Source organism: Grampus griseus, assembly GCF_964374135.1.
Source record: "Grampus griseus genome assembly, chromosome: 14".
Classification (NCBI taxonomy): Eukaryota; Metazoa; Chordata; class Mammalia; order Artiodactyla; family Delphinidae; genus Grampus; species Grampus griseus.
In genome coordinates, this window is record NC_139008.1 from 21,167,795 (window position 1) to 21,239,883 (window position 72,089).

The following is a 72,089-nucleotide window of genomic DNA, read 5'->3' on the forward strand; positions in this document are numbered from 1 at the left end:
TGAAACCCAATGCTGTACAAATTGTACTGTAAAAACAAATCATCAAGGAAACGCAAAACCTCCTCATATCCACTGAATGGCTACTATCAAGACAAATACAAAATTACAAGTGTTAGGGAGGATACGGAGAAATTGGAACCCTTGTGCACCGTTGGTGGGAATGTAAAATGGTGCAGCCACTGTGGAAAACAATATGGCAATTCCTCAAAAAATTAAACATAGAATTACCATCTGATCCAGCAATTCCACTTCTGGGTATATACCCGAAAGAAGTGAAAACAGTGACTCAAACAGATTATTTGTACACCCATGTTCATAGAAGCATTCTGTTATTATTCTCAATAACAAAAACGTGGAAGTAACCCAGGTGTCCATTGACAGATGAATGGATAAGCAAAATACATACAATGGAATATTATTCAACTTTAAAAAGGGAAGAGGGACTTCCCTGGTGGTCCAGCAGTTAAGACTCCCTGCTTCCACTGCAGGCGCTGTGGGTTCGATCCCTGGTTGGGGAACTAAGATCCCACATGCCGCGCAGCACAGCCAAAAAAAAAAAATAAAAGGGAAGAAATTCTGACACATGCTACAATATGGATGAACCTTGAGATCATTGTGCTAAGTGAAATAAGCCAGTCACAAAAGGACAAATATTGTATGATTCTAACTTATATGAGTTACCTAGAAGCGCCAAATTCATAGGAAGTAGAACAGTGATTGCCAGGGGCTGGGGGCGAAGAGGGAATGGGGAGTTAGTGTTTAACAGGTACAGAGTTTCAGTTTTGCAAAATGAAAAGAGTAAAAATGGATAGTGGCGATGGTTGCACAATATGAATGTACGGAATACCACTGAACTGAACACCTAAAAATGGTTAAGATGGTAAATTTCATGTGCTTTTTACAATAAAAAAATTGGAAGGAAAAGATAAATAATGGTACTGTGTCAGCGAACACTAACAATTTAAAAAGTAAGCAACTAAATGGGATGTGGTATGTTGAATTGGCTCCTAGAACAGAAAAAAGGTCATTAATGGAAACATGGGCAAAATTGCAATAGTCAGTAGCTTACGTAATAGTAGTGTACTGATGTTAATTTCTTAGTTTAGACAAACATACCGTGGCTTCTATGCAAGATAACGTTAGGGGGTTAAGGGTATACAGGAACTCTCTGTACTATCTTTGCAAGGTTTCTTGAAATCTAACATTATTCCAAAATAAAAGTTCATTTTAAAATAAAATTTTAAAAAGCAAGTGACAACTAAAAAGGAGTTAGAATCAACTCCTACATAGAAGACAGACAATACAAATGTATTAGAATTGATAAAGGTAAGCAGCAAAACATATGAACACCTATATAGCTACGGTAGATATGAAATTGTTTTTCTTGTGCTGTTCACTGTTGCCCAGCTATTGTCTCATCATCCACTACTTGCTAAAAGGCAGGCTGTTGAATTTTATATTGCGGTAATATTTCCTTAATGATCCTGGGTGCATTTTTTCACTTAGATCTTAGCATGGACACAGTGTGAACTTCCTTCTGCCAATTCATGATTTTCTATCTTTGATAAGTTGTGACTTAGTGAGCATCCTGGTTGTTTCAAGTCAATTGCGAGTCCAGTGCTGTGCTCAGTGGACTCCTAGGCAGCACAACTCAGCCTGGACAACCCTAGCTCAGTCCACCAGCTTCCAGCTGCAACATGGGTGCACTGGAAAAAAGCTTATTTGGGGGGTACTTAGGCATCTGCACAAACATAGTAGGTCACTTTAGCCACTAGAAGCCCCTGTTGAAGGTGCTGTAGCTTTTAGAGAAAAAAGATCATGAAATACTTTTATCAGTAACCAAGCAGCGGGAAGCAACTGATGAAAGCACCTTGCTTCATTATAAGTCTATTTAAATACTATACTCGGAACTAAGTGAAAACAAAGCTTTACTCAGAAAGACGACTTGAAACAGCTAAGTTTTACTTTATTTCCCAGCCCAGCTTCTTTTCTGTTAAAGGTCAACTGTGTAAAAACTGATGCGACATTGAGAAGGGTAGAAAATACACTGTCTCTCTTAACAACTCTGCACAAGGGAGAAATGACTAAGGCCATTGTGTCTTCTTCCCTTCCCTTCCCTTCCCTGAAATCAGTAGTCTCAACACTCAAGGGGCTTACAACTGCAGGTGCAAAGAGCTTTGACTCACAGGTGCAGCTTGCATTTCCTTTCTCTGTGACCTTTAAGGTCAACTGGTTAGCTTGCTTTGACCACAAATAGAGCTCTTCTTAATTCCTCTAGTACGACCTTAACTTGATATGAAGCACTTACACAGGAATGGTGTAGACAAGAAGGCAGTTTATTGTATTTGGGGGAGAAAAAAGAAAAAACATGACTCCATTTAGGAAAAAAACAGCCATTGACACTCAGTAAGCAACACTGCCATCTAGTGGAATGGTGACACACCATCAAGACTTTCAAGACCAGGCATGAAATGTGAGCGGATTTGCTGGTTTAAATTTTCACCAAAAAAAAAAAAAAAAAAAAAAACGCACTTTTGAGAAGCTGGCTTTCAGAGAACCTCAGATTTTGAGAAAGTATTTTTACCTTTGAAATAAATTAATGTCTGTGCTTTCTCTGATTTGGGGGCTAAAGAATGAGGTGTGTGTTTTTCAAATAGACTCTCAAATTAATTCTGGATTTCAAGGCTATGAAACACTTTGGAACAGCCTGCCTCTTTGAACATCCGTCACTCTTGCACTCTTGTTCGGCAGTCTAAATAGTAACCCCTGATGATGACAGTTTATAAAGAAGCAAAACTCAACTGTACAAGAACTACATTAAGTTTACTCATTTCCTCTATTTTTACAATCTAAGGTGCTAAGTATTTGCACTTCACTTACTTGAATTCCTGGAAAAAAGCATTAGAACACACCAATAACACTTTTGCATAAATCACATAACCCAACTCTTATGACTACACAATAACATTGGAAGATATTGGTGTGAGGACATGGGAATGCTGTTCTCAATGAATAATAAAGTCATTCTTCTCAAGGATTTAATTCTCCTTTACACCCAGGTGTTGCAGTAAATGTGCTGATCTGATAACTTCTATGAGCATATGAATGAGAATATTTAATGAAACACCTGGCTGACAAAAGAAATAAAGTTGTGAGAATAACATATTAATAGCCACGATCTCAAATTGGCATCTGTTATTACCGAGATTTTAGATTCTGGGTTAAGTGCTCTGCTCTTTGTACCATCCATAATGGCTATTGATCTTGCTAATGAGTTCCTCATTGCAACATTTCTGGATATATAGTTGGAGGTACTTGCTGATTCTAGAATGCATGAGTCTGACATGGTTTCCTCAAACCACACTCTTGGCAAACTCTAAACTCAGTCAAGGATTTCGATAAACTCAGTTAAGGATTTCGAAAGAGCCGAGTTCTGGGAAAGATGTATACAAATACAGAGTAAGAAGCTGAATTAAAACATTTTTAGGTTGCATTTTTGTCAGAAGACAAAACTGAATGTTTCAATGCTGAGAACCTGAGACTGTCCGGAAAAAACAAAATTCTGAATGTAGGACAGAAGCTACCACAAAGTCAGAATCCAGTGTTCCGCACTTCCGAAAACAACATGAGTTAGGGAGTGAGAGTGGTCCTCGAAGTACTGTATCTGAATGAGGTTGTTCTAAGGGTTCGTCTGGGTTGCCTATGTTCACCACACCTTGCAGTAAGCACCCCACCCCCGTCTCAAGCCTTCCTTCACCGCACATTCAAGTCAACTGCATCCTTCACATACTGCTACTATTCGGGTACCCCTGAAGCCAAAGCAATGACAGATGCTAGGGAAGCCTTATATTAACTCAAACATGATGCCAAAGTCATCTCCAAAAAAGTTTATTAGCATGATTAAAAACATTTTCTTGAATAATGATAGAATTTCTAAACATGAAAGAGTATCAGTGGCTATATCCTATAACCAATATTTGCAACTGGATGGACAGTTTTATTGCCAGTCTTCATTTTATTAAAAACAATCCATATTTATTGGTTCCATGTGAAGTCATGACTATTGCTTTGCCTGGGAATGAGTCCCTACTGCAATTAAGTATAAAAAATATCTTCCATAATCGGAGTGTGACCTGCATTACTGAGTAGAGTTAATAAAAATCCTCAAAGAGTTGGGTTTTTGTTTTTTAAAAACATTCCTTTTACACACTACAAAGAAATAATTAGTATTTTGGCTTTTAAAATTCCTACATGATATTTAGAATGGCAGTCCCCAAAGGTCCTCCTTTCGCATAATTGAGAATGCAGACCCTCTTCCGGAGCATACATTCTTGGGGTGGACTGTGAAAATTTCAAGCTCCACGTGTTTATACTGGTTTGAGAACAAAGACAGCGTCATCCAGAACGTAGTAGTCATTATACATGTCACCTTCACACAGGTATGGCAGTCTAGTGAAAGCTTCGATAACAAAACCAGCTTTTCTGAAAACTTCAGGCAGACTATTCACTTGTTCTTCCCAATTCTGTCCCTTGATTTCCAAAATTTCTGATGGTTTATCCCACTTGCCACCTACTAAAACAAATAAAAACATTAAGTTAAATTCTTGAACAAACAAGTTATTTAAAGAGGGAAGAGGGGAAGAACAATATTTGCTAAGGACTTGGTACGTGCCAAGCACTGGGCGCTTTGAGGAATCATCTCCCAGGTGACCCAGCAGTAGGACAAAGAGAGGAAGTACAGACTTAGGAGAACTGAAGCACGTGCCCCAGCCTACAAGGTTCATGAACACTGGGGCAGAAACATAATCCCTGGTTTAACTGGACCCAAAGCCCACACTACTATTTTCTCTGACGGTTTTGGACATCACCCTCCCTCAGACTGACTGGTGTGTAATGGTTAATAGGTTTGGAAAACTGCTGATTAAACACTGGAATATTGAAGCAGAGAGTAACACGTAAAACTTGAAAGACGGTTTTGGATAAATGCTAGAAAATGCCACTAGTGTAGTAAAATTATGCAACATATTAACTAGAGAGGTTTATCAGGCTGAAAATAAAAATAGGCTAATGAAGGTTTTAATTTATAAAAACAGATCATTCAGTATCTTTTTCAAGGGAGGTCAATCCACTCTCTAACTTTCCAGAACAATTTCATAAAAGTTAAGCTCCAGAACCAGAGAGTGGTTAACACACTAGAATGGATGAATCAATCCAGCACTTCTTGGAATAGTGACTGAAGTCTATGTTATGTTAGTCATTCCCAAACCCATGAGCATCAGATGCCCAGATACTGGGGGGCTAGAAAAGGTCTTCAAGTTCACACACATACCAAGCACTGACTACAGACACACACACACACACAATAGTATATATAAATTTGGGGGTGCTTTTAGATGCTATGATGAGGGAAAAAACACAATAATACTAAAAGCGTTACTAAATTCAGACTGAGAATAACTTTCCGTAAATGACAAAATATAATCAACAGGGGCCAAGAGTACAAACAGTACAGTGGGAAGATTTTTCACTCTTTTCAGTGGCCCAGCACCCTCTTCCTGGTGGAAGACAAAGCCTGGGGAAGCAGCTTTCCCTGCCTTTCTGGCAGCTAAGGCACTGGCACAAGACCTAAGCTCAGAAACACTCGCCTGAGACCTGGAAGGAGGAGCTAGTGACCCAAAGAAGTGGGGACATGAGGCTCGTTCTCTGGGGAGGCGGAGCAGTGGCGTGAGACCAAGCAGCTGGGCAGCGTTGAGCGCTACTACCAACAGGCTTTGGTCCAGCTGCAGCATCTAGTGCTTGGCGGCGGCAGTGTGCTCTTTGGATCAGTTTTACAGTATGTTTTGGGGCATGTGTCTTGTGTGTAGACCCCCACACACGATTCTCCAGTCCTTCCAGTGACTCGCTGAGCTACCCCAAATCCTTTCAGTAAATTACCCTTTGCTTAAGTCAGCCCAAGTCATTTTCTGTTGCTTACAAAGAACCTGACTGCTGAAGCCCCCAAGGGGCTGGGGATGACAGAGATTCCACACAGTTGTTTCACAGCACAATAAAAGGGGTCACACAAACTGGGGCACAGCTAGTTAATGGTACACAACTTATTTCTTCATTGTACTCTGATGTACCGTCCACTGATTTTTCTCTTGTCTCTACGTGAAGACACTTCCTTCTGCTTCTCCTCCATTTCCAGAAGTTACTGGCCCAGCACTAAGCACAAATTAGATGCCCCAAGACCAGCGACTGAACTGCTCTAGAAATTTAAAGTACGAATTATCCGTCAAACAATACATCCTGAGAATATGCACCACGTGTAAATCAAAATCTCACTCAAAACATCTAACGCTTTCGAGGATTTGTAAAATCCAAGAAAAATGTGAACATATGAACATTTAGAAGTGTGCTCTAGGCTAAAATCTCAACTTTCAATGGTGAAACTGGATTACAAACAATCTTTACACAATTTCAAAAAGTTCCTGATTATGGTTCCTTAATAAGAGTTCCTCTCTTTGGTTCTTCCTTTCTTTAAAAAAAAAAGCCAACTCTCTTCAAATACACAATCCCACCAACCACGTCACACATACACACAGAAATGGAGACTGTGAACAGAGGCAAAATCATTCTCGGTCTGGAACTCAATCTGATTCTATTTCATGTCGGTAAGGTTCTTTTATTTTTCCCTCCATTTTATTTAAATCAATTGCTATTTTTCGCCTAATTCATTTATATTTTAAGCCCCTACAGATTAATTTTTAAATGTATAACATTATGGAAATTGTCTAAGGTGATAAATTTTTTTTCTCAAACAGGTAATAAAAAAAAAATAGCTGAGAAAAAATTTCATATTAACACTGAAAATGTCCTTTGCTCTTATGCAGCTGTAGAGAAGGGCACCTCACCAAAGGGTTGAAAATATTCGTAAAATCACATGTTAGTAATCAACAATTCAGTTCCCATACAGGTGAACTCACTCTGCACTAAACAATACTTGAATATTTTTAAAGAACAGTGCTTCAGAAAAGCTGAATTTCTATAAATTAAAGTACTTGTCATTTAAAAAAACAACTGCAATGGCTCCTTCCTTGAAGAATCATCTCATAATATATGGATGCCTATACCTGTTTTTTCCTCTATGAAAGAGTTTCCTACATCACAGTTCTAATAATCTCACCATAGTTCTAATAAATCTAATAATCTCAGATTTGCCCACAAAGTTTGGGTCATAGGGCAGGAAAGGGAGCAAAAGCCCTTAAAATGATTTTTTTCTCATCTGTCAAGAAATATATTAAAATGTTAACAGTGATTTTGGTGGGGGTGATGAAAGGACTATGGGTGATTTTTTTGCTTCTACTTTCAGTTATAGTCTTTTTTTCCCTAATATGTATATATTACTTTTAATATATTTTAATTAGTATTATTTTAAAGAATTCTTATCTTTTAAAGATATATTTTGAAAGATGTGCAGATAAAATATCTGGAATTTGCCCTAAAATAACACAGGACTGAAGGAGCAAGTAGGGAGAAGAGGTGAAACAACATTGGGTTGAAGTCAGGTGACGGCACAGAAGTTACTGTGCTGGTCGACTACTTCTGCATATGTTCGGAATTTTCCAAAGAGGCTTTTTTTAGAAAGTGTCAAAAAATTAATTTTCTATGTATTTTCTAGCTTGGTCTTCAAAAATAGTAATCTTTTTTTATTCCCTCCACTAAGAAGATAAACTTTCAACCTTTTCAGATTTTTTTAAAAAAAAAATCCTACAGAATGTGGGAGTTCTTAAAGAGAAATCTTTCAAGGAGTGGGCTGCAGTGTGACATATCATCCAAACTTCCCTTTTTTCACTAAGATGTTGCTTCACAGCATGGGGGAAGGGGCAGCGGTGTCCTCACAGTCTGCGCTCTCACAGGAAACCACTGCAACTGGTTTTCTCCCTTCTCAGGCAATAGTCAGAAATGAGCAGATATATGAAACTCCAAAGTTGCAAATATTTATTTTACCCTGGAGCACTAGCTCTCCAAGAAAAATGTTAAAAGGCAGCTTCCCTGTTAAAAACTCTATGTGACAGAGGACCTGACACTGGGACACTGCTGGTTAACTTTGTGGCTTGGTAGGCCCACTTCCATTTCAAGTTTCCATACATAACGATCACTATACCTTGTAAAGCGTTTCTTTACTTCTAAGGTGACTGAGTCTGGGTAGGAGACGTGTGCTTACAGCTATCAGACTTAGGAGTGAAGCTAAGTCCCTCAGCTGAAGAAGTAGGAAGCCTGGTCTTCTCCAAGTGACTTTACCCTCTCATCTGGTTTACATTTATCAGGTTGCTAAAAAGCTCCCAGCTCGTCTTCAATTGTACAAATGCTAAAATTAAAACATGGTGAGAACAGACCTGCATCACAGATACCATGATTCTAGTTTTAATTCTTCTGTTCTGGGTCAGGACCTATAACAAAAACGTTAGGTGACAAAAAGCTCGTCTGAAACTTACATCAGACCACTTGGATTATCTTTCAATTTCGTTTATAGTAGCCAAGGACAAAGTCAGACAAATAAGACCACATGGAAACATATAACCAGGCAAAGTCAGACTAAAAACATGCAAAACTTCCAATTTGTCTCAACCAATACTATTTCACATAGAGCCTCTCCCTTGATCCCAAAAGGGTTGAGGGGAGGTCTTCCCATTTATAAACACCTGAGCAGCTTTCCAGCTTCACATGCCTGGGATTAGACAGAAGGCCAAAGTAGGGACCCAACCTCTATGACATGAAAGCAGCAGGACGTGGTGGAGAGAGCACTGGACTGGATATCTAATTCCGGCCCTGCTAACACATTGCTGAGATGTCCACAATTATCTCTAAAATGGGCATATGACACTGCCCATTAATGGAATAATGGTGGCAGCAGAAATAGCTACCTTTTATTAAATACTTACTAAGACTTAGGTAAGTAAATACTCCTTATGCATACATGGCCTCACTTAAACTTTCCGCTAAACTCATGAGGTGCACAATACTATCCCCATTTTGCTAATGAGGAAACAGACCAGAGAACTAGGAACTGGCAGAGCTAGGATCCCAACTAAAGTGTGTGCTCCAGGAGCTACACTCTCATCAAATAGATGAAAGCTACAAGAGACTACAAAGCAACGTACAAGTGCCAGGAAGAAATCCAACTTGCTGGGCTGTGGCCCGGCCAGCTCATCAGGCCTCTGGTCAGTAATCAAAGACCCTGTAGGCTGAGCCCGGGCTACATTTTCCCAGATGTACATCTTGCCTTTTATAATGTTTCCCACTGGGACAACTAGACTCATAAAAGAACAACTGTAAATTGTCATGAATTCCTAGCAATCACAACTGCCACAAGGCCCCCCCCAAATCCCTACTGCCCATGTGCTCAATCAGTGGGCGTGACATTTGCATGAAGGGCTTTGATACCTATTACCACATTGAATACAACACTCCTGTGAGGCCAGGGGGTACGGATGAGGAAACGGGTCCTGAGAGAGTAAGTGATCTGCATAGGGAGGTCAGAGGAAAGCTTGTACGTACACCACAAGTGTACATGTGGACCCCAAACTTCTGACTCTGGATCTGCTGTCACCTCCGCTCATGATAATGCAGATTCCCGGGACCTCTCTGGGGCTGCCCTCAAGCACCAGACATCACTGCACAACAGCAGGCTGAGGTTAGGAAACTCGGAGAGTTAGGAAAAGTGAGGAATACCAGTGTCTACTTTTTTTCTAGTCTCAAATTTTTTTAATTGAAGTTGATGTACAATGTTATGTTAGTTACAGGTGTACAACCTCACAATTTTTAAAGGTTATACCCCATTTATAGTTATTATAAAATACTGTCACCAGTGTCTACTTTTACAGTCTTGTCTGTGCTGGGAGTGAGGGAAGAAAAAGGAAGCAATGGCTTTCAACGATCCTTCACCCCAAAATGTCAATAAAACGGAAGCACAAAGGGAGGTGAGAGGCCCACTAAACAGGCTCACCTGCTTCCTCCTGCAGGTGCCGCGAGCAACTGTATCGTCTCGGTGGTTCAACCACCTTCCCTTGAAGTGGACTACACTCAAAAGGCTGTGACCATGCAGTGCTCTTTCTCCACCGCGGGGTGCCCTGCAGAGCGACCAACAAGCCTGTGGTTTCGCTATGGCGCTCTCCAGCCCGAGAACCTGTGCTTGGATGGATGCAGAGATGAGACAGACAAATTCACACTTGTGAATCTGGCACAAAACCAAGTTGCCCTCACTGTAAACAGGCTGGCTTTCAATGACAGCGCAATCTACATCTGTGGAATAGCCTTTCCCAGTTCAAAGGAATCGAGAGCTAAGCGGACGGGAGGAGGGACTGTGCTGGTGGTAAGAGGTTAGTCAAGACTTTATTCCCGAACACTGCGTTCTGCTCTGCCCCCGAAATGCATCACAATACTTATATGCAGAGATTATGAGGTAAATTTGATAACTTAGTACCCGAGCCAGTGAAGAGTGTGACCTGCACACAAGTTAACATGAAGTCTGGATTCAAGAACTCCTCTGACACCATCTCCCAGCCTCCACAGACGCAGAGTCAGGGTTATGTGGGTGCTATATTCTCTTTCCATGTCCAGACTTTACTGGCAAAGGCTGACCAACTATGTCCTCCTTTTGTATGTTACACTGATTGAAATGTGATGATTAACTGACAGCCTTGTCAGTATCTAGCCTGGTATTGCACCATCTAGAACATAACACTGGAGAAGCGAAAGCGATCAATAAATTGGACCCAGAAAAAAAAAAATGCATTATGGAGAATAAACACAAATTTTAGGTGAAGCCCCTGGGGGATCCCTGACCCTACCCCTTGTGCATAGATAACGAACAGAAAAAAGGTCGGTGTGGCCCTGGCTTCTTGAGATTTACTAAAATCCATGACAATTTCCTCATGCAAGTGAGGACACGGAGCCTAGCTAAGTTCTATAAATTAAGAAATTAAGAAATTTCAGAGGAAAAGCTTCACGTGATTCTGGGGGAAGGAAAAGAAGGGCAGCAACTCCGCGCTTTTTTTCAGACCTCTCGTCTTTAAAGAAACTCTGGTATGGGCTTCCCTGGTGGCGCCGTGGTTGAGAATCTGCCTGCTAACGCAGGGGACACGGGTTCGAGCCCTGGTCTGGGAGGATCCCACATGCCGCGGAGCAACTAGGCCCGTGAGCCACAACTACTGAGCCTGCGCGTCTGGAGCCTGTGCTCTGCAACAAGAGAGGCCGCAATAGTGAGGCCCACGCACCGCGTTGAAGAGTGGCCCCCGCTTGCCAAAACTAGAGAAAACCCTTGCACAGAAACGAAGACCCAACACAGCAAAAATACATAATAAAATTAATTAATAAACTCCTACCCCCAACATCTTCTTTAAAAAAAAAAAAAAAAACTCTGGTATGATGAGCACTGAGATCATTAAAACGTAAACTCAAATTAACCAGCCTTTTGGTTTTAAAACAGGACTTTGAGGAGCCCAGATGGTCCTGTATTTTAACCCCTGCTTTGGTGCTCTAATGGCCTTTTGATATTCCACTGTCATTTAACCTTAGTTTATTCTCACCTGCAAGGTAAATTATAAATGCGTTAATACACATAAAGCACTTTTAATGGTGCCTGGTTCATAGCAAGTGCTCAGTAAATATTAGCTATAGGTATTAAAACAAACACAACAGCTTTGGAGATCTGTATATCTCACTGCATGCATTCGTCTTCTATAAAAAATACTAGACAGAAGAAAAATGGTTTGTAAAGAGATGAAGGTTTCAAACCTGCAAGCTTACGTGAAGAAACATTCTTCTTGAGGAAAAGGAATGAAAGTACCACTAAGATAGACATGGCAACTTCCTTTTCCACAGAGCTCCTAATTTCACACTTGAAACTTTTTAAGTTTTACAGATATGGTTGATTTGTTAGTTTCACAAGAAAAATGTATGTTGTATAAACTGAGTTCACATGATAAGCATCTATGGGATATTTAGTTGAAAAGTACAAGTCATTCAGATAACAATTATAAATCTAAATGGATTTTGTATTTCAAATACTCAGGTACTTGAAGACGTGGTGTGTTACTTCATCACTACCTAGGGCACAGGACACTTCCTGCAAGGAGGGAGAAATTCAGAATGTGCAAATGGATTCAATAATTCCACTTCCAGAACTTTATTAGAAATAAGGGGCACATATAACAATGCCTGTCTTTTAAGCATGCAGTGAGCACTAGTCTCAATGTACGGCCTTCTCAGGTTCTTAGAGAACTGCACTGTTCAGCTATGTGTACTAAACGGTTCAAGGTTATAAATACACATGGGAAAGTATCTTAACTCCATAAACAGACTCTTGGTGACACCTGTACATCATATCTACTAAAAGAAACTTTAAACACCCTTGAACAAACTCTTAATGTTTATCTAACTTTCAGCAAAACTTTATATAAAAAGTGATTCTTAGCATTATGACAAGTAATTAATTGAATTTCTAAAAATTTTAAGTTTTAAAAATGAATAACATGTTGGGCATAATACATTTAAAGAACTAATGAACTGGCTTTAACTATATCATATACTTGAGTACTTTCTGAATCAAGAGACCCTGAATAAATTTTTATATGAATAGCCAAACAGAATAAGTTCATGTTTCACCTCTAACATGTAGTTTCGATTATACTTTATACATATATTTGCAATAATATGCTTCAATAGTGACTGTGGTTCTTTCTGTATCTGTAATTAACAAAGACAGGAAGGCTCTCAGCAAGGAATTGCAGAGTCTCCTGACGGCCCTCTTATCACTGCTGTCTATCTACGTCACTGGTGTATTCGTGTACTTCATCGTCCTCACCAAAGTAAGTAAAATTTCTTGCATTAGATGTCCCTATGGCCTTGAATATTATCATAAGGAAATAATTTCCATCTCTCCACATGTTGGGAGCCTCAGAAATAGCTCATCTAATTAATATCTTCCTTTGCATTTGCAGGAAATACCACCTGCAGAAGAGGTCTGTAGAAGAAAGCAAAAATTTTCATCACTGAAATTATTAACCAGAGTACACAATTTACAGGGTTTTCTTTTTAAAACCCAGTAATATGGGAATAAGAGACCCTTCTTTATAACCGTCATACACATGCTACTTTCCGCTGGTGGGGGAGGTATGAAAGGGCTAAGAACAATCTTTAAGAGCAAAAAAAAGTTAAAAGAGATTAGAAACTGCCTTTAAATATCTTTAAAAGGCCTAAAGATTTTGAGAAAGACTATCTTCTGGTTATTCACATGCTACAAGAGGGGGGATGTGTATGTTATATTAGGATTACTATAAATCCTACAATCAGTTTGAGCTATTTTATTAATAAAGCATCTCAGAAATGACATGAAAATTATTAACTCTTACTGCATTACCATTTAAATATTACGTTAGTTTAACCTTATTATGGTATGAGATCTCTGCCACAACTGTTTTGAGTACATAAAGTGTCTTATAAGATTCTCCTTTTCTTCTTGACAGTCAAAATCTAACACTCTAAGAAAGAAAGAAACAGAAGATTCACAAAAGGTACAGACCAATGCTTGTAAAATATCTTTCGAATTGTGGTTGTAACTACTTCAAATCCAAAATAATTTAAGAAACTCAGAACATCATCAAAGAACAACTTGCAACCACAGATACTGTTTCCTATTGTTGAGAAAAATGATAATGGTAACATATGTGGTAAATTGATAGTTCTCAATCATAAATTCTACTTACTATACTCAAAATACAAGAGTTAACTAGGTATAGATGTGTTGGGCGGGGTAGCTTCTGAGACTGATGGCAATAAAGAAAGAAAAGGCTGAGATGATGTGCAATAATCACTGCTTTTATTCCTGAGAGAGATACATTTTTTTCTTATTTGTATTTATAGAAAAAGAGTGCTCGGCGTATTTTTCAGGAAATTGCTCAAGAACTATATACGAAGAGACACATGGTAACAAACCAACAACCTGTAAGTGTAAAATATCAAAAAAGATATAAAGCATATGTTTAACTAAAAACAACTAAGCTGCCAACAACCTATCGATAACCAAGTTTTCCTTTACAAACGTCTGAAAGAGGATTTTCACAAAATGCATCTTTATATAGAACTTGCTTTGATAAATACATAACAAAGGTCATCTGATGCAATATTCAATAGACAACAGGCTGGCATCTTAGTGACATGAAGTCTTTCAGAAACACATTGGATACAGGCAATGTTTTCAGTACAGACGAGGATGCTTTTGTGGGTTGAAAGCTACTTTGTATTGTATCTTGCATGCAGTAGTAAGCATTAAGTAGATGTTGCAAACATCTGTGGATCAAATTATATAGAAAACTTACTTGTTCACATTAAAAAAGATACAGCTAATAAAAATAAGAAAGGAGGGCTTCCCTGGTGGCACAGTGGTTGAGAGTCCGCCTGCCGATGCAGGGGACACGGGTTCGTGCCCAGGACCGGGAAGATCTCACATGCCGCGGAGAGGCTGGGCCCATGAGCCATGGCCGCTGAGCCTGCGCGTCCGGAGCCTGTGCTCCGCAACAGGAGAGGCCACAACAGGGAGAGGCCCGCGTGCCGCAAAAAAAAATAAGAAGAAGCAGAAGAAATGAGGTTTTTTTTCAGCCTTTGGGGTTGTAGTCATAGAAAGAATACATCTATATTGAATATAGAAAGAATATATCTATATTGATTACAATACATTCTGATAGTGTTTCTTTAAAGTCCTATATAAACAGGTTTTTCAAACAAGACATTGTTTTAGAGCCAGCAGAGCAGATGGTTTCCATGATGCATGATCAAACTGCTCAGATTTAAATTAAAATGTATACAAAATAATGAACTTATATACTAGGAAAGATATTTTCTTCTTAAACAGCAGCCATGAGGCCAAATGAAACAGAATTCTGATATGAGGTGTGGGGGGGGGTTTTGCTTTGTTTTGTTTTAAATTTATTTATTTTTGGCTGCGTGGGGTCTTTGATGCTGCGCGCGGGCTTTCTCTAGCTGCGGCAAGCGGGGGCTACTCTTCGTGGCGATGCACGGGCTTCTCATTGAGTGGCTTCTCTTGTTGCGGAGCACGGGCTCTAGGCACACAGGCTTCAGTAGTTGCGGCACGCAGGCTCAGTATTTGTGGTTCATGGGCTCTAGAGTTCAGGCTCAGTAGTTACGGCGCACGGGCTTAGTTGCTCCGCGACATGTGGGATCTCCCCAGACCAAGGCTCGAACCCGTGTCCCCTGCATTGGCAGGCGGATTCTTGACCACTGCGCCACCAGGGAAGCCCCCTGAAGTGTGTTTTTTAAAATCCGATTTCTGAAAAGGATTTTCACCCAGGAAAGAATATCATCTACGTGGTCACTTCATCCTTCAATGTATATATAAACACATAAAGAAGTGGCCTAATTACCTAAGATGTCACTCTGAATAACTATAAATGCCTGTTCATACTCTTTTCTTATTGATGCTGGGGCACCTTTTTCAGCAAAGAGACCAAGTTAAATGGCCTGAAGACAGGCCTGGAAGTAGGAATTTTAAAGCTCTAAGCCAGGGCTTTGACAATGGCATCTGAACAAGAAAATTATTCTTCAGTTCCCACATCTTACTCCAAATAAAGGGAAAATGGTAACTGGACCTTTAAGGTTACTGGAAGGGTATTTAGGACCCAGAATGCAAGATGGCACTGTAGTTTATATGTTGCTTGTAGTGTGGCGTTATTGGTTACATAACTTAAAATATGGCTTATTATTTACTATTGCAGCAGGAGAAAGACAACACTTATGAAAATGGAAGAGCACCTTCTAACTATGAAAGACCATAGAAATCTTCTGATTTTCAATTAAGTCACTGAAAATCCAACTCCAGAAGTTATACAAGTGTCAATGGACATACACTGATCAGGGTTTTTTTTAAAAACAATTTAAAGTAAACGGAAAAGTCAACTGGCTACAAGAAGAATGTCAGAATATAAGGAAACTATTACTAAGAGTAATTATCACAATACTAAAGCCCAACAAAATGCAACTGAAAAATACTTTCCTAATTTGCTAGGAGAATTCTAAGCAGTCAAACGTCTTCAAAAACTTTCAATTACAGCATATATCCTTTATTTGTTTCATTCAACATATGAGGTGGACCACATGATGACTGTTGCCCTGAAGAAGATTTGAAGCCACACCACGTGCCTCAGTCTTGCACGGAAGAACTGTCTTTACGGTGTGGAGAAGTGATGGGCCAATTAGACTAAGTTGGCAGGGAAGGAGGATGAAGGGAGGAAGGAGAGTGGCAAAACTTGAGTTAGAAAAAATCACCTTGAAAAGTATTTTGTAGCAAAAATTATTTCCTCTGGTACTGCAATGGGGCAATGGTATAGTGCACATTTTCCTACCAGGGTATGCAAAATAACTTACATCATGCTACCAACAAAAAGTGAGACCAGAATAGAATATAGAGTAAGAATACAATAATTTATATACAGAAAATCCAAAGCAGAAAGTTCAACCAGAAAAAACCTCAGAACAAATAAGCCACATCCGACTCTAGATGTCAGTCTCGTGCCAAACAGCAGCACCAGGGAAGGATTCGGCAATGTACTGTTCCTGACAATGCCCTTGCAATACTGATTTTTTTTTCTCTTTTAATTAGTCATTGTATTACACGCACACACACACAAATATACATATGTGCACATACATACACACTTATACAAACCTACACTTTATACATAGCTGGGATCATACTAAGTATATAGTTTTGTATTGTCCATTGCAATGTTGATTTTTAACCAACTTAGGAGGGAAATGTTAGGTAAGGGACTGGGTATACAGCAAGGATGTTTATGGCACTCATTACCATCTCACTAAGAAAACATGTTATGAATTGTTCCCTGAAAGTTACTTCTGTGTAAAAAAAAAATCTATTTAAAGTACCTGCAAGTGTATGTTCATTACTAAACATGAATTACAACCTATTATGTTTATTTCATTAAAGTGCTTCTCTTAAGCTGGTATAAAATGAGATGTATTCTTATTTTTAAAACCCAGATCAAAGTTTAGAATATTTTAAGATCCCTTGAAAGCGTTTTGTACTAATGGTTTAAATCAGTAATCTCTAACCTTTCTAATCACATGTGCCAGGAAAAATGGAAAGGGGAGGGAGGGGAGCACATAACCTCATTTTATTTGTGTGTAGGATGTATATACGTGTGAGTGCATGTGTGTGATTTATATAGTGTGTGCATATACACTTATGTGTGTATATGTGTATACACAAAAATAGAAATTAAACAATGGGCATTAAAAGTAATATAAATAAAAATGTTAATATTTTCTTCCTATATCCCAAAATAAATTGTCTTGTGTACTCCCTCCACTTTGAGACCACTGGCCTGGCTGAAATAAATGAACTTCCAAACCACTAACCACAAACACCATCTAGGTGAATAGAAGAAGTGTTGGATTCGATCATTTCCTTTTCGTTTCTGAGAATCATTACTTGGTACTTTCAGGGCTGAAAATATACTGTTCTTTGTGTAACTAACAAGGAAACAAAATCCCTAAGACAAATTCATATTTGATTCAGATTAAATCTTTGCCAATACAACCAAAGACTGTGTTTCAAAGATTGATTTTTAAGCTAAAATTTGGAATACACTTTTCCAAGTAGTTATATTCCCTGAGGTCATATATGAGCGCCTGATGTATATAGAATATTCATTCTTTTATCCATCCATGTAGCCAACAATATTTATTGAGTGCTATACTATTATGCAACCAAAGGCCTCTTTTGCATGCTATCCTTGGGTCTCACTGAACTTGTCCTCGCCTGTGAACCCCACCTTGTTCACATCTTCATGCTTTTTTGCACATGCCATTCCCTCTGCCTGGTAAAATGCTCCACAGATACAAACAGGTCGAATGTCACCTACATGAAAACTTCCCTAGCAGTTAATGGATCTTTCCTTCTCTAAACCGATAGTACTCTGTCATGTTTCTTATCAGACTATCCTGCCATTGTCTGTTTACATCTTCTGAACTATTCTGTAAGTATTTTAAAACTAGAAGCACATGTCTCATTTCTTTTTATTTCTACTGCCTAGCACTGCCTGGTACATAGTAGGCTCTTAAATGCCTTTATATGAATGCAATTGAACGATGTTTCTATAGAAAAATATTTTTTCAGCATTTCAACTAAGATATGAAGCACACTTCACTCTCTAGCCATTGATCCTCACCCCTCTTCATAAGGACTGTTCACTGGATCCCTAACATTAATTTTCCTGCTATCTGAGCATCCAGAATTTTCACTGGAAAGGATTAAGCTATAGCTTTCTGTTTAGATTTATATTTCCCAAGACAATGAAAAGAAAATAATATTAAAACAACTTGAAGACGAAAATGGACAGACATGGTTCTAGTGTCTATACACCCTACCCTCTAGACAAGAGCACTTAAACCCACATACCAAAAGGTGTAAACGAGATTTTCAGAATAAGTCATTTCTTTCTCTCTACTATATAAGACCTGAGAGAGTCTGAAGCCCTGGGCTAATAGGCATATAGTTAAGTGTCTGTGGAGTCAAGTCACATAAACCGATGGAAAAGGTACAGATTCTGAGACCAAGTTAAAATGCAAAAACATTGACAAATACTTCAAAGTGAAGAACTGTGAACAAATCTGATCAATGAAGCTACAAATAAAAGCAAAGTAACGGAATAGGATGGAATGAAAAAATCTAATGTGTATCAAATACCAATACTGAGATAGACAAGGTTGGGCACTATCCTTTAAATTACGTTATTTAATCTTCACAACAAACCTCAAGGTAGGTATTAGCCCCATTTTTACAGATGAAACACTAAGCTTAATGAGAGGCTCAGGTAATAAGGGCTGACCCCTGTTTCAAAACAGGTCAGCCCTCAAAGCCCATGCTCTTTCAACAAAGCAGTCTGGCCAGAGTCTAGCTTATTTCTATTTAGACTGATGGGAACTTTAAGACTTAACATGTCTAATTTAATCTGAACAATGACCCTGAAAGAAAGTGAGAAAGTTGCCAGTGGCTACCTCTCAAAACCCACAGGCTTATTAGCTGGTTTCACAGGAGAATTCTACCAAATTTCCAAAAGCGGATAACCATAATGCTATTTAAACTGTTCCAGAGCATTAGAAAGAACTCAGAAATTATTTTTTACAAAACCAGCAGAACATTGATACCAAAACATGACAAAGATAACATCCTCCAAATAAAAGATCAGATCAGACCGACTATCATTTTTCAATAATATTAATGCTAATATTTTTATTTAGAGTTTTTGTAAATACAATCTAGTGGTACATACAAGACTATTCTGCCTAAGCCCAGAGATGCAAGAGTGGATATGTATTAGAAAAGTACTATTAATTTAATAAGCCAATGGAGAAAAACCCTATCTCTATAGATGTTGAAAACACAGGTGGCAAATTCAACATTGATTCCTGATTTTTTTTAAGCTCTTAATAAAATAGGATTTTTTAAAAATATGTATCTCAAGCCAAACAGCAATCTCAAGCCAAAAGACAGAATCATATTTAAAGTATTTTTTCATTAAGGTAAAAAACAAAGCAAAAATTTCCACCATTTTTTTCTTTAACATTTTCTGGAAATAACTACAAATTCACTTGTACCAAAAAAAAAAAAGTCTAAAAATGAGAAGGAAGTATTAAAACCATCTGCAGATGCTATAACTGTATTTTAAAAAACCCAAGAGAATCAATGCTGAAAACTACTGGACACACTAAAATAATCCAATAAGGTAAATGGTTACAAAACTGGTACACACACACACACACACACACAAAACAACTGCTTGTCTGTGTATGCATAATATCCACTCTAAAATATGATGGGAGAGCCATTTGAGACAACATGGATGAACTTGTAGGACATTATGCTAACTGAAATAAACCAGACACAGAAGAACAAATACTATATGATCACACTTATATGTGGAATTGAAACAAGTCAAACTTGCAGAACCAGAGAAGAGAATGTTGGTTGCCAGGAGCTGGTGGGTGGGGGAAATAAGAAGATGTTGGTCAGAGGATACAAACTTTCAGGTATAAGATGAAAAAGTTCTGTGGATCTAATGTACCACCTGGTGACTACAGTTAATAATACTGAACTGTATACTTTAAATTTGCTAAAAGAATAGATCTTAAGTGTTCTCATCTCACACACACACACACACACACACACACACACACAAAAGGTAACTATGTGAGGTAATGGATGTGCTAATTAACTTGATTGCAGCAATCATTTCACAATGTATACTGTATACTAAATCATCACGTTGAACACATTAAATACAAAAAATGTTTGCCAATTATATAAAGCTGGGAAAATGTTTTATTTTTTTAACCATGAAGGAAGAAAAATTCCTATTTATAATATCTCACACACACACCATTAGAATAAATCTAACAAAACTTGTGCAGGACATTTATGAAGAAAATTTTGTTACTAATGAACATAACTGAATAAATTGAAAGACATCCTATTATTAGCTAAGAACACTCAATACTCCCTAAATTAACCGATAAATATAGGGGAACTAGGCAAGTTAGTGCTAAAGTTGATCTGTTAAATAAATAAGCCAAGAAAAATCTAAGAGAAACTGATTAAGAAAGACTAGTGCTATGATACTAACAAGCATGATAAAGCTACAGTAATTAAAGTATTTTGGTATTGGTACACATATAGAAGGATAAATCTTCAGAGAACAGAACCAAACACATTATAGGACTTTAGTCTATGATTTAGGTGGCATTTCAAAGCATTGGGGAAAAGATTATTACTCAATAAATGGTGTTAGGATCACAGTGTAGCTATTTGGAAAACTCACTCTTTTTTTTTTTTTTTTTGCATTACGCGGGCCTCTCACTGTTGTGGTCTCTCCCGTTGCGGAGCACAGGCTCCGGACGCGCAGGCTCAGCGGCCATGGCTCACGGGCCCAGCCGCTCCGCGGTATGTGGGATCTTCCCGGACCGGGGCACGAACCCGTGTCCCCTGCATCGGCAGGCGGACTCTCAACCACTGCGCCACCAGGGAAGCCCTGGAAAACTCACTCTTTAACAAGCAGTTCCACTCCTAGAAATGTATCATCCAGATAACCATAAACCTTACTTACTTCAACCTTTTCCCTACATAACCCTCTAAGAGAGGCCCTTCCTTGAGCCCCCCTCTTTAAAATTATAGCGCCCAAAGCCAACCCCCAATTCCAAGAAGCCCCTGTTTTGCTTTTATTGTTTATTTTTCTCCATAACATTTATCACCAACAACACGCCATTTGTTTACAGCCTGTCTTCCTCATTAGAACATAAGCTCCATGAGGACAAGGATATTTGTATGTTTTTCGCTCATTTATCTCCAGCATCACTCAGTAAACACTTTTTAAATGATAAAGATATTCTGTGGCATAAGAGTATCCCTCCCACCTTCACCGCAAGCTCAGTCTCACAGTGTAAATATGCTCAGGGCAGACTCCCTCCCCAGACCTGCAGCACAATTGTCCTAACCTGCCTGCCAGTTGCTGGCTGGGCAGGGCATGTGCCCCCATCCTTACCGATGGGAAAAAGTGCGATGTGCCAGGGAGCTTTCTGGAAAAGGTTTCCATCACTTTAGAAAAAAAAAAGGATGGGAGAAAATGCCTCTTTCTTTCCAAGACTCTGTCACGCCTACACATGATGCTTGGCACTGCATCAGCCATTTTGTAATTGCGAGGGGAATGTCAACACACTGAAGATGAAGAAATGAAAGCAAGTTCTGAACTTCAGTGGACACTTGCATCACTGAATTAACCAACCTCGAAATCACTTTTCTAAAATAAACTCTTAATTTTTAAAAGCTACTTTTAGTTGCTCCTTCTGTTTCTTGAAGCAGAAAACATCCTGATACCTACTTACACGTGTGCAAAAGACTTGCCTAAGAATGTTCATTTCACTTGTAAATATTTATAAAGCAAACTGCTGGTATCTAAAAGTAATAAGTCAACAGAGGCCTCCTCTAGTAAAGTTACCAAATGCCCAGCAGTGTGCTGGTAAAGGTTTACCAATCAGCTAGGAGAAGGGAGAGACTATTTGTGGAGTGTGCCAATTTCCATGGTGTAAGTACTCCCATTGAGGTCAATTTCAATAATGGCCAAGTTTAACAACGAGTTCACTAAATTCCTGCCAAGATAACAATCAGCTCTCCTGAGCCAGTAAAACCAGCTCCAGCACACCACTGCTTACACGTAGACAAGGATGTAGATACTTACGCACTAGTAAGGAAGAATTTCCTAGACATGCTTGAGAGGAAAAGGGCAATGAAACTATTTATAATGGGCTTTAATTATAGAATCAATTTTTTCATGTTCACACATATTTGCATAGACTATCTTTAGAAAACTATTCAAGAAACCTGAACAAGATTGTGTAACGAGTGGATAAGAAACCTCCTTTTATACTCTCTTGCAAGCTGCTTGAACTCTTTCTGACCATGAATTACCTTTTCATAAAAATTACAATTTTGAAAAATTAAACATCACTAAATGTTCATTTTTGCAAAATAAGTCTCCTTTACTTGATTACATACTTTGCCCCTTTTTGATGCTTAAAACAATTCTCACTAGGTTTAATAACCCCCAACCAGAATTGGGTGAGCAAACCAAACAAACTGAAATTACAAAGATACATTTTGCATTTTTTTTCCCTAAATTAACCTAAGCAACAAAATTGCTGTGGTTCAACTTCAAGACAAATCAAAAAAAATTACACAAGTAATCATTTCATCTACAACTGCTTTTGTTAAAAAATAAATTGAGCCAAGTGTGAAAAGTACACTCACATATCCTTAAACCAGCCCCATATACATGAACTCACAGCAAGATCACTTTGCACCTCCTGGGTCTTCACACAGTGTCACATGGAAATCATCAGGATCTAATTAGTGACTTAGAGAAAGGAAGCAATAATAGAGTGCCACAAGCGGTCTACAAAACTTATAGGTCACTAAAGGTCACCCACAGCAAACAAGGCTCCGCTGCTCAGTTTGCTGTGTATCACACACCAGACTCCTTGGATTCAACAGGCAACTGTGCAACCACAATCAAGGAGCTTGTTTTCAGGCCTTACTAGAGACTGCCCTCTTGTCCAGTTTAACTTCTTTTCAATTTTTAGTGTCAGAAACACAAGGAGGGCTTCTCTGGTGGTGCAGTGGTTGAGAGTCCACCCGCCGATGCAGGGGACACGGGTTCATGCCCCGGTCCGGAAAGATCCCACGTGCCGCGGAGCGGCTGGGCCCGTGAGCCATGGCCGCTGAGCCTGCGCGTCCGGAGCCTGTGCTCCGCAACGGGAGAGGCCACAACGGTGAGAGGCCCGCGTAGCACAAAAAACAAACAAACAAAAAAAAAAACCACAAGGAAATAAAATTCATGGTTAGATTGATGTTTTTTCCCCTGCTCTTCCACCTCCTGCTATGTCAGGAAGTAGCATTAGAGTTCCATCGTGTGGTTGCCCAACAGGACACAGGAAGACTGGACCTTACAACCTGATGACTAGTGACTACAATGCAGTGAGATGGAGCCGAGGTTTAGTTACACAGGGAACAGCACTGAAACAAGGTCAGGCTGCTAAATTATCAAGGACAACATTTACCAGGTTTTCCCCTATACAACACCTATATGCACTATATGGGCACTCACACATTATAGCAGTTTTTTCCTTTACCATGACAAAAGGATTCAACACAGGAATGGAGAAGTTAGATGGGGGAGGGGACATCTATTCTATCTATTCTCCTTCCCACCCTCCTATGTCTAAAGAATTCTCCATTTTCCCCACCATCAACACAAACCTAAAACCATTCGGCAAACGTTAAGACAAGCACGAAATCAGAAGGGGCTAAGACCTGAGGGAGAAAAAATAAGAAGAAAAGAAGGAGCAAGTGAATGGCAACACAAATCCACAGTTATAAGCAAACTTCAGTGTTATTCCTTAAGACACAGACTCTCACAGGTATTTGATAACTACGATGCTTACAAAATACTAATGGATTTCTTAAAAATGTCTACAAGCTCTTAGAGTTTTTGAACCCAAAGCTGAACAAGGCAGTAAAAAAGAAAAAGTAAAGATTTAAAAATATTAACATGCATTACTCATATAATAATTTTTACATGACTGTACAATAACTTATGAAAATTCAAAAGAGGTTTAAAGTCATAACTTTCAACATGATCTAAAATGCGAACCACATAAGCGAAAACCAAGTATGAATGAATGTCTCTGGCCAAAAGTAAATGCGAAGCAATATGAAATCAAACCATTTCTTCTGAGATATTCTTCATTCAGTGTTGCTGAAGAGCAAGACCATGCAATCAAAACACCAAACGTCAAAGAAACGATACATGCTGGGACACAAATGGTCTTCAAAAGGAAAAAATGGATAACAGCAGCATTTATCATTATTAGAGTCTGGGACGAGAGACGTAGAACATGAAACAGCTGTAACATTTGGCAGGTATATTCAGGTAGATTAAAAGGCATCATTTATTGCTTGACTCAGCTCATAAGCTAATAAATTAGTGGTTAAGGCTCCATTTAAAAGCATTTTAGGCTTTCAATCTTGAGCAGGCAGATCCATCTGAGTATGAATTCTTACCACTGCAAAGGGAGTACCAGAGTTCTATAAAATCCACATTAAGACGAACATTAACCAAGGTGGTATTTTACATGGGTTAACTGTACTCTGTTAAATTCCAGGCTATTCTGAGAAATACCAGTCCATGTCTAATTGTGCACAGCACAGAATCACAAATACCAATAAGCACCAATTCTGGATAACAGGCTGGTAAGTGGGTGGCCACACTTACCGTTTTCCACATAGGGATGAAAAGGTAAGACCAGAGCAAGGATGACCCGGCCTCTAGTTGGCTCCAAGACACTTCTGATATCTTTTAACAAAGTCAGGGGCTGATCACAGCGGTCCAGCAAATTCAAGCAGCTGATGACATCATACTGGAACCCTGTATTCTGCCATTCATTTATACCAAGTACTCTGGAAAAATCAGAAAGATACAAACCCTCTTAAAGACATCTTTAAAAATACTTAGATGCCAGTAAAGACTTTAATTTTGTCTTCTAAATCAAAGTAAGTTCAAAAATCTTCATTTATAATTTATATTTGCAATAATAAAATGGCCATACAAAAGTAAACAACCATATTTCTTTAAATTTAGCAATTCTATTTCCAAATCTCAAAACATGCAAAATTTCCTTTATAAGAACTAGTATGTTTAATAAATATGAAGATATAAGATGATAAAAATGGTTATGAAACTGGGGCATCCAATTCTTGAACATCAGTTAATGAACAAAGAATCCTACTTTTACATTCACTGGAATGTAATCGTAGAAGACATCATATATTCATGTTTTCTATTCCTAGGGTCCCTCCTATTTTTAAGAATGGCTAGGAGTGGTATAAGATAATTTCCATTTATGTCTTTTGAGCACATCTCTATTCCCAGGAGAGAGATACTATTTCATATTCTAGAATCTTCATCTCTAAATAACTATATAGAAAAAGATAAAGCACAGGACATCCTATTAAAACAGTAAGCGAAGAACATAGTTAACACACCACTCTCAGCCCTCAGTATCTCATGAACACAATCAGTCTCTCCCTCCCTCTCTCTCCTCCCTGTCTTCTCTCGCCCTAAGAACATTTCTAGTCCTTTACAATGTTTTACTCAGAGAGAGGAGGAGACCCTATATCAAGAGGCTTTGTTAGCCACACCATTAAGGCAATTCTATAAATTACTCACTCCTGCTTGGTTATACCAATCAGAATGTGGTAGGTGAGGCATGTTATGATAGAGACAGGAGGAAAAGGAAACAGGAAAAAGGACCTTTGGTAAACAAGTCTTTGATCATGCTCAGCAGATAGAGATATCTTAGAAAATTCTAGAAGCATAATGAGGACTGTTTAGGAAAACTCAGTATAATGACATTTTAGAGCATTTTTGTATAGCAGAATAAAAAGAAACACTAACTGCTCAGGTGCATCTTCTTTTCAATCTAGATTTTTAAATTTTATTTATTTATTTATTTTGTGCTACGCGGGCCTCTCACTGTTGTGGCCTCTCCCGTTGCGGAGCACAGGCTCTGGACGCGCAGGCTCAGCGGCCATGGCTCATGCGCCCAGCCACTCCGCGGCATGTGGGATCTTCCTTCCGGACCAGAGCACGAACCCGTGTCCCCTGCGTCGGCAGGCGGACTCTCAACCACTGCGCCACCAGGGAATCCCTCAATCTAGATGTTTTTAAAAACTAAAGCCTCCTCCAAAGCAAAACTGACAAACTTCAAGGAGCTAGTCAGATTTCTTTGTTGCTTGAAATTAGGGCATTAGAGCTCCAAAATCACTTTGTTGTATCGAAACTGTGACTGCAATGATGATTTTAGGAGCTATATTTAGCTCATTTAAACTAGAGAGAAGACTCTACTTTCAGGATAAAAATGTCATCAATTCCCATTTTAAAAGCAGAAATGAACAATTAAAAAGAAAGACTATTTATATATTAATACCTTAGCCAAACAGCCAATTTAAATTCATAAACTTGCAAAAGACAAATTCTATATTTGATTTAAAAAACCAAAAAAAAAAAAAAATTAGGCCTGATCTAAAACGAAGCAGAACCCAACATCATCAGCATGTTTTAATCTAGAATAATGCAGGCTTCCCTTGTGGTGCAGTGGTTAAGAATCCGCCTGCTAATGCAGGGGACATGGGTTCGAGCCCTGGTCCAGGAAGATCCCACATGCCGCAGAGCAGCTGGGCCCGTGCGTCACGGCTGCTGGGCCTGCGCTCTGGAGCCGGCGAGGCACAGCTACTGAAGCCCAAGCATCTCGAGCCCGTGCTCCGCAACGGGAGAAACCACCGCAATGAGAGGCCAGCGCACCACAACGAGGAGGGGCCCCCGCTCACCACAACTGGAGAGGGGCTGCGCGCATCAGCGAAGACCCAATAAATAATAAGTAAATGTATTTTAAAAAATATCTAGAATAATCTAACTAAATCCATCTCAGAATTATTTGAGGATAGGTAGTTTCCATGTTGGTAATTTTGAAAGACAGAAACACATGCTCATAACAGAAAATTATAGCCTTAATACCGGGACAGTTAAAACTATACCTATAGAGGTCCAACTTCATCTTTACTTCTGTTTTGTGATTTCTACTTATAAACTCAGTTCCACTGATGAAGACATATTTATCAGCCCCACTCAAACTGCATATTAGCCCAGGAATCCTAACAAGTTGTTAGAATCTTCCTCTTCTTATGAGAAAAATCAAAGAAGTGACTTGTCCAAGGTCACACTGTAAATCTCTAGCAGAGTAGAAATTACAACTTGGAAACTCTCCTAGTATGTTATTCAGGTCAATGAACCTACTCTCTCCATATAAGGTGAGAAAGAACCTAACAATCAGTCCTTGAATAAATGCTTCCAGGGTGGTGGGTTGAGAGTGAATGGCCATCCCTTCAGTCTCCAGTATCTTTTTGTTAAAAAAGAAAAGAGGATATGAACACGAGAAATAGAATTAACCACAATATTTTCCTTTCCTTTCAAGAAAGATCCCTGTAGATCAAGATAACCTATAGATAATGGATTAAAGTCAAGCATCTTTCAAATTTACATTAAAGATCTTTGTTCTCTGGTGTCAAAAATGTATACGCAACTCCTTCTGAACTACCCACACACTTGGGTGAACTGCCCGTGCGGACTTAATTCCAAACCCGTCCACGTTGCCAGTCCGCATCTTGCCACACACTTGTTTCCTCCACTATCTACAAACCACCATTCAGATCATGTCAACAAATTTTCACGTTAACTTTTGGTAAAGCAGACTAAGGAAGGTAACCATGCTGCCAAAATTTTCTTCCTGCCAAACAACAGTTTTTATTTATTGTCATTTGAATTGTGGAACTGTTCATTAGTACACACAATCAAAAAGTAATTGTATAATTCCTTCCTAAATGTCTATGGCTCTTCCAAAACAGCATTTCTAACCCTAGAAGAAAGGCGTCCGTTCAGTGGGTTATTATTTTCAAGAAAGTGAGTTAAGTAATAGTTTACCTTCAGGGGGATTTAAAATACATTTTCCTTAGAGAAGTAACAAAGCAATCAGTATTTTGATAAATCCTAAATAAAAAAAAAAAATACCAGCAATGTAGAGAAAATTTATTGTTTTGTTTTAAAAATCAAAGCCACATCCTTAAATTTTACAATCAGGTTTTCTGGCATAAACAATAATATCCTGGCAAAACAGAGGGAAAGCCTGGCCATTTTCTGTTTTATGGGTTTATTTCAAAAATGACATCCAGAACCTTTACTAAAAAGCCAGTTTTTCATGAGCCCAGATATTGAAGAGAAACAAAAAACAGCTACCTCCCAAAAAGAAGCCAAAAAAAAAAACATGGAAGCTAAAAGTCTGCCCTGCCATCATGGATTAGGCGAACCCTAAACTTAGTAAGATACTGTTTGCCCATTAAAATGTCAAACTGTACCAAAAGTTGCCACTTTTGTGAATACGTTTCTATTTCATACTAATAATATTATGAAGAGAGTGTCAACCAGTATAACTTCCCTATCAAACTGCAAACAGATTTTGGCATATGAAATATTTATTAGGGAAAGAAAAATAAGTTGTTTTGTTTTGTTTTGGCCGCTCCACGCAGCTTGCAGAATCTTAGTTCCCCGACCAGGGACTGAACCTGGGCCACAGCAGTGAAAGTGCCGAGTCCTAAGCACTGGACTGCCAGGGAATTCCCAATAACTAAGTATTTTTTATGTGGTGTACAAGTTTATCAGGTAACATAACATGTAAACTCTACATATACTGAATCACTAATTCAAACATCTGAAGTCTCACTGAAAATTCCTTTTGGGCACTTAGTCTCAGAAGGGTTTGAATGTCAGGCAAACAAGCAAGGCCATGGCCCGGGGTAGGTGGGCCTCCTTCCATATAAATCCCTTTAAATACCCATTTACAGTAATCTTCCCTTCCCCTCCTTCCTACTTGGTCTTCTCTTCCCCAGGCTAAAAATGTCCATGTTTTGCCAAAATTTAAATCTAATCCTGCTCCAAGAGCTATGCTAATGCTCTGTCTCTAGGGTTAGTCTGTTCCTAAGATAGTCTCCTACTTAGGAACTTAGCTGGGTAAGAAAGTGAGGGAGTACATAATACTCTCCTTTCTTTCTAAGCCTAAGCCCAGCTTCAAATATATCAGAGAAGGAAGCAGGCTCTACCTCCACCTCCCCCATTCCATACTCAGCACCGTCTTCCCCCATTCAATAGAATCCATACTGAATTAAGAATAACCTTCTTCCTAAGTCTCTCAAGCAGCAGATGGTCTAAAAACCAAGATTTGACACTTCACATCCATTTGGATGGATATTATCAAAAAAACAGAAAACAACAAGTATTGGTGAAGTTGTAGAGAAAATGGAACACTTGTGCATTGCAATGGGACGTAAAATGGTGCAGCTGCTGTGGAAAAGGTACGGCAATGCATCAAAAAATTAAACACAGACTTACCATTTGATCCAGCAATTCCACTTCCGGGTATATACCCAAAAGAAGGGAAAGCAGTGACTCAAACAGATATCTGTACACCCATGTTCACAGCAGCATTATTCACAATAGCTAAAAGGTAGAAGCAACCCAAGTGTCCATCGACAAATGAATGGATAAACAAAATGTGGCATATACATACAATGGAATATTATTCAGCCTTAAAAAGAAAGGAGATTTTGACATATGCTACCACATGGATGAACCTTAAAGACATTATGCTAAATGAAATAAGCCCATCACAAAAGGACAAATATTGTACAATTCCTCTTATTCGAGGTTCCTAGAATAGTCAAATTCACAAAGACAGCAAGTGGAATGGTGGCTGCCAGGAGCCAGGGGGACAGAGGACTGGGGAATCAGTGTTTAATGGGTACCAAAGTTTTAGTTGGGGAAGATAAAAAGGTTCTGGAGATGAATGGTGATGGTGGTTACACCACAGTGCAAATATACTTAATACTACTGAACTGTACACTTAAAAACGGTTAAAGTGGTAAATTTTATGTTACATATTTTTACCACAATTTTTAAAAAGCTTTTTTTAATTAAAAAAATAAACAAAAAACAAGATTTGAGAATGCCAGATTCAAATTAGGGAACAAGTCCCTACATCTGATCTCCAAGCTGTCTCTCACCCACCCTTTTCCTTCCTACAGTGCCAAAACCTCTAGTTCAGAAGAACACTGCCAAGGAAAGATGATTTCTCTCTCAATTTCCACTTACTTGTACAGTTGATCCTTGAACAATGCAGGTTTGAACTGCCTGGGTCCACTTATACACTGCCCATATTTTTCAAAGGTAAACACTACAATGCTACACAGTCCATGGTTGGTTAAATCCGCAGATGTGCAGGAACTGCAGATACAGAGGGCTGACTATAATTATACGTGAATTAACCCCTGCACTGTTCAAGAGTCAACTGTAATATGGAAAGATTTTTTTTTAATTCCTCATCATGGAAATTGTTTCTGATTTATATTCTTTAAATAATATAATCTCAAGAAGCAATACATCTAAAACCAAGAAATATACTCTAAACCATGTCTAAAAATTGTACCTGTATTTCTTCTTCTGAAGCTGCCATATCATAGTTTCAGACAGCTCAGTGGCGTAAATTTCTTCAAAATGAGGGCTCATGATTTTTGTGACTTCTCCATCTCCAGCACCTAAATCAAGAAGTCTATGCGTTTTCCAGTCTGGATTAATTTTAAGCAGTCTCTGAAACTGATCTGGTGAAAAGACAAACATTGAGCCTCTTCCTAGCAACCTGGAAAAGAAAAGAGGACAAAAATGGATGACTCTATACAAGCTAAGCACTTCCACCCAACATCCACACAAAGTAGTGACTCAACACCAACAGCCTTCTGAACTTAAACAATGTTTATTTTATACGATTATACGATGAAAATATATATCTTCTATATGATTTATGATTAAAAAGCAAAGTTAATAAAATAAGAAAACACCTCTAGATATCATCGTCTGCCTTTGAGGCTGCAAACAATACACCAAAAAGAGTGGGGAAAGGAGAGGAATAAAAGGTGGGAAGGGAAGAAAAAATATATAAGAAATTAAAAGATGAATGTGGGGCTTCCCTGGTGGCGCAGTGGTTGAGAGTCCGCCTGACGTTGCAGCGGACACGGGTTCGTGCCCCGGTCCGGGAAGATCCCACATGCCGCGGAGCGGCTGGGCCCGTGAGCCATGGCCGCTGAGCCTGCGCATCCGGAGCCTGTGCTCCGCGATGGGAGAGGCCACAATGGTGAGAGGCCCGTGTACCGCAAAGGAAAAAAAAAAAAAAAGATGAATGTGAAGAATTTAAGTCAAAATAGGAAGGAAAGATGGAAGGAGTAATAGAAAACATGTATATCGGTTTAAAAAAATGACAGGCCAAAAAAAAAAAAAAAAAAAATGACAGGCCAACAGGATCAGACCACAACACTAGCCAATAACACTAAGCAGAAAAAGAAAATAGGGGAAAAAAGCCATTTAGAATATGAAACTGAACAATGAGTATAAAAAATAGCTCTAGGTATTAGATTTTTAAGAGACACTAGAGAAAAGAGGAAGAGTGGTCCTTGTGATATCCGTTAATCTGCATTTAAAAAGTAGATTCATACTTGTGTCAGTTTGTATGTTATACAATTGGCTGGGTCCTATTATTTCTAAAAATCCTAAAAAACATCTAAAACATAGTAATGCCTCTGAAAAAAGAGGAGTTAAAATGGAGATCAAAGAGAGCTCTCCTAAAAGCAGCTACATATCAAACCAAGTCCTGAGGAAGCATCATCTTGAGAAATAAAATGCACTCCCTATTTAGAACTTGCTTTCTAGCTCTCAAATCCCAGTCTGTCTAGGGCAGGGATTCTCAAACTTCCTTTAAGCAGCAGAACCGTTTCTTTAAATGAAGCAGACGTTACTCATGGACAATGTAAAATGTAACAGGAGAACTGCTGCTGAAATGAGGTTGAGAGCCTCAGTGCTGCTGCCAGCCCACTCCTGGGCCTTTCTCTGCAGCCTGAAGCAGCTCCTGAGGCGCTTCCTCTTCAGACCCTGGAAAAGCCTGAAAACCACTGGTCTAGGAAATGGCAGGGAAATCTGTACCATACTGCTGCTTTCTGGAAATAATCCTAAGGTGCAATATGTTTGTTACACAGTGACTGGAAGGACGTGTGCAACTGGGTGTTCCTGGTAAGACCAGTTTCAGGAAAAAATTAAAATATGGAGCTCATATAACAAACTCCTCCTCCCCTTTCCCTTAGAAGAGGTCAACCAAATCTAACAATATATTTGCAGTAAATCTTCTGCCCTACAGAAATGCTAAAAAATGGGGTGGGGGGGACCCTCAGAGACTTTCACCCAATACAACTAGCTCCCAGAGAAAACATCTCCTAAAAGACAAGTTGTTTTTAATCCTCAATTGTTCCTATCTTCCAGTGGGAAAACAGGCTGAAAAAGAAATCTGAGAAAAGGAGCTGAACTTCCTGAAAGAGCTATACAAAATTTCACATGGGAGCCAGAGTCAGAACAAGAGCTAAGAGAGGTCACAGGCTTGGGGGTACATGTTTCAAATGCTGGTGCTAACTTGCCATAGGACCAAAGGTAAGTTGCAAAACAGTTCCATGGCTTAAACGTTCCCAGTTTTAAAATAACAGGCTTCCCTAGCCATCTCTTTGGAGTCTAAGGACCCTTGACCTGATAATCATAAAATTCTAGAGCTAGAGGTCATCTGAGGTCAGAGCTCAGGTTGAAAGGCACGAGAGAGAGAAGCATTGTCCTATTTCCAAAGATCATGAGCAACAGAGGCTACACAAAAAGATTTAAACTGCCAAAAGAAAAAAAAATCTAAATTCATCGAGCCTAGATGAATTTTGGTGTCTAGGGACCCTGGGAGTAGGTGGGAAGAGTTTTGGGTGGTCACAATTACTTGAGGGTGCTACTGTCACTTAGAGGGCAAGGTCAGAAAAGTCAGACTTCCTGCCATGTGTGGGACAGTCCCACACAATGAAGAATTATCCTACTTAAAATACCAAGACACTGACTTTTGCTCAGTACAAGGTTTCCAGCAAACACATACCACGGAGAGGTATGGCTCTCTAATTTGTCTTTAACTCCCAAAGTTAGTGATGTCGATGTATTTTTTTGGTGTGTGTGTGTGTGTGTGCGCAAAAAAACATCCTACGTTCTCTAAGTTCTCTCTAGATTTAAAGTCTACAGAGGAGATAAACCTCCTTACAAATATCTTCCTTATAAAATAAACTCTGAAAACAGCTATCAAGTCTCTCCTTACTTGGTCTTCCCCTTCCCAGTAAAGGATGTCGATAAGTACCGTATCTTTTTAATTCAAGAAGGTTACCATAGGGACTTCCCCGGTGGTCCAGTGGTAAAGAATCTGCCTTCCAATGCAGGGGACACGGCTCGATCCCTGGTCGGGGAACTAAGATCCCACATGCCGCGGGGCAACTAAGCCCATGAGCCACAACTACTGAGCTCGCACACCTTAATGCGAGAGCCTGGGTGCCACAAACTACAGTGCCCACGGCCTCTGGAGCCCACGTGCCACGACCAGAGAGAGAAAACCCGCACGCCACAACTAGAGAGAAGCCCGCAAGCGTCAACAAAGAGCCCATGCACCGCATGGAAAAGATCTCGCATTCCGCAACAAAGATCCCGCATGCCGCAACTAAGACCCAACGCAGCCAAAAAAACCCACAAAATAAATAAAATAAATAAATATTCTTTAAAAAAAGGTTACCATAGTAATTATTTCTATAAGAGACAGCCAGCCACTTGTGGTAATAAGCTTCCATTGCCATAGACGGAAATTCCCAATGGGCTCAAAGTTAAGCTTCCAGCTGAGAATAGGACACAGGGCAAGAGATGTTTTTGTTTTGTTGGGGGAGAGGGGTGCCAAGGGGGGATGAAGGGGTGGGGATGAGGGTTATTTAAAAAAGAAAAGCAGAAGAGCTGTGGATAAGATAAGCCAAAACGGATTTATTAATCTTATTGCCCCTTTGACCGAACTGTGAAATCCCAGAGCAGAGAATTTTAACCAGGGGCGAACAGGGTAGAGGTAGGGGGAAGCGGTTTAGAGTTTGAAATCTCCCTAAATTATATGCAAAATGCTGAATGTAAGGACTATTTGAAGAGAGAATTTCTACTTTATATCACTTTCAAAGAGGTACAGGGCCCCCAAAAGGTTAAAAATCACTGCTGTGGTGACTTGTCTGCTTTCCCAGCGAAAAAATAAATGGTACAGAACAGAAATTCAATGCCGTGAATTTTAGAAACAAAATGTCAGACCAAGTTGTTTAAACTCAACTACCAATACAAAAATAACAACTGTTTGCTAAAGCAAATTTAAGGCAATTTCATATAAACAATGAAGAAATCTTGAGAAACGGCTCATGGTTCCTGAAAACATATTTAAGGACCAGATGATAGACTGGGGATCCAGACATTCAGTAGAAGCTGGCTCCAAACCTCAAGGGAAGAAAAAGTGGGCCCAGCCAGTGGCTTCAAGTGGTCCAACAGGCTTTTCAAGCACTGAGCCCTGCTGCTTTTCTCTTTGGAGTTCTGGATTCTTAGGCTTTGCGGTGTCTGAAAATTTGGCCAAGAAAGGATAAAAATATTCCTAAAGCTTCTTCCATAGACTTATATGAGAGAACCACTCTAGGGATAGAGAATTCCACAATGTTTACAAAATTCTGGTGAGTCTAAACATTATGTAAGAATAGATGGAGGGACTTCTCTGGTGGCACAATGGTTAAGACTCCACACTCCCAATGCAGGGGGCCTGGGTTTGATCCCTGGTCAGGGAACTAGATCCCACATGCATGCCGCAACTAAGAGCCCACATGCTACAACTAAGAAGCCCACGTGCCACAACTAAGGAGCCCGCCTGCTGCAACTAAGACCCAGCACAACGAAATAAATAAATAAATATTTTTAAAAAGAAAGAAAGAAAGAACAGATGGAGAACCCTTCACTCGAACAAGCCACCATCCACTGCTGGGCTGAATTAGATCCTTCCCAAAAAAACTTGCTCCTGGGAAGTGTGCTTAAGGCAAAGATCTTACTTTTCAGCCTATGTTAAGATGGTTCCAACCATCTTGCTCCTCTCTAATAGATCAGCATAGGCATCACCTGGAACACGTTAAAAATGCAAAATCTCTGGTCCCACCCCAGACCTACTGACTCAGAATCTGCCTTTTAACCAGATACCCAGGTGATTCCTGTGCACATCAAAGTGGGAAGCACTGTGATTCCCATCACAGAAATACAGACCAATGAGGCTGTTTATCAAGATCAAGTTACAGTGAATTTTAAAAGCATAATTGCAGAGGCTGAGACACTGGGCCAAGGATTCTGACTAGAAGTGTTGTAGCTGTAGAGGTGGTCAACATCTCAACAAGGTAACTTTTCGTTTTCCTTTTCTTTTTTTAGACCTAAGGATAAAGAAAAAAGTATCCAAGATTCACTTACCCATTGATAGATGTTCTAGACATAAACAGGCTAAAAACAGATGACACAAAAGAGTGATATAATTGGATAAACAGCCAGCCCGATTTCTCAATGCTGTTGTTTAAGAAGATCTGTGTTCCTTGATCAAGGTAACTCTGAACAAAGACAGCCTGGAGTGATTCACATAATTTCTCTCTGTTGCACGCATACCACTAAAAAGAAAGAAGAAAAAAAATGAAAACACAACTGAAGCGTCATCTAAGAAGTCCAAAAACAAAAAATAGAAGACTAAATTAAATCTAAGATTTCCAAATGTTATAATCTCATGGCACTTTAAGAATAATCATCATCTCTTATATGACCTATAAGGTATAAAGTATTTCCTCATACATAATTCCTGGTTTAATTCTCATTACCTTCAGGGTACGCAGAGAAGAGTGGGGGAAGGGTGAAGAGGCTTCCGAGTCATGCAGCTCAGTAAGTGACAGAGCCAGGCCACCGTCCAAGTGCTCTGACTCCTGGCCCAAAACTCTGTCACCATATCCCCCTGAACCCCAAGATTAGGAAAACTGTTGGCCTCTCCTTCACTGGGGTTCAACATAAGGCAATAACTACCAACATTAACCTTGTTTTTAGATAAGAAAACAGTCACTCAATGCAATGATTTAACTCGAAACCACCAGACAAATCAAGTAAGCGGAGGAGGAACAGCAGAATTTAATATTCCAGTGACCAGATTAAGCTGCGCTTCTTCTTGTGGGCTAAATAGGGACCTTTAGGAACACTGAGGTGCGCTTTACCAGGTCATATAACATTCTACTAGACAGGAGCCAAGTATGTTTGAGAAAGATTAAGAAGTTACTTAAGGTCACATGCAACCAATGAGAAGACAAAGTAATAACATGCTAAGAACCAGATTTCTAGGAATAGGCTCTAACCAGAACACACTTTTAGAACAAAATTCAAGAACCTCAACTGTGGATGAAATGTAATCTTCCGCGATAAATGTGTCCCGTTTTCATCTAGCGTTAGTATACCAGAGAAGGGGGTAAGCAGCCTGCAGGGCGCCGCAGCTCTAGAGTGAGCTCATCATCAAGTCCTGGCTCAGCCATTCCCGTGTATGAGCTCACACAAGTCACTTAATCTCTGAGCCTCTGTAAATTCATCTGTAGACTAGAGATGTCACTGGTTTCTATCTATCCTGGTAGGTTACTTAGAGGATTAAGCAAGTTAATGCAGGCCAATCCTCAATATAGGACCAGACACATGAGACTACTGTAATAATAATAGCCGTGAGATAAAGTCCTCTGACATGGCCTGATAAATAAACGTAAGTCCATTAAGTACCATGATGAAACTGCAGAGTAGACCAGTTACTATTAATCTGTTATCCACTAAGAAACAATCAATTTCTCCCAATGAGTAGCCAAAAGTAACCTGCTTCCCCCTAACAAACACGACCATTCATCAGCAGTAGGTGTCCTGTAACTGCTTGCACAATTGATGGACCAATTTTACAGTCATCCTAAGCTTGCTAAATATTGAATGAAATTTTGGGTAATATTCCCGACACTAACATTGAAAGGAACCAGTTATAAACCAATACAAAGAAGCAGACAGGCACATTAAGATTTCAAAGATTAACTAATCTTTTTACGAACTCTGTGCCCTGACTTGATAAACCAAATCTTTCCAATTGTTGACTGATTTGTGTTAATTTACCATTAAACACTTTTACCAAAACTGCTTCAGCTTGATACTGTTTTTATTTTTCCCACTCTACATGATAAGCTTTGAAGCTTCTTACATTCACTGCCTACACTTTTTTCCTTGGTCTGAAAACGTTCATGCTTAATCATTAACTAATTCTTAACACTCATTGTGCCTGAAGTTATGCCCCAGTGCAGGTCATAAACCATTTTTTATTATATGCCTGACCTCCTGGTTCACATTCTGAACTCTGTAATACTGAGGCCATTCTAACTTTTATTTTCTCTTAATTCTCTGAAATGACTAATCAAGATGAAAGCCATCACCTTGGTAATAGGCAATCAGGTACATTCTATTAATGTGGACAAGAAGTCATTCAAGTGGAACAGAGGAGCTAAGAATTCTTTGGCATCCACTTGTAAATGGACAACCAGAACAATAACAGACTCTGACTTCCAGAACTAAGCAAGAATTGGCACCATTAACTGCAAATAATGCTTTCAAGTGCTCCCCAAAACTCAAGTTTTTAACAGCATTTCTCTCAATTCATCAACATTAACACATGTGGTTGAACCTTTACTGCCATACAAATCTTTCAGAAAAGAAAATGCTTACTGAAAAGACTGTGCTACAGAATAAAAAGGAGTAATGCCCTTCTCTTTAAAGATGAAGGTTGAATTCCATGTTCCTCCTGACCATCTGTATGATACTAATGTCAATTCCATAGCAGCATTATTCATAACTACCAAAAAGTGGAAACAACCCCAATGTCCATCAACTGACGAATGGATAACCAACATGTGATTGATCCATACAACGGAATATTATTTCAGCCATAAAAAGGAATGAGGTACTGATTCACGAGACAACATGAACTATGAATATTATGCTAAGTGAAATAAGTCAGTCACAAAAGGCCACAAATTACATGATTTCATTTACATGAATTGTCCAGAATAGGCAGGTCCAGAGCCAGAAAGTAGAAAGTAGATCACGGTTACCAAAGGTTTGGGGAGAGGAGGCAATGGGGAGTGTCTGCTAATGAATATGGGGTTTCTGTATCAAGTGATGAAAATGTTCTAAAATTAGAAAGTGAGGATGGTTGTACACCTTTGTGACTATACTAATAAGCACTGAATTGTACACTTAGAAAACTTAAGTGGTCAAGCATATCTCTTTAAAAATGCAAATTTCAAATGCAAATCTAATCATGTCAATACCCTGCTTCAGAGAAGTCTTAATATCCAAAATACTTAATATGGCTTACAAGGCCCTACAGGATTGTCCATTCTGTGTCCACAGCCTCACCTCACGACACTCCCTACCAATCCATAACACCCAGCCACTCACTATGTCACAACACTGTACCCTTCTTTCTTTTCCTGGAAGGCTCCTTTCCCAAGGCTGTTTCGCATGGTATTCACTGTCTCCTACATTTCCCACCACCCCAACTGACCTAAGCCTAAATATTTCTTCAAGGAAGTTTCCCTTGAACTTCCAGACTAGGATGGATCCCCTGTTCTAATACTCTCTCACATCTCCCAAGTCTCCTCAGTAACATTTATAACCACTGAACTGAACACCTGTACATAATTGCATGTCCAGTGTCTATCTTCCCAGTAGACAGAAAGCGCCATAAAAGGTCAGGGACAATGACTGACTTCAGTGACTGGCACAGATACGGATGAACAATAAATGTTCATCTGTTTAACAATTATTGTTAAAAATCACAGGCAGTCTAACAGATAAAATTTAGAGTTTCTAGTAAAATCCTGGAGAGAACACAAGGATAACCATGGAGACAGGTGTCACTGGGTTTCATCAATTTCTAAAACTTCAAGGTTTTTGCAAGGCCTTGCTTAAACCCAATTCTGTAAATAGGAGTTAAGCTACCCACCCACCACAAAACTGCATTAGCAGAGCAAGCAATGAAGGAACACACCGAGTGCCTACCTTGTACCAGGCACCTGGCAGAGCACATTTCATTTCCCACCTTATAGCTCCTGAATGAATAGGAAGCCTGGGGTTTCTGAGCACTCCCAGCTGATTCAAGCTCCTGTTCTAGGTGCATGTGGTTTTTTTATGAGTTTCTTTCAAAGAAGCTTCTCTTTGCTTCAGGCTACCCAGTGTATCTGTCTGAGAAAGCAGAACTATTCTGGCCAGTTAGACTGACTAAATGTGTCTAAAGATAATCCGATCTAGATAGCAACTAAATTACACTAGGCCAGGGTTTCTCAACCTCAGCACTATTGACATTTGGAGCTGGACAATCCTTGTTATGGGGGCTGTCCTGTGCACTGCAGGATGTTTAGCAGCATCCTTAGCCAGTACCCAGCAGATGCCAGTAGCACCCTCCAGTTATGACAACCCAAAATGTCCCAGACATTGCCAAGTTTCCCTGAAGGTACAAAATCACCACTGCTTAAGAACCCCTAAATGGGCTTACCCAGAAAATTTCATTAGCATTTCCTAACCATCCCAGCTCAAAAGTGGTCTAGAGAAAATTAAAGATGGACTCACTGGCCTCCAGGAACTTACATTCCAGAGGAGGGAAAAAAATCAGAAACCCAGAGAAACAAGTAATGTCATCGTGATCTTGGCCAGGATCTTCAGGCCTTAAATACGTAGTCACCTTGCCCTTAAGATGTTGACAGAAAGTCAGTGCAGGAGCCCATGCAACCATGTGGCAGTCCCCCTGGAGTTACCTCTCTCCAGACAACCCAGCTTAAATGAAAAGCTTTAATGAGCTCTCACTAAGTGGCCTGTCTGTAGGCTTCTGCACATGTTCAAGCAGGTGAGTTCTTTGAACGTGTGCTCCTCAAAGACTACAGAGACAAATGTGCACAGGCAAGAACAAAGTATCATGCCTGTTAAAGGTTCACATTGGAAGGACCGTGTGCCAGCCCTACTGTAGGGCTGTACTCCTCAGCTGGAGACCACAGGGTCTGAAAAAGCATCTTGTGAGCTAGCATCTCCCTTTAAAGTTTGCTTGAGTTTTGTTCAATGGAAATAAGTAAGGAAATCTTTGAAATAACAAAGTCTAATCAAGCCAGAGTTATGCCATGCAGTCATCTGCTGATGCCAAGTGTGAAATAGGATGTGATAACTAAACATAACATCTTCTAAAAGAGGTTACAGTAAATAGCAATGTTCTCCCTACTAGCAACAAGACTGTAGAGATACTAATAATTAGCCAAACAATAAATGGCCAAATCAGGTAGACATGACAGGGTACCAGCTAGTCAACATAATGAAGTGTTAAGTCATGTCTTAAAGATTTCACTAAGGCCATGGAAATCTCCTCATCTTTATATAACCTTGTTTGATGAATCGTTCCTTTAAAGTAGAAATGCAATTTCCCTATAAAATTATATCTGCTTATCAGACTGAGGGATGCAGTTAAAAGCTTTTCTGAAATTATTTTTTTGAGTTCCTCAACTAGTCAAACACGTGGCATATGACATAACAGTCTTTTCTTCCAAAATACAAAGGACTTGCGCACATTAGTAAAATTAGAATTAGAAAGTTATTTTAAAAAACCAACTTCCTGATTTTAATAAAAAATAAATATTTGGTATTTATCGCCAGTTCCCAGCACAGAGCTCCTAAAAACCTTCGAGAAACTCAGGAGTGATAAAATTGTATGCTCAGGAGATGACCGGGAGGGCAGGATGGAACTTTCAGCCCCACCACTAACATCCAGGGAGGGGAGAGAAGCTAGAGATGGAGTTCAATCACCAAAGGCCGAAGATTTCATCAGTCATGCCTTGGTAATGAAACCTCCATAAAACTCCTAAAAGACAGGGTTCTGGGTGCTTCCAGGTGGCTGGGTGCTTCCAGGTGGCTGAACACATCGATATGCTGGGAGGGTGGCTTACCTGGACAGGGCACGTAGGCTCTGTGCCACCCTCTCCAACCCCCAACCCCTTGCCCTATGCATCTGTTCCACTTGGCTGTTCCTGAGCTGTATCCTCTATAATAAACCATAAGCAGAAGTAAAGTGTTTTCCTAAGCTCTGTGAGTCATTTCAGCAAGTTATTTAACCTGATGGGGGTTGTGGAAACCACAGAGTTTATAAACAAGTCCGACAGAAGCATGGGTAGACTGTGGACCCTCAACTTGTAGCTGACATGTGAAGTGAGGGCAGTCTTGCAGGAAGGAGCCCTTAAGTCTCTGGGCTGTTAACTCCGGGTAGTGTCAAACAGAAGTGAATTGTAGAACACCTAGTTAGTGTCAGAGAATTGGCTGGTGTCACAAGAAAGACACCACAGGTAAGATTTTTTTTTTTCAATGTTAAACTTGACCTAAGCATGCACAAACTGGATGAAAGCCAGAACTTCAAGCGCTTGTCCCATCTTTATCTAACTCACAAACTGCAAGAACAACTTGGTTTTTGTACACAGCTACATAATTTCAATGTCTACACAGACGTCCACTAGAATGGGGACAGTCTGCCATTAAGAAGGCAGTCTACTTTCACAGCCCCTCAGACAACAAGGATTCCTAGGAGAGACACCATGAAACAGTGGGGAAAGCCTGGGCCTTGAAACCAGACAGAGCAGGGTTTCAAAATCCAACTCTGCCATCTATTAACTGTGCTCTTGGGCAAGTTTCATTGCTCAGCCTCAATCTTCTGTCTGTAAAATGGGGATATACCACATCCAAGAGTTGTTTTGAGGATTAGAGAGGATAATATATTTAAAGTACCTGACACTTAATAGAAGCAAAATAACTTGATTTTCTTTCCCTTCCTGTCCAAGGTCCACAAAAGCCAGTCAGAGAACTGAAGTTCAAGGGAATGCCCAAAAACCACACTGTAGATCTGGGCACCCAGCCATTCTCAAAAGAAATGAGTAAGCAAAGACCTGAGATATTCAGTACCACTAAAAACAACCAGAAAGGCTTCACTGACAGGGTCCAGCAGAATCTTTTCTACTACAGCAGGTGGTAAGACCAAGCCTGACGACATTGACCTTGACAGCTAAGGATTCAAAAATCACATTCTCAGTTCTACAATGCAATCATGTCAGTCCAGACGTTTAATCATTGACACCTTGTGTATAAGTACAGCTTAGGAGGAGATATTCAAATCATTCATTCTTTTTCTACAAATGACACAAACCTAAACCAACAACCTCTTTATGTGAGATTTCAAAGTGCAGAGTAACAAGACACCTTCACGTCCATGGAGGGAAACAACTTATACAGATTAGATTAAATTGCTTCAGCTCTGATGTAATGAATAAATTACTGGCAATCTTCATTTCAAATACTCACTCACTGTTTGTATTTTACAATCCTAAGATTTTAACCACGCTTCAGAGGGTCTAAAAACCTCTTTTACTGGAAGTACCTGGGTCCCCTAGGGCACCTTCAGAGGGGAACATAAAGGCCTCTGGTATATCCAGAAGAACAGAGCATCCCCGTGTTCTGTAAAACTGAAGCAAACACTTGTTTAGGGTTTCAACACAGGTTATAAGGAAGGAAGAAACCCTTTTCAAAATCTCTTTGGTATTCGGCTGCAAAGGCCTCCAGACTTTCAAAGGCAGCTCAGAGGAGGACACGAACCTATCCATCAGTGTCTGTCTGGCTAGCTGACTGGCCCCACTGAGCACTGATAACTCATGCCTGACTTGGGTCCACCTCCATAAGGTAACTGGGGAGTGAGGGGCAGCAGACAGAATCTGTCCTTTAGCATAACCTTTGATCTTCCGCTGTGATGTCCAAGTGTTTTTTCATTTGGAAAAAAATCCAAATCATTTCAATTCTATCTTAAATCCACCACTGCTTATGGCAAAGCACAGTTCAAGTTTATATAAGAAGGTGAAAAAATAAAATGTCAGATATACACATATTTGCAATTTTATGTCACACCTTATTAACTCCCGATAATGTTATCTGTGCTTTTAAAAAAAACCTTGCAGTATGTCACCTGCAGAAATAGTCCTGGCCTGGCTCCAAGGAGTTCGATAAAAATCCTTTTTTCACTCCATCAATTGAGAAGCTGCTGAATAACTGTTATTATCAAGAACCTAGTTAGTGGGGCCTAAGAGTCCTTTAAGAGTTTCAATAGCTCTTTAATAGTTGCATTAACTTTAAGTACTAGGTGCAATGCCTCAAAAAGACTAGATCCAAAGTTTTTGTTGCTGTTATCTTCTTTGTAAGTTCCGGGTCAGCCAATATTGAAAAGTCACATATCTAGTCTCTCACTGTCTGCCTCAATTTCTTCCCAGTAAGTCAAACTACCCACCTTGCAATCTGTGATTAAGAATGTGCTGCTTAAAAAAAAAGAATGTGCTGCTGATTAAGGAAGCTGGAAATTTTCTCTGGAGGAAACTTTTTTTTCTGTAAAGGGCCAGAGAGTAAATATTCTAGGCTTGTAGGTCATAAAGTAGCAACCATGCAACTGTGCCATTGTATCTGGAAGCTCTCACAGATGATAGGTAAACAAAGTTGGTGGCTCTGTTCTAACACAACTTTATTTGTGGATACTGAAATTTGAATTTCATGTAAAAAGATTTTCACATATTACAAAAGATTATATATTTTTTGCAACCATTTAAAAGTATAAAACTACTCTTACTTCACAGTCTGTACAAAAAAGTCAGTGAGCCCAATTTGGCATGCAAGCCATATCCATCCCTACTCTGAGAGAAGCCCTCCCTTGCTTCTCGATTTCCCAAAGTGAAACATAAATCCCAGTTTTGAAGCTAGTACACCAAACCGAGTTATTAAAATGGTGCTGCGACTATAGTTTTAGAGCTGCTTTAGCTCAAAGGAGCCTTGCCTCTCAAGGCTATAGTAACTCAATAGCTATTTTTAAAGAACAAACATTGCCCAAGGTCTGTCTTAAACACAGAATCTACCACCATAACTTCTTAATCAAAATAACCATAAGGAGGGCTTCCCTGGTAGTGCAGTGCTTGAGAGTCCGCCTGCCGATGCAGGGGACACGGGTTCGTGCCCCGGTCCGGGAAGATCCCGTGAGCCATGGCCACTGAGCCTGCGCGTCCGAAGCCTGTGCTCCGCAACCGGAGAGGCCAAAACAGTGAGAGGCCCGCGTACCACAAAAGAATAAATAAAATTAAAAAAAAATAAAACTTAAAATAATAATAATAATAACCATAAGGAAAACTTGTGCTAAGTATGGTTCAATCAAATCCATAACCCCACTTTCATGCAACTGCAAAAGAACCAGATGTGGCTGGCTATGGAAGCCACATACCCAAATGAACACCAGAAGACCCAGTATGAACTATTAATTTGAAGGGAGGAAAAGCGTTTAGGGTTAAGTTACTTCACAAGCAACTAAGTTTATAAGGCAAACCCAGGATCCTGAAATATAAAGCAGGTAACAAATCATCAACTCAGCCACGTTGCAGAGAGAACAGTCTCCTATTTCACTGTGGTTTCTATACATGTTTCTTTTGTTCATTTTAATCTTTATTCATGGACAATATTTTCATAATGTGCATGTATCAACTCAAAATAATGTCTGGATTGATTGTTCTAAGGAAAAGAGCCAATCTCCCCCTGCCCACCTAATATTCAGAAACCACCAGATTAGTCTTCAGAGAAATTAGCTGCCAAGCTGTCAGGTGCAACTGGTTAGAACACACACATGTACACACGTACACACATACTTTAGTATCTCAGAAGCCTAATGAAGTAAATGAGGTATTACATTTCCTTAGAACCTGGCAGATTCAACTTGATAAAGGTACACAATTAGAAGACATTCAGAGATATCTTGCTAGGACATATTCTGAGGCTATGTCTACAGCTATAGTTCTACCTAGGCCCCATAAAAATCAAGTTACTTAAACAGTTTTTCAGTTTTATAATATGTCTATTTCTTTTTTGAGCACTGAAAACATCAAGTGTACTGCAGTAGAGGTAATCACAAGCGTTGTAATAAACACCTACAGCCAAGAGACTCTACCATAATTCCATGTCAATGGAAATAAGCCTCCTTTTTATCCTACCCAGAAACTTATTTCTACCAACTGTTAAAAAGGACATTTCTATTCATTGTTTTACACCATTATCCATGTTCCTTACAGATATATGACATTTTGGTAACTACATTATCACTACAGTACAACTCTAAAACTGACTGATCAATCTGTAGCAAACAATGTGGTTTACAAGTTAAGATCACCGACTAACTTTATGTGCACTCCTAACAATATCATAGGAGTGATTACCTAACAAAGTGCAATAGCTGTGGGATTATAAATTTTAAAAAATTTTATGGAAATTTATGATTTCCTTTAAAAATAGAAAAAGGCCACTATAGATATTTTTTAAAGAAAAACTAAATACTACTTCTCTGAATGAATAGCCTTATCTCCTTAGATAATTCTTTAGTTTCATTAGAACACATGAAATCAACTTCGGTGTAAACTCTGAACACCTGGCATAACAAGAAAAATGACATAGGAAAATGAGAAAACTATGAAAATTATGAGACACAAGATGGGAAGTAATTAGCTACTGCTCTCTGGGAAGGCAAAATGTACTACAAATGCTAGCTATTATAAACGAACACTCTGGCAGAGTTCAAAAGCCTCCTTGCAATAGTCATGTTAACCGCCAACTACATTACCGTCAAATATGAAATATCTCACTCTTAATACTACAAATGCACATATTTAAGTGGCACAAAACTAAGCTAATGAAAAGACTACCCAACGAGCCACACCGCCATTGTTCACAGTGCACAACTACAACTTTTTAAAGAATTCACTCCTGCCCAGTTCTAATAACCCTTCCAGTAGAAGCTTACATCATCTTTCTTATTATCACATCTCTGCAGTCAGATACCAAAATCAAAGTTTAAAGGCGATCTCTCTTTAGTAGCAGGGGAAGGTTCGATAGGATGGGAGTGACGACCTGTCAAACACATTTTTAAGTGCTTAGGGAAAATGTCACCGGAACGAGCCCAGAGAGTTAAATGGCTCACGAAGCACGGTTAAATTTCTTTACGACCTTTTGTACGTTCAGAAATTCAACCAGGCAAAAAGAGGCACCGGCTTTTCGGTGTGATTCTCGGAGCTGATGAAGGTTGTCCGGGATAATGGGTTTGGTCCGATCATCTAGCTCTCAGGCCCTGGTGTCAGATGGGTCCCAGTCGCCACGCGCCGACCCCAAAGTTCCTCCGTCCCGCCGCCGGGAGCGGACGCCGAGGTGGCGGAGCGCCTGCAATCACCGCCGGGGACCCAGGAACAATGCGGGGCTCCGGGCCGCGCACGACGGGGCCGGGGAGGGATAGGGGAGGCCGTCCTCCGCCCGCGCCGCGGAACAAAAGGAGTCGCCGGGCCGGGACCGAGCGCCCGGCCGGGAAGACGGGGGGAAACTTTGTGAGAGGCCGGGGCGGCGGGGCGAGGCCCGGGGGGGCCTCTCGCCATGACGCCCCGCACAATAGCCAGGCTGAGCGCGGGAAGGTCGGCCGCCACGGCCCCGCCCCGCCGGGCCCGGGTTCGGCCCAGTACCTGGTGGTTCTCCTTCCTGCCGCCCGCGGCGGCCGCCGCCGGCCCGCCGGGGCCGCTCGTCATGTTCACGTACAGGGAGCGGGTGAGCGGGCTCCGCAGGGTCCACATCCTCTGCGCCAGCCACACGGACGCCAGGCTCAGACACAGCCAGCCCGCGAGCAGTCTCATCGGGGGCCGCGGCCACTCGCTCGGATCACCGCCGGCGCCGGGGCAAGGAGGAGGACGCGCCACCGCCTCCAGCCGCCGCCGCCGCCGCCGCCGCCGCCGCCCAGGATCGAGCCATCGCGCCCAACTCGCCCATCCAGCCCCTTCAGGGCCGAGGCGGGGGGTGGGGAGGAGCGGGCGGCGCGCAGCCTTCCCGCCTCCCCCGTCCTCTCCGCCCCCGGAACGCCGCCGCCGCCGGCTCCAGTTTCCACCCGGACCACATACGCACGGCTGCGGCGCGTTCTCTCCGAAGCGCGCTCCCTCCTCCCAATGAGCGGGCCGGCCAGGAGGTGGGACAAAGGGAGCGCGCATCCGCGTGGCGCGCGTCCCCGCCTCCCGTTTGGTCGCGGCTCCTTATCATGGCGGAAACGATTTTAAGACTTTTGGGCCAGGGGAGATAATTTCCAAGGCGGTACCTGAAGCCTCCCCGTCCCTCCAAGGTAGTGTCCGCGGTTCTTCTGGTCTTTCCTCGCCTTAGTCTTTGCCTCTGGGCCCCTCATTCACGCCCCCACCACGGAGGGACTTTCACCAGGTTGTGCAGATTGACCCGGGGGTGACCCTCATCCCTTTCGTACCTTCGGACACTTGGACCAAGTCCTTGCCAGAGATGGAGACTGCCATTTCTTAACTGTTACTTGCTGAGCTGCGTGGCTTCCTATTTACATTTAGAGCCGACCAGCCAGACCCCCACCCCAAGGACCTCCACCCTGCTTCACAGGAGCTGCAAAGCGGACAGGAATCTAGGGGGGAAAAGTTACCACCAATCCCTCCCCACCTCCCCGCCCAGTTCCCCAAGCCTGGCAGGTTGCTGGCTCCCTGTTTCTAAGAGGCATCGGGGAAAGCTCTGCCTTTGTTGGAAGTTGCTGCAGCTGGGGCACCTGCAAGTAATGTTTTGGTGTGTTGATGACCCTGTCCAAGAATGAAGACCCCAAATTAGAGTCCCTGGCTGCTTGTTTCCTTGAACTAACAAACGGAAGTTGGACCCAGCACTCTTAAAGCCAAGTAAGGTTTGGGAGCAGTATTTACCCAAATGTTTCTTTGATCATTTATAGAACGGGAAGACCTAGCAGCGTTTCAAAACTGAAAGGTTACACTGTGTTCCTGTGTCTGAAGTTCTTCCTGCTGCCACCAAAGCTACAACTAAGGAGTAACATATTTCATGGGTCCTCTAGCTTCACACCTTCCTAGGCTTGTTTAGAAACTGCTTTTAACTTCACTAGAAATAATGTAATACACTGTATTTTAGTTCAAAACAAAAGAAACCTTTCTGTTAACTCCATTAGTGCACTTCAGAGACTGTTATTTAATAGCGTCGTGGTGATCCACTGCTGAGGAACAAAACTGTTGCTTATCCACAAACATTTTTATTAGCTTCTAAGACTCTCAGCTTGGCACCTTTCGCTGACAGGGGCATCTTGTTGCCTAATGTAACACAGGCTATAACAAACAAACAAACAAAAAGGCAGGGAGGGGAAAGGGGAAGGGTACTTTGTGTTCTGTTTCCAGTATATTCCCTGACTTCTCCCTGCCAAACCCCAAAGAGCCTGCACCTTACTAAATCTAGTTCAAACCTCTAGTGGTCCTGACCCAAATCATCAAAAAGGAACTATAGTAACAAGCTCAGATAATTCAGTTTGTTTGCCATGTCACCTCTCTCCACTGTCTCTTGGGATCAGTGTCACAGATAAAGCAGCTCTGTGCCAAAGAAAGCCTTCATCTTTTTCGAGGGGGTGAGTGGGGTGGGGGAGTGTAAAAGCAGCATGAACATATAAAATTACATATTTCATTTCTGCAAACAGAGGAGACCAAAAGATAAGCCCGGCAACTATAGAGTAAGCCTGATGAGCTGAGAAGAAGCGACTAGGTGGCTGCTGTCGTCTAAAGGATTTGGGGTCAGTTGACCACCACGAAGCCTAGCATCTCAAAGGAGCAGACTTTCACTTTAGACCTGAGCAGGCGGCCTGGAAAAATAAATCACTCACGCATTTAAAATACTCCATAATCATCACAAAATATTCAAGTACATGTTATTTACTCTTAGCAAGCACAGGAAGAAACCAAAGCACAGCGTGAACAAATGATGTGCCTAAAGGTAGCAGAACAAATTCAATAGCAGACCTTTTCATAGAACCCGGTATCCCAGCTTGTCGTCCTTTGATCCATCTAAGAAGCCTTGCTGTCTCTCTCTTCTCAGAGAGCCTCTTGAATTACAAATGAGGAGGAAGGAAAACAGCAAGAGTAAATATACTAAGCAGAAGTTCAGATTGCCCTTGGGGACTGCCCCCTTCCTTCATCTACTAGTATGTCACTACTGTATATTAAAACCTCAGTTATCCATCACAGAGAGGGGAAGAGGCACAGATAACACAAAAAGCCAAATAGCAGCCAGTATTCTTTCTAATGTGGCTTTGAAATGCAGTGATATTCAAAAGCTGGGCTCTGCTCAGTGCCCTCCTGACCAGGGCTCAGGTGTGTAGCTTGGGTCACATCTCTGTGCACAGGGCCAAAATCTTGACTGGATGGATCACTTTCCTATCTAGAACTCTAGGCAGGGCACTTTTTGTTGTAACTGTTCTTATCAGCTACAAATTACGACACCCTCATGTTCTCTTTTCAATTACAAAGAGAACCTATAGAGAGAGAGCTGGATCTGTAGAGGACACAGAATGTGCCATCACTGTTGTTCATTGTCATCTCTTTGAAGAGGTAATGGACTAAAAAGAACTCATGTAATCACGTATTTTCACGGACTTAGATTCTTTTTATACTTCTTAATATTTTGTAGAGTGTCAGAGAAAGGTGCAAGTTTTCCCCAGTGTATTCAATAGATGTTCCTTGTGGTTATTAAGCAATGAGCACCTCTAAAACATAAAACTAGTAAATATATTCAACAATTATTTTTAATTAGTAAATATAAGGAAGGGATTTTTATCTGAACTTGGTTGATATAATCTCAGGCATATGCAATGACATCACTGTGGTTACTGATAAAGTCTAAGCTAAGGTGAAACTGCAAATAGGTTTAAAAAATAAATAAATAAATGGCAGGGGCTTCCCTGGTGGCGCAGTGGTTGAGAGTCCGCCTGCCGATGCAGGGGACGCGGGTTCGTGCCCCGGTCCGGGAAGATCCCACATGCCGCGGAGCGGCCGGGCCCGTGAGCCATGGCCGCTGAGCCTGCGCGTCCGGAGCCTGTGCTCCGCAACGGGAGAGGCCACAACAGTGAGAGGCCCACGTACAGCAAAAAATAAAAAATGGCAGCATAAAGTAGCAGAATTGAACCAAGAGTCTGAAAACCTGGTTAGCAAATACAAATAATACAATATACTCTACTGGAAATCTCCTAATGCTACTCATTAGCATAGTGGTTTATCCTCTGAGCTCTGAAAGAGACCACCTGGGTTTGAAGCCTGGCTCTACATTTCTTGATTTTGCGATTTGAGGCAAACAACTTGACCTCTCTAGGTCTTGGTCTCCTCATCTGTAAAACGGAGGTAATAATATATAATATTATTATATATTATTATATAATATATAATGTATCACATCATGGGGATGTGGTGAGGATTAAATTGTATATTCTAAATATAGAGGGCTTAGCATAGTGCCTCAACACATAGTAAGTTCTCAAAAAATGTTAATTTGCTCTTGCTTTCACTGTAACTTGGATAACTCAACCTCTTCCGAACCTCCCTCTTCTCATCTATAAACTGTGGGCCACGATTCTGAGTCGCTTAGTTCACAATATGTCTGTGAGAATCAGATGATCTGAAAGCTTCATAAACTATAAAAACTCAACCGAGATTATCATAACGATGCTCATTCCTAATGCGACTGGTCTCTGCAAAGCTAACCTCCATAAAACATTCCCTTAGAGCCCACGATTATAGCTCCTCCTCATAATGTGTCTGTCTATTCCCACACCCCTTCCTGAGACTTTGAACTAGGAAGTGAGAATGAAAGTGGCTAAAAGGAACATGAAACACAAAACTATTTACATAACATTCAAACCTAGAATCACAAAATCAGGCAGCAAATTCAAGTTTATGTACTTGTCAGAGATGCCTGTCTTCTTAGTAGGAAAACCTTTCCATCTCTGATGTATGAAACTCTTCCTGGCTGGCTCATTTGCATACCTCTGGGCCAGCCACAGCATTTCACCTGCTTAGAACCTTGTGAACCCCACAGCTTCCCTCCCATGGCAATCTCATACCTGTTTCAATTTATTTCAGGAATAATATTGGAAAGACAAAGAACTACCACTTTCACGTAGGCAATAAAGATTTATTGAGTACATGCAAGACATCAGGCACTGGACTAAATGGAGAGGAAAGCACAATGACTTACACAATGACTTACCCTCATAGAGCTCACTGTTTAGTAGGGAGGCAGACCTGTCCAAGTAATCACAAAATGAATAGTTAATTACAGTTTGCTGAGTGCTAGAAAAGAAGTGTACATTGTTAGGAGAACTTACAGCAGAGACCTGACCTCAGTGGGGGGCGGGGGCAGGGGGGCGGTTTAGGAAAAATCTGTCCTGAGGAAGTGTTGCTTTGTGGGCCTCATTTTGATATCTCCTTGCTAAGCTTGAGAGCTTCCAAGTTCCTCTGGACTACAGGTGCACCCAGTAATTATGGGAGAAAATATGGGGTACCCCTGAGAGCCTTCTGGGCTGTGAGGAATCACGGTGGGCCACCTATGTACTTAATGTTGTCCATGTACACAACTGCTTCTAGGATCTCTAAAAGAAATTTGCACATATAATAGTTTGATCCACTTAAAGGAATATATGGTTTTTTGATATATATTTCTATACATATATTCTGTATTTCAAGGTCTTCCTAGTAGTAGGTCTGAGTCAGAGCTCTGATAAAAGAGAAGGCTGTTGTTTTCATTCACTTTCTAGGGCATTTTCAAAGGTCCAAGATCTTTCATCTTGTTTTAAGTATATTTTCAAAACATCCCTATCCTTGGCCTCTTAATTGACGTCTCCTGCATGTATGTGGGTTTGGTCCTGTGAATGGCTGCTTCCTCTCCACCCCAGCTCACCATGTAACTTCATGGCACTGTGTTTTCATATACTTATTTTGAAACTATAAAGCCTTCTTATTTTGTGACTCTACAACTTTCCAACGTATGGTTTATATGAAGTACATGAAAAAATATTGCATGGTATGATGAGAAAGCCTTTAACACTTAAAATCTAAATATTTTATGGTAGACAAAGCATGTATGTGTGTACATAAACATAAGTATCTTAAATAGTTTGTACAACATACCACAGAACCACATCTCTGCTGGCATGAGAGAAGACCACAATTTTATCTTTGCACAACCACAAACTGGTCTGAAAATGAGGAAGAGTACTTTTATGAAAGAGAATACTTGAGCAATCAATCAACCTGAAAATCAGACAGAATTAACTCCCTTCTCTGCTGAAAACTGTGATCGATTTTTTAATAGCTACAACTAATGTGAGTTTGTTTTGCAACTTAGCCTGAGATCTTCCTTAAACTTACTGTGTGCACGAATCATTAAATCCAGGGGAAATGCATTTGGTTATTAGATAACCAAAACCTTAGATTGTGAGAACTCTGCAGTTGTTCCATACAGTTTCCTAAAATTGACAAAGTAAGTACTGAAACCAGCTATGAAGCCGTTTTACAATAGAAGCTTTATTTCCAAGTTCATTAGATTTCTATGCTCAAGTCTTTCCAAAAAAGTTTTAGATATGACGGGGCAGGCATCAGAGGCCAGAAGCCTTTCCTCCACCACAGAGACTTTTGTTCTTAGCCAACAGAACTCAGATCCCACCTTCCCCTCATGCCTCCCACTCCAGCCCTGGGGACGTGGGTCAGGGAAGCCAGCTTTGCTCAGGAACCTCACTAAAGTGAAGTTTGGTATTTGTGAATGTAGAACAGGCTGTTCTCCCTCCAGGAATGGTCCATTTTATAACCAGAACTATAAATGATATTGGAGCCAAATTTGATGCTTTTCAGATATCTTACAATTTAAACAAATTGTCTTAGGTTAGTTATATGCACTTTTTTTGCTTTCATAAGGAGACATATTTACAGATCATTTTTACCACATCTACAGTGCTCATCATGATTATTCAATAGAATAAGTCTCAGGAAAATAAATATAAGTTACTCCTGTAGGGTTTGATAGTACAGTGGATTCATTTTTAGAACCTTCAACCCCCTGTTTGATTCATGGACTGGAATTTCTCCACTATTGTCTATAAATAGCAGCCCATGTCTATAAATACATGGGCGTATTTTCATCTTGACACATGGTAACACATCATATTTGAGGACATCTAACATTTGTTAGCTATTTTATCCAGTTTGGAACTTATGTCTGTTTGGACACAAGCATCAGGAATAAATTATATTTTTGACATATATGTTTAAGGATGTTTCAAGAAAAAAACTTTGTCAGATTTTTTTGACATGGTAGGTGGTACATGGAGTCAATCATAAAATTGCCTTCAAAAAAATTCTGGAACTAAGGAAATAAAATTGCTGAGAATCACACTTTTTGAAGCATGTACATAATGGATTAGAGCAAAGAGATGAAAAGTCATCTTTAAAATAAGGCAGGTCCCCAAGACAAGACTTGACTAAAAATTGACTGAAGGAAGGTAATAACATATTTTAGAATTAACAGCTCGTGTGAGTGGAGGGCGGGGAGGATTGGGTCAGCCTTAGGAAATGGAAAGGCAGACTGATTTCACAGTGGATCTCCACCACAAGCCCAGGAGACCAAAGCCTGGTCCATTTTGCTCAATGCAGCAGGTGCCTCTCTGTGTGGATGGGTGCATCCATTTTATCAAGTGCCATGACATCATCCCTTAACGTTATCCTGAATCGCCATGTCCTTCATTCTATGCCCACCATATCCCTTATATAAGATAAGGGATAGGGGGAACACAACCATTTGTCCCATGGATAGTTTAGTGTCTCAGTATAGATTAAGATAGGTTTTTTTTTTTTTTTTTGCATTGGTCTGTGAGTTTGATCCATGCTACTCTACTGTGCCTGTGAGAGATGATTCCATTCTCAATGTACCAACATATTGTTTCTATACCAAAAAACCCTCAGACTGTAATTAATTGACCTACATTATACTCCTTATGGGAATGGTGATGACCAGCCAGCCTTCCCTCATCCAACAGGTATCAGGCCTCACTTGCCTGAAACATGCAATGTATAGGAATGAGGCTTTCTCATATGCCTGTGGTTCTTATTCAAGGTCTCTTCTGTCCCACCACACTCTCCCAGTCCCTGTTCCCATATCAGTTAATCCAGCCCTCTTTATCATCAAAAACAGGTTGAACATTTATGCCAGGAGGCAGGAAACTCAAATTCTAGTTACAATCCTGATATTTTCCATGTGACCTTGGAAAATCACATAACCTTAATCATTTTGTCTGCAAAAATGGAAATTAATAAAGACCACCTGTACATAAAGTCATGGACCTGGATCAGAGACTCTTAAAGTCTCTTCCAGTTACAGGGTCTGTTCCTTTACCTGCTTACTTTCTTTTGTGAATTATAAATTCTGTGGATTTTCCCCAAAGGCTAATATAAACATATCTGTACTTACATAGTACACAAGAGAAGTGGTATAATTTTCCCACACACTTTAAAAACAAATCTCATAAATTCAGAGTTCATAACACTCCATAAGGTAAATGGGAAACGATTTACTGCAAAATAGTACATACCTGCAACAAAGTGTGTAAGTGGAGACATTGTTTTGAGAGTTATGTGCTTGACAAATTGTCAGCTCCTTATGATCTGAAACCAAAATCCTTGCATTTCTTACTCCCCCAGCCCATATTCATCACCCTCTCCTTTACCTTCCCCTGCTATTTCATTGTGTGAGGCTTGCCTAGTCCCCTGAGAAATACCTGGAGGAAAAGTACTCTAAAAATGAAAATAGATGTATTTCTACCACACGAAGTTCTCAATCTGGACCACAGCTTCACTCTTCAAGAAAAAGAACCTTCCATGAGGGAAGAATTATCAGTATGTCAACCAAATGAAGATATTTCTGAAACGTGATAATAAAGTTCAAAGGATAAAACCAAAAAAGAAAGAAAAAGAGCTTCCTACAACAGCACTGCAAGACTATCACACATGCAACTAACAACAAGGACAGCATGTACTAGGTGCCAGACATTGTGCTAACACTGTTAATCCTCACTACAATCTAACAAGGTTGATAATACTGTTATCAATTTTTTTTTTTTAACAGAGAAAGAGTCTAAGGCACAGAAAGCTTCCACTGCACAGCAGATGAGTGGTTGAAGCATGACTTTAGACCAGGCAGTCTGATTTCAGAACCCACATTCTTCACACAAAGCTCTACTGCCTCCTGGTGTTTATTAACAGTCCTTGGACCACAAGCATTAGAATCCCCAGTGATGTTGGTTAAATGCAGTTCATTGGGCCATCCCATGTGGGCTGATTCAGAATCCTGCTGTAAATAGGCAGTTTGCAACATGGCTCACCAGGGAGAAGACAGAGACAAGGTCCTCAGCAAAGCAATATGTACTTTAATTAAAAGCATTCAAAAGTCATGAAATTATTTTTTAATGAAGCAATTAATTTTTAAGTGTGCAGATAACCTAAAAAAAGAAAATGACATTTCAAAATAGCAAGTCAAATGGCATTTGTATAATCACTTCAGAACAGCCTTCCAAAAATAAAATGAAAGCAAATTCTGTGGTCTGTAAATTTTTTCAAGTCAGGTAATTCACCCTATGTAGTGTACAATTTATGAGTTTTGACAAATGCATAAAACTGTGTAACCACCGCGACAATTAAAATACAGAGTATTACCATTACCTAAAAAAAATCCCTGTGTCCCCATACAGACTGAAAGTGAGGGGATGGAAAAAGATATTCCATGCAAATGGAAATCAAAAGAAAGCTGGAGTAGCAATACTCATATCAGATAAAATAGACTTTAAAATAAAGAATGTTGGGGCTTCCCTGGTGGCGCAGTGGTTGAGAGTCCGCCTGCCAATGCAGGGGACATGGGTTCTTGCCCCGGTCCAGGAAGATCCCACATGCTGCAGAGCGGCTGGGCCCCTGAGCCATGGCTGCTGAGCCTGCGCATCCGGAGCCTGTGCTCCGGAACGGGAGAGGCCACAACAGTGAGAGGCCTGCATACCGCAAAAAAAAATAAAGAAAGAAAGAAAGTTACAAGAGACAAGGAAAGACACTACATAGTGATCAAGGGATCAATCCAAGAAGAAGATATAACAATTATAAATATATATGCACCCAACATAGGAGCACCTCAATACATAAGGCAAATGCTAACAGCTATAAAAAAGGAAATTGACAGTAATGCAATAATAGTGGGGAACTTTAACACCTCTTTTACACCAATGGACAGACCATCCAGACAGAAAATTAATAAGGAAGCACAAGCTTTAAATGACACAACAGACCAGATACATTTAATTGATATTTATAGGACATTCCATCCAAAAACAGCAGATTACACTTTCTTCTCAAGTGCACACGGAACATTCTCCAGGATAGATCACATCTTGGGTCACAAATCCAGCCTCAATAAATTTACAAAAATTGAAATCATATCAAGCATCTTTTCCAACCACAACACTATGAGATTAGAAACCAATTACAGGGAAAAAAACGTAAAAAACACAAATACATGGAGGCTAAACAATACATTACTAAATAACCAAGAGATCACTGAAAAAAATCAAAGAGGAAATCAAAAAATACCTAGAGACAAATGACAACAAAAACACCACAATCCAAAACCTATGGGATGCAGCAAAAGCAGTTCTAAGAGGGAAGTTTATAGCAATACAATCCTACCTTAAGACACAAGAAAAATCCCAAATAAACAACCTAAACTTACACCTAAAGGAATTAGAGAAAGAAGAACAAACAAGACCCAAAGTTAGTAGAAGGAAAGAAATCATAAAGATCAGAGCAGAAGTAAATGAAATAGAAACAAAGGAAACAATAGCAAAGATCAATAAAACTAAAAGGTGGTTCTTTGAGAAGATAAACAAAATTGATAACCTTTAGCCAGATTCATCAAGAAAAAGAGGGAGAGGACTCAATAAAATTAGAAATGAAAAAGGAGAAGTTACAACGGACACCGCAGAAATACAAAGCATCCTAAGAGACTACTACAAGCAATGCTATGCCAATAAAATGGACAACCTGGAAGAAAGGGACAAATTCTTAGAAAGATGTAACCTTCCAAGACTGAACCAGGAAGAAATAGAAAATATGAACAGACCAATCACAAGTAACGAAATTGAAACTGTGATTAAAAATCTTCCAACAAACAAAAGTCCAGGACCAGATGGCTTCACAGGTGAAGTCTATCAAATATTTAGAGAAGAGCTAACAGCCATCCTTCTCAAACTCTTCCAAACAAATGCAGAGGAAGGAACACTCCCAAACTCATTCTATGAGGCCACCATCACCCTGATTCCAAAACCAGACAGAGATAATACAAAAAAAGAAAATTACAGACCAATATCACTGATGAATATAGATGCAAAAATCCTCAACAAAATACTAGCAAACAGAATCCAACAGCACATTAAAAGGATCATACACCATGAGCAAGTGGGATTTATCCCAGGGATGCAAGGATTCATCGATATATGCAAATCAATCAATGTGATACACGATATTAACAATTTAACAAATAAAAACCATATGACCATCTCAGTAGATGCAGAAAAAGCTTCTGACAAAATTCAACACCAATTTATGATGAAAACTCTCCAGAAAGTGGGCATAGAGGGAACCTACCTCAACATAATAAAGGCCATATGCAACAAACCCACAGTGAACATCATTCTCAATGGTGAAAAACTGAAAGCATTTCCACTAAGATCAGGAACAAGACAAGGATGTCCATCCACTCTCGCCACTCTTATTCAACATAGTTTTGGAAGTCCTAACCATGGCAATCAGAGAAGAAAAAGAAATAAAAGGAATACAAGTTGGAAAAGAAGAAGTAAAACTGTCACTGTTTACAGATGACATAATACTATACATAGATAATCCTAAAGATGCCACCAGAAAACTACTACAGCTAATCAATGAATCTGGTAAAGTTGCAGGATACAAAATTAATGCACAGAAATCTCTTGCATTCCTATACACTAGCAACAAAAGAACAGAAGGAGAAATTAAGGAAACAATCCCATTCACCACTGCAACAAAAAGTATAAAATACCTAGGAATAAACCTATCTAAGGAGGTAAAAGACCTGTACTCAGAAAACTATAAGACACTGTTGACAGAAATCAAAGATGACACAAACAGATGGAGAAATATACCATGTTCGTGGATTGAAGAATCAGTATTGTGAAAATGACTATACTACCCAAAGCAATCTACAGATTCAATGCAATCCCTATCAAATTACCAATGGTATTTTTTACAGAACTAGAACAAAAAAATCTTAAAATTTGTATGGAGACACAAAAGACCCCAAATAGTGAAACCAATCTTGAGAGGAGAAAACAGAGCTGGAAGAATCAGACGCCCTGACTTCAGGCTATACTACAAAGCTACAGTAATCAAGACAATAGGGTACTGGCACAAAAACAGTAATATAGATCAATGGAACAGAAGGAAAGCCCAGAGATAAACCCATGCACCTATGGTCCACTAATCTATGACAAAGGAGACAAGGATATACAATGGAGAAAAGACACCCTTTTCAATAAGTGGTGCTGGGAAAACTGGACAGCTACATGTAAAAGAATGAAATTAGAACACTCCCTAATACCATACACAAAAATAAACTCAAAATGGATTAAAGACCTAAATGTAAGACCAGACACTATAAAACTCTTAGAGGAAAACATAGGAAGAACACCCTTTGACATAAGTCACAGCAAGATCTTTTTGACGCACCTCCTAGAGTAATGGAAATAAAAACCAAAATAAATAAATGGGACCTAATAAAACTTAAAAGCTTTTGCACAGCAAAGGAAACTATAAACAAGATGAAAAGACAACCCTCAGATTGGGAGAAAATATTTACAAACGAATCAAAGGACAAAGGAGTAATCTCCAAAATATGTAAACATCTCATGCAGCTCAATATTAAAAAGACAAGCAACACAATCAAAAAATGGGCAGAAGACCTAAATAGACATTTCTCCAAAGAAAACATACAGATGGCCAAAAGGCACATGAAAAGTTGCTCAACATCACTAATTAGTAGAGAAATGCAAATCAAAACTACAATGAGGTATCACCTCACAATGGTCAGAATGCCCATCATCAAAAAAATCTACAAACAATAAATGCTGGAGAGGGTGTGGAGAAAAGGGAACCCTCTTGCACTGTTGGTGGGAATGTAAATTGATACAGCCACTATGGAGAACAGTATGGAGGTTCCTTAAAAAACTAAAAATAGAATTGCCATATGACCCAGCAATCCCACGACTGGGCATATACCCCGAGAAAAACATAATTCAGAAAAACACATGCAGCCCAATGTTCATTGCAACAGTATTTACAACAGCCAGGTCATGGAAGCAACCTAAATGCCCATCAACATACAAATGGATAAAGAAGATGTGGTACATATATAGAGGTGTGATGAACAAGTAAAAATCGTATATATTTTGGGTTGTACAATGTGATTTTTAAAGGTATACAATGAGATGATTTAATATACACATACATTGTGAAATATTTACCATAATCAAGTTAAATAACACATCCGTCACCTCACATTGTTACCAATACAGTATTATTAACTACAGTCACCATGCTGTACATTAGATCCCCAGAACTTATTCATCTTATAATTGAAAGTTTGTACCCAGCCCTTCCCACCCCTATCCACTGGCAACCACTGTTCCAACCTCTGGTTCTAAATGCCCATCAACATACAAATGGATAAAGAAGATGTGGTACATATACAGAATGGAATATTACTCAGCCATAAAAAGGAATGAAATTGGGTCATTTGTAGAAACATGGATGGACCTAGAGACTGTCATACAGAGTGAGGTAGGTCAGAAAGAGAAAACCAAATATCATATATTAATGCATATATGTGGAATCTAGAAAAATGGTACCGATGAACTGGTTTGCAAGGCGGAAATAGAGACACAGATGTAGAGAACAAACGTATGGACACAAAGCAGGGAAAGCAGGGTGGGTGTGGTGGTGGTGGGATGAATTGGGAGATTGGGATTGACATGTATACACTAATATGTATAAAATAGATAACTAATAAGAACCTGCTGTATAAAAATAAATTAATTAATTTAATTAAATTTTAAAAAACAATCCCTGTGTCCCTTTGTAGTCAACCCATCTCCCCAACCTTCAGGCCCTGGCAACCACTAATGTGTTTGCTGCCCTGATAGTTTTGCCTTTTCCAGAATATCAGATAAATGGAATCATACAGTAGATAACCTTTGTCTGGCTTCTTCCACTTAGCATAATGCATTTGACATTCATTCATGCTGTTGTTGGTATTAGTAGTATCTTTTTTATTGACGTGTAGCATCCCACAGTGTAGATGTACCACACTTTGCTCACCAGTTAACAAACCGAAGGACATTTGAGTTGTTTCCAGTTGGGGGAGGGGTAATTATGAATAAAGCCACAATCAAATGCGTACATATTTGGGGTGAACATAGTTTTTGTTTCTCCTGGGCAAACAGCTAGCAGTGGGAATTCTGCATTGTATGTCAAGGGTATATTTAACTTTATAGGAAGCTGCTAAAACTGTTTTCCAAAGCAGCTGTACCATTTTAATTCTTACCAGAAAGGCATAAGAGTTCTGGGTGTTCCACAACCCTGTCAGCATGTGTAGAGCATTATTCGCTTTTTTACAAAAATTCTATTAATTGGCGGGTTTTTTTGGCCACACCACACAGCTTGCACGATCCTAGTTCCTTGGAACCCCGGGCCCACAGCAATGAAAGGGCGGCGTCCTAACCACTGGACTGCCAGGGAATTCCTGTATTATTAGGTTTTATTTTAGCCATTCTAATGGTTATGTAGTGATATCTCATTGTTGTTGTTTTTTTTAAGATTTATTTTTTCTTTATTTTCTTTATTTTTGGCTGCCTCGGGTCTTAGTTGCAGCACACGGGATCTTCGTTGTGGTGCACGGGCTTCTCTCTAGTTGTGGCGTGTGGGTTTTCTCTCTCTAGTTGTGGCACGCAGGCTCCAGGGCACGTAGGTTCTGTAGTTTGTGGTAGGCGGGCTCTCTAGTTGAGACGCATGAGCTCAGTAGTTGTGGCGCGTGGGCTTAGTTGCCCCGCGGCATGTGGGATCTTAGTTCCCTGACCAGGGATCAAACCCGCGTCCCCTGAATTGGAAGGCGGATTCTTTACCACTGGACCACCAGGGAAGTCCCTATCTCACTGGTGTTTTGTTTTGTTTTGTTTTTTTTAAGTACGCGGGCCTCTCAGTGTTGTGGCCTCTCCCATTGCGGAGCACAGGCTCCGGACGTGCAGGCTCAGCGGCCATGGCTCACGGGCCCAGCCGCTCCACGGCATGTGGGATCTTTCCGGACCGGGTCACTAACCCGCGTCACCTGCATCGGCAGGTGGACTCTCAACCACTGCGCCACCAGGGAAGCCCTCTCACTGGTTTTTAATTTGGATTTTCCTAATGACCAAAAATGTTAAACATCTTTTCATGTACTTTTATACCATCTGTATGTCTTCTTTGGTGGAATGTCCAAGTATTCATCCATTTCTTTTATTAGGTTGCTTGTTATCTTTTCATTAGTTGTGAGAGTTCTTTATTATTCTACCTGCAAGTCCTTTATCAAAGTTGAATTTTGCAAATAGTTTTTTCCCAGTCTGTGGCCTTACCTTTTCATTTTCTTAACAGTGTCTTCCAATGATAAGAAGTTTTAATTTTTTCCAGATTTGTTGAGGTGTGATGAACAAGTAAAAATCGTATATATTTTGGGTTGTACAATGTGATTTTTAAAGGTATACAATGAGATGATTTAATATACACATACATTGTGAAATATTTACCATAATCAAGTTAAATAACACATCCGTCACCTCACATTGTTACCAATACAGTATTATTAACTACAGTCACCATGCTGTACATTAGATCCCCAGAACTTATTCATCTTATAATTGAAAGTTTGTACCCAACCCTCCCCACCCCTATCCACTGGCAACCACTGTTCCAACCTCTGGTTCTATGAGTTCAACTTTTTTAGATTCCACATACAGTTGAGATCATAGAGTGTTTGTCTTTCCGTTTCTGGCTTACTTTACTTAGTATAATGTCCTCCAGGCTCATCTGTGTTGTTACAAATGGCAGGATTTCCTTCTTCTTTATAGCTGAATAATATTCCTGTGTGTGTGTGTGCATACATGTAAAATCCCATTTACTTTTTTCTTCTCATTTTATTGTGATATAATTGACATACAGCATGGTATAAGTTTAAGGTATACAGCATAATGATTTGACTTACATATATCATGAAATCATGACCACAGTAAGTTTAGTGAACATCCATCACCTCGTATAGACACAAAATTAAAGAAATGGAAAAAATTTTTCCTTGTGATGAGAACTCTTACGGTTTACTCTCAACTTTCATGTATAATGTACAGGAGTGTTAGGTTTATCATGTTATACATGACATCCCTTGTATTTATCTTACAACTAGAAGTCTGTACGTTTTGACCACCTTCATCCAATTCCTCTTCCCCCCACACCCCACCTCTGATAACCACAAATTTGATCACATTTTCCCTGAGGTTGTTGTTTTTGAAGTATACTTGATATACAACACTATGTTAGTTCCTGGTACACAACATAGTGATTCGATATTTCTGTACATTTCAAAATGATCACCATGATAAGTCTAGTTACCATCTGTCACTATACAAAGATGTTACATAATTATTGACTCACATTCCAAATACTACATTTCCCACTCATGACTCATTTTGTAACTGAAAGTTTATACCTTTTAATCTCTTTCACCTACTTCTCTCCTCTCCCACCCCCACAAACTGTGTGTTCTCTGTATCTATGACTCTGTTTTTGTTTAGTTATGTTTGTTTACTTGTTTATTTTAGATTCCACATCTAAGTTAAGTCATGCAATATTTGTCTTTCTCTGTCTGACTTATTTCACTTAGCCTAATACCATCTAGGTCCATTCATGTTGGCACAAATGGCAAGATTTCATTCTTTCTATGGCTGATTAATATTCCATTAGACACACACACATACACACGCACACACCACATCTTCTTTATCCATTCATCTATTTATGGGCTCTTAGGGTGCTTCCATATCATAGCTATTGTAAATAATGCTGCAATGAACATAGGGGTGCATATATCTTTTCTAATTCGTGTTTTAGTTTTCTTTAGATAAATATCCAGGAGTGAACTTGCTGGATCGTATGGTAGTTCATTTTTAATTTTTTGAGGAATCTCCATACCATTTTCCATAGTGGCTGCACCAGTTTACATTCCCTCTAACAGTGCACAAGTGTTCCCTTTTCTCCACATCCTTGCCAACACTTGTTATTTATCTTCCTTTTTTCTTGTCCCCAAACAAGATTCCAAGTGGAATGTACAAGGTGAAGGTGGCCCCAAAGCCATCTGGTCTGAAGAGCTAAGGTGGAGTTGACAGAGCAAGAGGACACCACAGCTGATGGGCCAAGGACACACCTTCCTCTGAAGAAATGCTCAGAACTTGTTTTGAACTAGAAACACCTGTGGAAAACTGGGCATGTAACTGAGGAGGACCCTATGAAGCCTGCCCAGAATAGAGCCCCCACCCATGTCCTCTGCCTGCCTTTTGTCTGCAGAAAAACTTTAGTCAAAGAATAAATTTAATCAGAGAAATGAGAAAAAAAATGAGAAACAGTCAAGCAAGGCAAAATAATAATACTTTAGCTATTAAACAAAGTCAAGGACCTTTAGTTCCTCCTCAAGGGCTGTAGATAATATTCTGAGTCACATCCTTGAGCTGTTGCAGATACTGAAACCCCCCGCCAGGTGGAAGAAGTTAACTGTATGCTGCCCACAAGCACATAGATCCCAGACCAGTTGGAACCAGAGGGTTGGTCATGCTGACTCTCGATGACCTCACCACCAACCAATCAGAAGAATGTGCACGAGTGGATCACACCCTGCTCCTTGAGCACTATAAGACTCCTCACTACCCCCTCCAGGGTGGGAAGCACAGTTTGGAAGGCATTAGCCCACTGTGGCCCCTTTGCCTGGCAAAGCAGTGAAGCTATTTTTTTTTTTTTGCTTCACGCAAAACTCTGTCTCCACGTTTCTATTCTGCACTGGTGAAAAGAGGCAGAGTTTCGGCAACAGATAGGGGGCTTGATGTGGGAGAAACATCTGGGAAGCTAAGGAAGGGAATATCTCATGGCCCAGTGTGCACTGGGACTCTCAGGAAGTATAAGGAGGTGGGGAGGTATAAACAGGCACATTTTAAGCATGAGGCTTTGTTTTCAAGGTTGCCTCATGGTCACAAGACAGCCATTGTACTCCAGCCATCACATCTGCTTCCATCAGGAAGGAGGGCCCAGACACAAGTAGCCAAACCTTTTAGGAGTTTGTACAAATGTTTCTACAAATAGGATTTCACTTGATCTTTGATCTGAGGGAGGCAGGAAAGCAAGGAAAGAGGTTCATAGGGGCTAAGGGACTTGACAAATGTCACACAACTAGTAAGGAACAGAATCAGGATTTGAACCTCAGCCTTAGTGAAGGCTACCTGCCATTCCTTACTCCAACTAGGGTGGCCCCCGGGGAGGAGAAGCTCACATAACTCTACTTCACCCACCGACCACACCCTGGGTTTGAGAGAGGCAGAGCTGGAGGTTTCCTGCCCCTGCAAGCCTTTGCCTGGACACCTTCTCTGTGCACTGCACTCGGCTGGTTGTGGTGGAGTCAAGACATACCCCCATCTTCGTGGAGTTGAGGTTCCAGTGGGTGATAAGACAAACACAGACCAATGCCTCCAAGCAGACTGTGGACCGGGTCAAGGGGAAGAGGTTGCAGAAGTCCAGGTGAAGTAGTTGGGAAAGGCCCTCAGAGAGTAGCATTTGAACTGGGGCTCAGAGGAAGAGCTGGTTTTTGATATAAAGGTGTAAAAGGAGGAGGAGGAAGGTGTGAGCATTCTGGGAAGAGCATGTAGTCCAGTATGGTTTTCATTTCTCACATCTACTCCATCGTCACTTCCTGTCTGTCCACTGCAAATCCAGGTCTGCCTTTATCTATCCCTGCCACACCCTCACCTAAGCCGCCAACACCTCTTGCCTGGATGATGGCAATATCTTCCTAACTGGTCTCCTGGCTGCCTCCTTTGTCTCCTTCCAGTTTGTCCCACATGCTGTTACAGGCTTCCAGCTTGAGTGACTAGGTCCAGTAGTATCACCAAATGAGACTGGGAATATGAGAGAAGAACAGATTTGGGGGTAAGGGGAAGTATTAGGTTTGGATGTCCAGTATGAAGCGATTGTGGGACATCCAGGAGAGGACTTCCTATAGGCAGCTAGGGGACTCACAGTCTATACCTTAGCTGGGAGCTACAGAGTTGGGTGTCTTCAACAGAGATGAAGTGATCAAGGCCACGAAAAAGAAGAGGGCGCACAGGATAGTCAGGACAGAACCTGAAGGCAGAGGGGACGGGGAGAAGACGAAAAAGACATCCACAGAGTAAAACATAAAGACAAGTTTTAATAAGAGGGCAGATCAACAGTGGATGTGGCTGAGAGGACACAAAATGACTGTCCCCTGGGCCTGCAGTTGGGATGTCTTGGGGTTTTGCCAAAGTGGGTTCAGTGGAGGTGGGGGCAGGGGCCAGATGCAGGGGCTTGTGAGGGAATACAGCAGAGAACATCAGGTACAAGTTGTCATCAAAGAGTAAAGAGGAAAGAGAAAGCAATAAATAGCTAAAAATCAGATTCACAGGGCCATTCTTAAGAGTCCATATGATGTAGTGTTTCTACATTATCAGTTACGTAATGTAGTTTCTTTTTTGTTTGTTTGTTTTGTTTTTTGGTTTTTTTTTTTTTGCGGTACACGGGCCTCTCACTGTTGCAGCCTCTCCCGTTGCAGAGCACAGGCTCCGGACGCGCAGGCTCAGTGGCCATGGCTCACGGGCCCAGCCACTCCGCGGCATGTGGGATCTTCCCGGACAGGGGCACAAACCCGTGTCGCCTGCATCGGCAGGCGGACTCTCAACCACTGCGCCACCAGGGAAGCCCGGTAATGTAGTTTCTTATCAGTTCCTACTCTTAAAAGGAAAAAACTAGAATGCACAAGGACACACAGACAAGGCTATTCACCACAGCACGGTTTTTGCTTATAAATTGGAAACATCCTAAATGATATTCAGTAGGAGAAGGGCCGAACCTCTATACATCATATGGCATTACATACAACAATTAAACAAGAAATGATTTATGCACCAAGATGAGACGTTCATTCAAAATACACGGGTAAGTGACAATGTGATAGTCATTATGCAAATAAGTTATAATCAATACTTTGTATGGATACATACTTACGTGGACGCATAGATGTATCGGGAAGTGTGTACCGTGAATGGATGATGGCAGATACCTCTGGGGAAGGAGAGTGGATATTGGTGGAAGTCAGAGAGGACTTTACAGCCTTATGAATGCATTCTTTAGAATGAAAAGTGTACACGAGTAAGCCTTCAAGGCCAGAAAATGATGGAAGAGGCAGAACACGTTTACTGGCCAAGAGAAAGGCACCAGTAACAGAGAAATTAAAGACGGGAGAGAGAAGCTCTAGGTGGGGATAAGATCTCAGAGATAGAAGGATGCATCTTCCTGGGTCCACGGATGGAGGGGAAACTCCTAGAGGCTCCAACAGGTAGAAAGGAGATAAGGGTAGGTGTAAAGTAAGGGAAGGGGACACAGACCCAGATCCCTCCAGATGGCTTCAATTTCTAACTAAGTAGGTGACTAAGTTGTCACTAAATATGATAAATATTTAGAGGCATGCAGGGGAAAAAAAAGGAGAGAAAGCTGGTTGGGAAGGAAGAGAACTAAAGAGCAGGGCTTGGGTTGGAATGAACCACTTACCCCATTAGCTACTTATAACACTGTTGGGGTGGATCTGCCCTGGGTGTGAGGACAGAAAGGTCAGGTGCGGGTAACACCAATCCAGGACCGGGTTTGGGTGCAGGTCCAGCACATGCAGAGTGTGTGAAAATGACGAGGTTCTGCTGGGGTAGGGAGAGACCAGGAAGAGAATCTGAGGGATAGGAGAGAAGATGGGATTCAAAAGCCTGGAGACAACATGACAACAGAGGAGGGCTAGGAAGGGGAGACTGATGCTTAAGGAGGAGCTGGGTTTAATTTCAGAGGCGGGGCAACAAGGACCTACTGCATAGCACAGGGAACTATACTCAACATTTTGTAATAACCTACAAGGGAGAAGAATCTGTAAAAGAGTAGATATATACGTAGGTACAACTGAATCACTGTGCTGTACACCTGAAACTTACACAACATTGTAAATCAACTATACTTCAATAAAAAAGAAAAGATAAATATTTTAGCTAAAAAAAAATTTCTTTCAGAGGTGGGCAGGTGGGGGAATAACCAACCAAGTCCAGAGTGGACATGGCACTGGGCGGGGCTGAAGCAGAGCACAAGAGGCAACGGTCAGAGTTGAGGTCAAGAAGGCTAAGATGTTGACCCAGTCATCGCGTGGACATTAGTGAGCCTCCCAGGAGAGCAGGAAGGTGGGGGAAGGCAGGCCCGAGCCAGGTGCCACCCCAGTGAAGGGAAAGGAACTGATGCGCGTATAAGCCAGTGCTTTGAAGAAGGGTGAGTGCTGACTTTCCGGTAGAAAAGGAACATCTTGGTGACATTGGGCTCTGAGGAAGGGAAGGCCCGGCCCTCCTGGCCTGGAGCATGTGAGGTCTGAGCATGAGCTGCTGTGACCTGGGGCTGCCGGGGAAGCAGAGGTTAAAGAGGCAGCGATGAGGAAAGCTCTCTCTCCACCCTAGGGAGAGTTTAAATGCTGGTGCCCGACCACCCACCACGGCTCCCCCCAAGAGAGGGATTTAGTTTGTCTAAGGTAGAACCTGGATATGGGTGATTTTTAACTTGTGATAATTTGAGACTTCCATAAAATTTGCAAGAATAGTACAAAGAATTCCCCTACACCCTTCTCTCAGATTCCTTAAGAGTTAACATCCAAATCACTCTTCATTACTTTACTATCTCCACACACATTTTCCCCAAAGTGTCTGCATTTAAGTGGACAGGAATGCCTCAAACCTCCCGGGCCATGCGCTTAATGCTTCCGGGATCAAGAAGCACTGCTTAGTAGAGGAACCCGGAGGGAACAGTATAAAATGGCAAGGAGGTGAAGGTAAAGAAATGTTACAGAAATGAAGGTGGGGTGCCCCCTCACTCAGGCCCAGGGTCTGAGGGCAACATGGACGAGCGCCTGGCTGGCACTGCAGGTCTGCAATGACTTCCTGTAGAATGACCACGGGCATCTGAGCCTGGGCCTCTCCTGGTCCACCACTGCTGTCACTGTCCATCAATGCCTGGCACTTTCCATCACCTCCCCTGGGTACAGGGGGTTGGGGTCCTGGGTCAGCCAGATCTCTAAGTCAGTGTGGCGGAGCCATACTTGTCCTGTGACATTGAAGAGCATGGAGCCCTGGGCATCCCGGAACACTGGGTTGCCACTGTGCAGTAATGGCATGGGGGAACAGTCATTGTGCGCATGTGGGCCAACAGGACCCTCTCATTTTCCTGCCAGATGTAAGTCTGTGGCCCAATCTCCACACAGGACACATTGCTGTTCTGGTCCAGCACATCATGGATGTAGTGGTATGGCTGGATGTGGATGATGGTCTCTTCAGTTGCCACGGTAACTCATCCAGAAGTGTGGCTGGCTGCAACAGACTCATCAGATCAGGAAACTCCTTCACCCAGCCCTAGGGATCAGTTCCTGGCAGGGCAAGGCCTATTTGTTGTCTTTTTTGATAATAGCCATTCAAAAAGGTGTGAGGTGATATGTGAGGTGGTTTTGATTCACATTTCCCTGATGATTAGTGATGTTGAGCCTCTCTTCATGTGCCTGTTGGCCATCTGTGTGTCTTTGAAAAAATGTCCATTCAGTTCCTCGGCCTATTTTTTAACTGGGTTGTTTGTTTTTTTGACATTGAGTTGTGTGAGTTCTTTGTATATTTTAGATATTAGCCCCTTATTGGATATATCATTTGCAAGTATTTTCTCCCATTCAGTAGGTAGCCTTTTCATTTGTTGATAGCTTCCTTCACTGTGCAAAAGCTTTTTAGTTTGTTGTAGTCCCAATTGCTTATTTTTGCTTTTGTTTCCCTTGCCTAGGGAAAGAAAACAAAATATATATAAATATAATAGTTATATATATTATATATATAAATCTATAATAGTTATATATATATTGCTATATATATTACAGCAATATATATCCAAAAATATATATTGCTAAGACTGATGTCAAAGAGCCTTCTGCCTATGTTTTCTTCTGGAATTTTTATGGTTTCAGGTCTTACATTTAAGTCTTTAATCCAATTTGAGTTTATACTTGCATCTGGTGTGAGAAAGTAGTCCAGTTTGAGTCTTTTGCATGTAGCTGCCTGGTTTTTCCCAACACCGTTTATTGAAGAGGCGTTTTTTCCCCCATTGTATATTCTTTACACCTTTGTCAAAGATTAATTGCCCATATAAGTGTGGTTCATTTCTGGGCTCTCTATTCCATTCCATTGATCTATGTGTCTGCTTCTGTGCCAGTACCATACTGTTTGATTACTGTAACTTTGTAGTATAGTCTGAAGTCAGGGAGCATGATACCTCCACTTTTGTTCTTCTTTCTTAAGATTGTTTTGACTATTGGGGTCTTTTGTGTTTCCATAAATATTTTAGAATTATTTGTTCTAATTCTGTGAAAAATACCATTGGTATTTTGATAGGGATTGCATTGAACTGTAAATTGCCTTGGGTAGTATGATCACTTTAACAATATTAATTCTTCTAATCTATGAGCAGGGTATATCTTTCCATCTGTTTGTGTCATCTTTAATTTCTTTCATCAGTGTTTTATAGTTTTCCTAGTATAGTTTTACTCCTTAGATTTATTCCTAGGTGTTTTATTCTTTTTGATGCAATGGTAAATGGGATTGTTTTCTCAATTTCTCTTTCTGATAGCTCATTGCTAGTATATAGAAACTCAACATATTTTTGTATATTAATTTTGTATCCTGCAACTTTACCAAATTCATTGATAAGTTTTAGCAATTTTTTGGTGGAGTCTTTAGGATTTTCTATGTATAGTATCACGTCATCTATAGTGACAGTTTTACTTCTTCCTTTACAATTTGGATTCCTTTTATTTCTTTTTCTTACCTGATTGCTGTGGCCAGGACTTCCAATACTATGTTGAATAAAAGTGGTGGGAGTGGACATCTTTGTCTTGTTCCTGATATTAGAGGAAATGAAGATAATTTCAGCTTTTCACTGTTGAGTATGATGTTAGCTCTGGACTTTTCATTTATGACCTTTATTATGTTGAGGTATGTTCCCTCTATACCTGCTTTGTTGAGAGTTTTGATCATAAATGGATGTTGAATTTTGTCAAAAAGCATTCTCTGCTTCTACTGAGGTAATCATATGATTTTTATTCTTCAATTTGTTAATGTGGTGTATCACATTGATTTGCAGATATTGAACTATCATTGCATTTCTGGGATAAATCCTACTTGATCATGGGTGTATTGCAGGAGTTACCAAAATATAACACAGAGATATGAAGTGAGCAAACGCTGTTGGGAAAATGATGCTAATAGACTTGCTTGACAGAGGGTTGTCACAGACCCTCAATTTGTAAAAACAGCAATATCTGTGAAATGCAATGAAGTGAAGCACAGTAGAATGAGGTGTGCCTGTAATTTCTATTGACCTACTTCAAGTTCACTGATTCTCTCCTCACGGGACACTCTGCACATTACAGTTTGCACAAAACCACACTTCTTCACAATCTTTAGCTTCCCTTTCAAGATTCAGTGTGAATTTATGATAAACAGACCTCACTGGAAGATGATGCAGTCAATATCTCCATCCCTGGCCTTCCCCATCTCCAGGACCTGATAGAACCTCGCTGACTTCAGGGAAAGCAAAAAGAAAACAAATTCAGGAACTATACCATTTTGCACTCTCTTACTTCAATATCCTGGCTTGAATCAGAGAACTCAGAATATGAATCAGGTCTACTCCACCTACACTCCTTACACTTCTTATTGAACATGCTTACCCCCAACCAAGTAGCAGAGACACAGAGTACGCTTGTGAAGTATACCCAGTGGTAAGCTGGCTGGTGAGAGCCATTGCTAAGTTTTCAGGAACTTCTCAAACTGGTTTTTAAACATGGCCATTATGTTAAAATTTTATATTCCATATATAAAATTTATATATATATATAATCAAATAAATTATATTAAAAACAAAGGTGATAAATACTCAAGACATTACTTTCTAACTACTTTACTACATTTTACTATTTTTATTCTTTAATGTTATTAATGTCTATTCTACCTGTATGGTGATATGACATGTGTATATGGAGTTACGATTATTTATTTCATCTTCCAATTTTATAATGGTATGCTACTGAGCACTTCTTCCCAAATCTGTGTTCCCTGATATCACATTTGTAGCTTGAAATTAGCCATGTTGGATGTATTTACACCATGGAAATCAGTATAAATTGCTGCTTTGTTTTGTTGATTGTCTAGTCCAGGGGTTAGCAAATTTTTTCAGTAAAGAGCCATATAATATTTTAGGCTTTGTAAACCACATGCAGTTTTTGTTGCATAGTTTTGTTTGTGTTATAAGCCTTTAAAAAATGTAAAAATTATGCTTAGATCTCATACTGTACAAAAACAGGCCACAGGTTGGATTTAGCCCAGCAGTGATAGTTTGCTAACCCATGGACTAGACTCAAGAAAGTAATAAAATGTTAATA

General features: G+C 40.3%; 2 protein-coding genes across 4 annotated transcripts; one reads left to right on the top strand and one right to left on the bottom strand.

Moving 5' to 3' along the window:
* Window positions 1-2,378: 2,378 nt before the first annotated feature.
* On the bottom strand, window positions 2,379-47,196 carry METTL9 (methyltransferase 9, His-X-His N1(pi)-histidine). Of its 3 annotated transcripts, none has more exons than XM_082670016.1 (5): window positions 46,826-47,196; window positions 35,643-35,833; window positions 30,718-30,927; window positions 24,900-25,084; window positions 2,379-4,570 (listed from the first exon to the last, which is right to left on the bottom strand). In XM_082670016.1, exons 1-5 carry the CDS (start codon window positions 46,991-46,993, stop codon window positions 4,368-4,370), a joined length of 957 nt encoding a protein of 318 aa, XP_082526142.1. In that variant the 5' UTR covers window positions 46,994-47,196; the 3' UTR covers window positions 2,379-4,367. The 3 variants fall into 3 exon arrangements, with proteins under 3 accessions (XP_082526142.1, XP_082526141.1, XP_082526143.1); XM_082670015.1 differs by having other exon boundaries at window positions 2,379-4,573; XM_082670017.1 differs by lacking the exons at window positions 24,900-25,084; window positions 30,718-30,927; window positions 35,643-35,833 and having other exon boundaries at window positions 4,367-4,570.
* IGSF6 (immunoglobulin superfamily member 6) lies at window positions 6,587-17,182 on the top strand (the record flags this gene model as incomplete). The annotated part of the gene is given in 6 exon segments (XM_082669829.1): window positions 6,587-6,653; window positions 10,005-10,363; window positions 12,750-12,851; window positions 13,509-13,556; window positions 13,906-13,986; window positions 15,777-17,182. Coding segments are annotated over 6 exon segments (714 nt in total). The 3' UTR covers window positions 15,834-17,182.
* Window positions 47,197-72,089: the final 24,893 nt, after the last annotated feature.

What these genes read in the sequence shown, in the direction of transcription:
- METTL9 (XM_082670015.1), bottom strand. Translation starts at nt 46,993, where the DNA reads ATGAGACTGCTCGCGGGCTGGCTGTGTCTGAGCCTGGCGTCCGTGTGG. An exon ending in GCAGGAAGGAGAACCACCAG is followed by an intron (nt 35,834 to 46,825) that starts GTACTGGGCCGA and finishes CTTTCTTTTTAG; the next exon opens with TGGTATGCGTGCAACAGAGA. An exon ending in TCATCCCTATGTGGAAAACG is followed by an intron (nt 4,574 to 24,899) that starts GTAAGTGTGGCC and finishes TATTTGTTTTAG; the next exon opens with TAGGTGGCAAGTGGGATAAA.